Source organism: Lissotriton vulgaris, chromosome 4_1 (genome assembly GCF_964263255.1).
Source record: "Lissotriton vulgaris chromosome 4_1, aLisVul1.2, whole genome shotgun sequence".
NCBI lineage: Eukaryota > Metazoa > Chordata > Amphibia > Caudata > Salamandridae > Lissotriton > Lissotriton vulgaris.
The window spans coordinates 717,076,924-717,149,012 of record NC_141691.1 but is presented as its reverse complement, the minus strand read 5'-3'; positions in this window follow the sequence as shown (position 1 = coordinate 717,149,012).

The window sequence follows — 72,089 nt, the reverse complement described above, 5'->3', positions numbered from 1 at the left end:
GTGTTTTGGTTAAACCCAAAGGCAAGGGAAGGAGGGGACGACTGGATGCATTCCGGGTCGTTGCTGGCGAAACACAAACCACCTAAGGTTTGTTGCGCGATATAAAGAATGATAGTCTCTACTAGACATTTACTAGTACTAGCTGGCCCATGTTAATTAATGTTAGTTTGAGACTGTCACTGTTCCCGGAAGCACAGAGTATATGATATAAAAAAACGGGATATGAAAAAGACAGGTGTTAGTATGTGTGTGACCGTTGAAGTACACCCATGCTATGCTACTAGGGCAGGCATAATGCTGTGCCAAAAAGTCAAACAAATTAAGTATATAAGCCGTAGAATGTTCAAGATAGATAAAACACCATTTTTTGTACTCAGCTTGCTTGCTAGTGCTACTGTACTGTGCCACTATGTGTTGAATACATTTTGTGTTCTTGATTTGCTGGGATTTTGGATTACAACAATTCTGTCTCTTTCTTTATAGTTACTCCTTCAAAACCAACGAGAAAGGAGTTGGCAGTCCGGGCCCGGCAGCGAAAACTGCAGGCCATCGTTGAGGCCTACCGCCGGCTGGTGGCTCAGGCCGAGGAGGAGGAGGAGGCGGCGGCAGCAGCTGCTGCCTCTTCCAATGCCCTGGCCCCCAAGCCTGCAGGAGTACGTCGGCGTGGTCAGGCAGCCACCCGCCGCCAGATTTTTCCAGCATCAGCCACCCCCCGACAACAACATGCATGCCAATGTAGGTGCCGCCAGTTCCAAAGAAAGATTCTCCTCCGGGTATCCAGGCTGGAGGCTCAGAGTCAGACAAATACTCAAATAGAGGAGCGTGTGAAGATCATGGTTGATAAACACTTAAAAGCCCGCCGGCTTTGAGATGGACCCTGTTTGTTGTTTGCCCCTTTTTCAATCCTTTTGTTGGTGGGTGGGAATTGGGTGTTGGGGTTTTTTACATTACATTGAACGTGGGAATTTGGTTGGGGTTAGGGGAGGTGGGTAGGGACAGCTGTGGGGTAAGATTTATATATATTTTATTTTTGTATCATCTTTATTTATATTATGTTAAAAATAAACGAGACACAAAGTTATGTTCAAAAGAAAACATTTGAAGTTCATTTGCGTTTCTTGGGGGGTTGGAGGGGGGACTGTTTCACCAAATAATGTACGTTGTGCAACATCGCAAGGTTTAATTGGCCATGCAGGTCGGCGGACAGTGCTTTCTGATAAAAAAATATATTGCCCACATCTTTAACATGCAGACAGATAGATGTGGTAAACCCTCACTGAGTTATATTTGTAGTATTAGAAGAACTACCAGTCTGTCTTGCGTTATACCTCACTGCAAACGTATCTTACCTGTGATTGCTGATGATGATTTATGATGAAGTGTGGCACTGCAAGGGCTGCATTTGTTTCCCAAGACAATGGAGAAGAATCCGTGGTTCTGAACTTCTGTGATAGTAGTAGTAGACAGACCCTGCGAGTAGCATTTTGAGACAAAAAGAAAGAGGCAGTCATTTGTGTGACAGACAATGTGGGGGTAGTATAAGTAAGTACAGTACATTACACGGCTGACCAATTATTGCAACTGCTAAACTGAAACAAAACAATGGTTTTGGGGACTGGAAACTAAGTGCAAGAGAAGATAAGAAGTTCAACTGTAGTTGTAGTACTCACGGCAACGTCAAACTTTTCTAAATCATAATGCTTTAAACTTAAACCCAAACAATTACGCCAATTCATTAGATGTATTCGTTGTTTGATGGTAATGGTAAATTATTTGGCATTATACACAGAGCTTGAGTTGGGAAGCCGAAGAAGATCCTGGCCATGCCTTGTTGACATTTCACTATTGTTGCTTTCACCACATCTGCCCCAGCAAGCGCGTGATCAAATTGTTGGTGTATATTTAATGTAAGAAACATCACACCTCAATGAAACCACGCAGCCTGGGGGAAGAGGGTTAGGGTTTGTTGAATGGATGGGTACGGGGGTTTTGGGAAAGGTTTGAGAAAGAAAAACAGTACGCATGGAGATTGGAGACAACAAAAGCAAAACAATGAAGACGATGATTTATGATGTTGATCCACTAGCCAATGAATGTAAGGAATAAACGTAAGAAAAGGACACGCTGAATATCATTCTTGGTTTCTCGCCATCCAATTGCTTGATGATGAGGATTAGTGGTAAGGGTGAGTTGATACTCATAGTATAATAGCAGTGGGTGAAAAACGTCCAGCCTGAAAAAGAAAAGGCAAATACAAAAGAATGTGAATGACCTAAACAAATTGTAATACAGTGAAGATAAAAAAAAGAATACAAGAGGAGTAGTCGTATGAGAGGACTTTCAGACTGAGGCGGCTTGGATACAATATGTATAAGTCTACTAGTTGCACATCATTATTAATCTAGAAGTACAAAAAAAGACAGGAGCCAGCACAGAACAGGCCCACGACGACACAGGGTCGCCCGTAACAGAAACTGCATTTCCCTAAAAATTTCACAGAGCCACAGAAAGGTGAATGAAAAAGCAACCTAGCATTTACAAAATTAATCAACAAAATCAATGCGTCATTCTCAGTCATCAATCATACCACTATTGTACTCTACCACTGCACAGTGCACACACATGTAGTAGCCTGGGTCTACTGTGCTGTGCCTCTTATTTGTATTTGTTACCTTGTATTCCACTCCAAGAAACATCGTACATCAATCAGCTCAGATCCAACTGCCTGACAGCAAAGATATGGTGGTCACCATCATTATCAGCAACAGCAACTCAGTCTGTAGTGAGTAACTACGATAAATTAAGTCCTGACTGCATCTGTAGTAGTAGGAACACAAGTGCGTAAATAATTTCTATTATTAAATAACATGGAAAAATTGGCTATCACGTGAGTCTGAAGTTACTAGCATACTTCAACTCCATGCACATTTGCTCAGAGTCAGCAAAACAATACATCCAATGCAATGCATGGCATCATTCATTTAATATACCTGTCTTGCTCTTCTCTTTCACTGTCAGATGATTGATCACAGATGCTGCCGAGCCTTTGTAATGCGAGTCACAACAAGTTGACTTCAGTTGTGGATGCCTACTCAAGTTTCTTTTGACACTGAAGAGTCGTCTATGAATGCCTGCAGACAGAGGTGGTAGCCTTAAGAATCAGTAAGGCAGTGATGAGTTGCAGATTTCAAATGAAATAGAGGATGGCTGTGGTCATGTACGGTTCACTTGTTATGGAGGGACTGTTAGAGGCTACATTATTGTTATTGTACTATACTCCATCTACAACATCCAATGTATGGCTGGCAAGATGAATTGTATTGACTTGAGTGGGAGTCAAGAAGATGGAGCAAGACTCTGAGGAGTGCAGTCAACATGGAACATAAATGCACAGGCGTGCAACTCCAGGAGGTAAATAAAAAAATACAGTGAAAATAAATGCACAGGGGTGCAACTCCAGTAGGTACATAAAAAGAATGAGTGGTGGGGATGGATTTGGTTGTGGTTTTTAATATTAGCAGTTTTGCACCAGAAAGCCATTTTTAATAAGAAAATAAATAACACAAATAAAAGAAGGGAGAAAGTAACAATTTAAAAGCCTATTGGTCAGGGAAGAGGAGCTCGTCCTCAAACTCTGGGGGTTCGGACAGAAGTAGGTCATGTAACACAGTAGTGATGATATCTTCGGGCTCGCTTTCTTCATCCTGCTCTGATTCACGTACAGTATAGTCTGGTGGTATGAAGTATTGATTCATTTTTATCATTGTCAGCCTCTCCACGCTTTTGGGGTTGAGACTGGTCCTTTTCGATGTCACAATGGCACCAGCAGCACTGAAAACCCGCTCAGAGGGGACACTGGCTACAGGACAAGCCAGATACTTTATCGCCAGCCTGCTCAGCACTGGCCACTGTCTCCTTCTTTCATACCAATAGACCAATGGGCTTTGCTCCATGAACACCTCTGTTGTGTCATCCAGATAGGCCTGAACCATCCGCTCAGTGTTCATTGGTGCTCGGCTTTGCTGGTCCTCTTTCCCCTTTGCAACAGCAACGGACTTACCCATCCCCTTTTGTAGAAAAAAAGCAGTTATGCTTTTGGTTGTGTCTGCTGAATCAGATCGTGTAGGTGCTGCTTTTGGTACTGTTGGTGCCTGCTGGGAAGCGGACGCACTGCTTTCATGCTCTGATGAACTTGCCTCAGGAGGATGGCCTGGAGTACTTTGACTGTCCTGGGCTGGCACTGGCAGGCCTTTAAGTAACAGCCGTTCAGTTTCTAAATCATTAGCTTCCACAGCTATGGAAGTTTTGTAATTGGCAACATCCCCATCTGAAAAAGGAATTACTGCACTACTGCTGACAAACAATTTGTACCGTGGATCCAACATTGTTGCAGTTATGTAATGTTGATCTGACACAATCATTTGAAGCCTTGCATTTACAGATAAGCGGTTGGCTAAGGCCTTGGCCAACTTATATGCATCAACTTTTTCTTCGTCACCTTCGTATGTTTCACAGACCTCCTTCAGCTGTTGCTCGAGCATGTACAACAATGGGATGGCTTGGCCCATAGTACAGTCCTCCCTGCCAACTGCACGTGTGAAGACCTCAAAAGGTTGTAGCATCTCTGTCAAGCATTTAATGATGTCCCACTGCCACATCTCAACGGTCAGGGTTTTAAGATTAACAGTAGGATCCACTAATCTTCTTGACATTACATAAGCATTCAGTGGTATGTACTGCTCAAAGAGATGCTCAAGCATGAAATAAGTAGAGTTCCAACGTGTTGGGACCTCCTGGATCAGTGCTTTGACTGGCAATTTATGCTCCCGCTGAATGACGCGTAGCAGCTTCCGTGCTTTAAAAGAATGGTTAAAATGCGTGCATATTCTTCTGCAGATGGTCAGTATGTTGCTGACTTTGGCTTCAGTTTTCAGAAAGTCTTGCATGACTAAGTTAATGCAGTGCGCCAAACAGGGTACCCTGAAATACTGTCCTTCTCTCATTGCCTTCACTACATTACTGCCATTGTCGGTGGCAACAAAACCAATCTTAAGGCCTCTTGGTTTCAGCCATTCAAAGACCTTGCTGTTAAACTCAGACAAAATGTTTTCAGCAGTATGATTTTTCTCCATACCAAACATGGCTACAGTTGCATGTCTGCGAGTATCATTAAAAATCCCAGCAACGTCAAGAAGGCCTGAAGTTAACTTGTCTTTAACACCTGTAAAAGAGATCCAGTGTGCGGTGATGCACATGTAATCTGCTGTGGCTTCACGACTGCTCCACATTTCTGTTGTCAGGTGGATACAATGGACAACACTCTGTTGTAAGGCTTTCCCAATCAATTCCAGCACGTCGTGGTGTAGTGCTGGAATAGCAACTCTTGCAAAATAGTAGCGACTGGGAACGTCCCATTTTGGGGAGAGTGTTGCCACTAATTCCCGAAATCCCACTCCCTCAACAAATGAAAATGGGAGAAGGTCGAGTGCCAACATTTTTGCAAGTTTCGCATTGTACAAACATGCTATTGGGTGGTTCCGCTCGTACTTTCCCTCCTGCCTAAACATGCCAGTAATGGTAAGCTGCTTGGTAATTCTTTCTGTTCTGCTAGACGGACCACCTTTCAACGCAGACTTTGCACTCCTTGGTGTCTCCGGCTGACTTTGGTGCCACTGAGAAGTTGCTGATGCGGAGGATTTGGACTGCACCACTCCAGTGCTGGCGACAGGGCTCATTTGTATACCACTCCCAGATAGAAGGTCATCGTCTCCCTCTTCTTCCATGAGTGGACCTTGTAGTACTGTATCCCCACCAACACCAGTGCTTACATTTTTTAAGCTTGCAAGGTGGTTCTCCCACTGACTTAAGTGTGTTTTTTTCAAATGGGTCGTTTGGCCTCCAGTACCATAGTTTGTACCAATCTTACCACGACTAACATTGGTATGACAAATGGTGCATATAGCAAGGTTCTCCTGATGTGGGTGAACCGTAAAAAAATCCCACACTGGGGAGCTAAACTTTTGTCTCCTGCCATAGGAAGAGGACCCACTTCCAATGCCGGATGAACTGGAGGATTTTTGTTGAATTTCCCTATGTGACAGCTCAGTACTAGTACTGCCACTACCTCCTTCTGTTGAGGTGGCACTTGTGCTGGATGTCGCACGCTGCCGGGCCTTCGCTGATGAAAAAATGGGAGCTGGTGTTACTTTGGGTGCTGAGTGTGTAGGAGTTATACGTGCTACCTGCTCATCACTAATCGCAGCCCTTCTGGATAGGGTGAAAATGTTAGTCTCTACATCCTCTGCACCAGGAATAACGCTCGTGATGATGACAGTGTCAGACCCGTCTTTATCACCAGCAGTATCCTGCTCACCTACATCGACCTCCATAAGTTCAAGCCTTGAAGGATCCTTCCTTTTTCCTAGCCTGGTCTTGGGATGTCTCTCCTTTGAATGCTCAGATAGTCGTGGTGGATGCCATTCCTTATCAAGGTCATCTGAAGGGATGCTTGGCGAAGAACTTGATGCACTGCCACTAACCCTCATTTCCCTTGGTAAATTGAAAGACAATAGATCACCTCCAGAAGTGGCTTCCTCTTCTTCTTGCTCGGAATGAGGCTCTACTTCCTGAACTGCCCCGACATCGGGAGGAAGAACTACTACTATTGCGTGCGGAGATGGTGGTTGTTGTTCTTGAGGAAGTACTATAGCGGGCTGTGGTTCTTCAACAACTACTATTGTGGGATTTGGTTGTTGTTGTTGAACAACTATTGCGGGCGGTGGTTGTGGTTGTTCAACAACTATTGCGGGAAGTGGTTGTGGTTGTTGAACATCCACTGCTGGCGGTGGTTGTTGAGCACTTTCATCTTGCGTGGATTGTGTACTACTTTGAGACAGCGATAAGTTTAGTTCAGGCTTAGTATCACTGCTTTGTAACACTAGGCTGGCTACCTCTTCGACCCTCATGTGCTTGGCCCGGGTTGGTGGCTTGCCCCCGCTAATGCGGATGTGCTGGCCCCAGCTTGCACCCCGGACACCGCTGCTGCAGGCGTACCTTTTGGGGGCCCAAAAAAGGTTTTGGGGTCCATACCAGACTTAAGTGACACTTCCTTCTTCTGTACCTTCTTCTCAGCAACTTTCTTGGTGGTGGAGGACCTGGTACCTGCTTTCTTAGGGCCCATCTTCTTCTGATGTCAGCACACAGCAGCACTCAGTAGCACAAATTGCAGAGATGTGTGGTCAGATGAGTCACACACCACACGTGGCGTACAACTGAAGGACGTCCGTCTGGCAGTAGAACGGGCGATGGATGAAAACAACCAGCACCTCCTCAGTCTTTTTTTGTGCACCTACAAGCAAAGAAGACAGAACAACATCAGTCAAACAAGCAGTAAGCCAACATGAACAATTGAAAGACACACAGGCCAATGTATAAAACACAAAACAGAAGACTAATACTACCAGCACCACAGCTCCCAGCCACATGAAGTCCAGAAAGAACCAATAATAAAGTCAAGCAGGCCTATATACCAATATGGACAGAAAAAGGAGGATGCCTGCTACACATGACAGGTTAATGCAAGGAAAATACCCCATGGCTAAGAGGTTGGAAACCTACACCGCAAAAACACATACAAGGCATAAAATTATTACACACACACACACAAAAAGTTACCCACACCCCTGCCCAGACAACAAATTTGGGAATGCAATGGCATACACACATGCCCTAATGATGGTAATTGAATAGACCGAATAGAAACAGCTACATAAAGCAGCCCCGCTAACTACTAACTACCTCTGGGACTCTGGCCTACTGTCAGATCAGACCAAAAGCAGGGAGGCCAATGATAAATGCAGAAAGGAAGTACCTACAAAATGGCCGCCACCACATGGCCTGTCCACCAACAACAACATGGCAAAATCATCACAAAGGAAGTACACACAAAATGGCCCCACCACATGGCCTGGCCACCCACAACAACATGAAAAGAAAGAGAAGACAGACAATAAATGCCTATGGCAAAGGGACAATGCTTAGCTTCACAAAATGGACACACCACCGCCCAAATTGGTCACCCCAACCATAAACAAGAAATCATTACATAGAGGACAGAAGGAAACTGGAAGTGGTCCATGCTCCAATAAGACAAAACTACAACCAAATGACACATAAATGAGGACTTTTTGTAGCACAAGAAACACATTAAACATTTTCGAGGAACTTTTATGCAACTCCGGACATATTGTTCGCGAGATTGCAAAATCGGCGTGTTCGGCAGCGCGAATCGAATGAAACGTCGTTATCGCGTTCCCGATCCAGTACATTGAGCGCGCGAACAAGACAAAAAATGTAATGTCGCGTGTCCACACTGTGTGACGTTACCAAAAGTACGCGAGCAGTATTCCTAAGGTTACCTACTGGCAGGGAGTGCCATATTAGTTACACACAAGCAACCAAAAGCTGAAAGTACCAACATAAAAAAAATGTGAAGCAATCCAAAGCCATACACGATGTAATTAAAGATACACCACAAAAAGAGTTGATTAACTTGAATGCACCTGTGGCTGTGAGTAGTAGTACCTCTGCCCTACTGCCAGAATAGTCTAAAACCTTGGATGCCTATGGCAAAAGCACAAAGGAAGGACACACAAAATGGCCGCCACCATAGGGCTTGGCCACCAACAACAACATGGATAAAGGATGTACCCAAAATGGCCTCCACCCCATGGCATGGCCACCAACAACATAGCAAAATCAGTCACAAAGGAAGCATACATAAAATGGCCGCCACCATATGGTCTGTCCACCAACAACAACATGGCAGAATCATCACAAAGGAAGTACACACAAAATGGCCCCCACCACATGACCTGGCCACCCACAACAACATAAAAAGAAAGAGAAGACAGACAATAAATGCCTATGGCAAAGGGACAATGCTTAGCTTCACAAAATAGACACACCACCGCCCAAATTGGTCACCCCAACCATAAACAAGAAATCATTACATAGAGGACAGAAAGAAACTGGAAGTGGTCCATGCTCCAATAAGACAAAACTACAACCAAATGACACATAAATGAGGACTTTTTATAGCACAAGAAACACATGAAAAATTTTCGAGGAACTTTTATGCAACTCGGGACATATTGTTCGCGAGATTGCAAAATCGGCGTGTTCGGCAGCGCGAATCGAATGAAACGTCGTTATCGCGTTCCCGAGCCAGTACATTGAGCGCGCGAACAAGACAAAAAATGTAAGGTCACGTTCTCACACTGTGCGAAGTTACCAAAACTACCCAAGCTGTATTCCTAGGGTTACCTAATGGCAGAAATTGACAGATTACTTAAACACACCCAAAACCTGACATACCCCACACATAAAAATAAGATTTTCTAAATCAAACCAAGCCATCCATGATTTTCTAATTAAGGGTACACCACAAAAACAGTTGATTAACTTTCATGACCCTATGTCTAGTACCTCTGGCCTACTGGCAGAGTAGGCCACAAGTTTGGAGGCCTATGGCAAGAGCAAAGTGGCTGGGAAACATAAAATGGCCGCCAACACATGGCCAGGCCAACCACAGAAAGGTAATACAATGAACTCAAGCATGCCTACACACTAACTACATGGAGTACTAGGGTCAGCTATTGGCTTAAAAAAAAATAAAAAACATTTAAATTACACAAACAGAAATTCCACAACAGACATTGCTAATGCATAATGATGCCCATAATCCAATGCCAGCCATGATGTTTGTTTACAAACTTGAATAAAAATTTAAACACAGACCACAAAATTATGATTTTACCCATGGGTACCTCTCTATGTAGCCTGGATGAAATTTAAAAAGAAATACAAGTTGGGACCTCATAAAAGTACAGGCACCCATCAATAATTTAAATCCAGGAATGAATACTGTAGTTAAAAAATCTAAAATCAAACAAACACAAGTCTACAACATCATACTCACTCATACATTACTGAAACTTACTTGAAAAAGAGAATTAAAAATCCAAAAAGTCCTCAATAAAATCCAAAAAAAAGCAGTAATGCAGCCAACACACACAGAAAGTGATCCTGCCAGCTCAAAATCCAAATGAAAGTGAGCACCTCATGGACAAAGCACTGGGAGGAGCCTGGTGGACAGGAACAGGAAGTTGTAAACTCAAGAGCCCTTCCTCCTTAATCTTCAAAAATAGAGTAGAAACAGAAAGAGGATTCCTTCCCCCCAAAAAATACAGCCAAAGGTACAACTTTAAGGGGTTTCTCACTTTTTTGCTAACCAAAATGGTAATTTATTATTATGGTTTAACTTTTAACATGCTCGCAAGTTATTCTGTGCAAGATTGCAGGTTCTGCGTGTTCGGCAACTCGATCTTACCAACAAGCATCCTCGCGCGTCCTTATGGCGCTATCGCGCATCCAAATGACGTTATCGCGTTCGCACAGTCGCACGGGAGGGTTTACAAACATGGTGGCACACGCGACCGGGAAAAAGCGAACGCAGAACCAAGGTAAGCCATTGCCGCGCACGCGATAATGTTATTCAGCGCGCGACAACTACGCTACGCACTGGATCGTGGAGTAATCGACAGCTACGCGTACTCCGCAGAACGCGGAGTTGACGAAACTCCGCAAACTCCGCGAACGGAGCGTAGTTCTTCGCCCAGGGTTAATCAGAATCACCCTCCAACACATTCTCCATCCCACGCTGGAAAATGGAGGCTACCAAAGCTAGACTGAAAGGCATCCTCCTAAATTGGAAAGTGCCAACCAGTGATACAAAAGCGGTTAAATGCTTGGAAGAAGGGTCAAAGTGTTCCTAATGGGACACTGACGCTAAATCAATTTTAAAGAAAAGCTTAGCACCAGCAAATTTAGAAAGTATGTCATCAATACGGGGAAGAGGGTGCGAATCAAATCCAAATGTTTCTATTGAGACTGCGCAAATCGATACATACCCTGAGATTACAATTTGTTTCTTGGGACCACCAAAGTACTTAACCAAAGGGAATACTTTATGGGTTCAATAACCCCACTCTCACACATTTTCTTAAGTTCCAAGGCAACATCATCTCTGATACTGATGAGTACATTACGTAGTTTGTGTTTAAATGGAAGAGCCCCCTCCTTGACCTCAATAAAATGTTTGAACCCTCTAACACAACCATGTTTATCTCCAAAGACTTTGGGAATCTTCATGGACAAAGAACCTAAACTTTCTCATTTGGTTTGTTCGCCCACCACAGAAACCTGTTCAGAAGAGCAACCTCTGACCCTGCTCGCATTCAGGTCGTTCCCCACGCTGCTGCTCAGCCCCCTGTGCCTGTACTTGCTTTCTTGCCCAGACTTGTTTTTATTCCCCTGTGCCTGTACTTGCTTTCTTGCCCAGACTTATTTTTATTCCCCTGTGCCTGTACTTGCTTTTTTACCCAGACTTGTTTTTATTCCCCTGTGCCTGTACTTGCTTTCTTGCCCAGACTTGTTTTTATTCCTCCGTGCCTTTACTTGTTTTCTTGCCTAAACTTGTTTTTCCTTCCTGTGCCCAGTTCTCCCGCAGCCCGCCCATTTTTCCTGCTGCTACGTCCCTGCGGCCATGCCCCCCTGCTATCCCATTCGCCGCCCCACTCCCTCCTCCCATCTGCTCCTGTTGAAATAAAATTGACAGACGTGAACATCGCCGGCGCCATCTTGCCTAACAAGAGCCATCGTATGCATGTAAACGGCACCCATTTTAGATACTGCGGCCATTTCGTGCGTTGCCGATCACCAGCGCGTCACCCTGACCTCACGGTCATCCCCTGCACTCTGCAAACCCCCAAGCACACATGCCAGAGTCATAAAGCATCCTCAGCTCGACCCAGCCCCGGAGCCACTTCCTGTGCCTAACGCCCATGTCCTTTCATCCCCCTCGCACGAACAGGCCCATCGATAACCTCCTCCCCTGCACCTGGCTGTTCGATCCGGTCCCAGGCAATAACCAGCTCCTGCAGATACAGTTTATTGCCCCCGTACAGTAGAAACTTGCTTTCCATCAAAGAGGTCGGAATTAATCAATGACACAACCCTCTTAGATGTGACCGATCCCGCATACTTCAGACCCGGCCGGAATGCCCAGCTGCGCAATAACAATCACTTGCTGAGACCAGGGTGGGGGACATTTACTGTTGGGTATGTGTGGGAACAAGTTGGAAGTGGGGATTCCGGGGATGTAATAAACCACTGTCAGGAATGTGTTACCCTGCAATAAACAGTCAAGATTGTATATAAAAGGCTATACCGCAGAGGTACAGTTAGAGCACCTCGAGAAGACATTTTCTTTGTCCGAATTGACGTGTTCTCCTCCGGAGAAATAAACCTGTTCATCGCTTTCCAGATTTCCAGCGCCTGCCTCTTTGATTAAGCTAATAATCGAGTAGATCAGAGGCAATTAATGCCAAAGCAGTGAATGATGATAACTAGAGAAAATCTGCTTTTCTACAATTGGCGTCCCAACATGGGGCCCATCAGCGACACATGGGTCCGGTAGAGAGTTCTTAACGACGGAGTGAATGACTGCAATGATCGGGGAAGTGCACCTGCCTGAAAGAGACCCTCCTCTGGCAGCCGATCATCCGAACTTCACCGGTTCCGAACTGACCTCTCTCGAGTGATCTGCGGTCCTGACTGGGATCCCACTGGAGTGCCGCGGCAAAAACGGAGAACAGGGGACGATCGGGCGCTGGAAGTGGAAGACGAAGAACTATCCAAACGGTCCGGGTAAGGTCGAGTAGGACATTTATACGTCTGATTGATAGGACGTTCTACGTCTGATTGGTAGGATGGTTTATCCACCTGATTGATTGTTTGATTGCATTGGAATTGTTTGATTTGAAAATACTAGTATTACGCTCTTTGGTTCTTTGATTCTTTGGTTCTTAGGATATTTGGTTCTTTTTTAGATATTCCCTGCTTGCAAACAACGAAGAATAGGAACGTTCTCTCTCTTTGCAGACAGTGAAGGATAGGTAGTGCAGATCTTTGCCTACCATTGTTTGAGATCTTCCTTTGTCGGATTATACGTCATGCCTATCTTCTCCCCACTGATTGGTAATTAGTTCTGCCCGGACCGCTTATTAGAGGTCAGTCATCCGGCTCTAGCAGAAGGCACCCCTAAAAAGGACATGTATATAAAGAATGGATCAGTCGCTGAAGCTTACAGTAAACTATGGCATAAAAGTACTAAAAAAGATCGAGAAAATCAGTGGCCACTGATGCGATCTATTGACCTCAATAAAATAGATACGCTAGAGAAAGCTCTACGCAAAACGAAAACTACGCCAACTATGCTTGACAGTCTCTGCATGTGGCGAAAAGAAACGATTCAACAAAAGTAGAAAGATGAAGCAAGATTAGATAAGGAACTACGGAAATCAGCTCACCTAGCTGGTAAAAAGTTAGAAGAGGAGATTAAGGAAAGAGAAAACGCTAGGAAGAGTGAGAATGCGAGATCTCAGGACAATGCCCTGTCAGAGCGCCCTCGGCTCTTTACCCTGAGTTACCATCAAAACAGAAGATAGATGACGATTTACTACTAGGTCCACCAATTATCTACATGCCACCTCCTTATGCCCCTACTCATCCTCTAATACAACACCAAGATTCTCAGAACGTAACCGAAGGTGGCACCAGGACCTCGGTATCCATGGCCTCCGCGCCGACAGAGCCTATCGTGCCTGATACCTCGTCAAACGACGCACCAGTAAGATCAGAAACAATAGAAAAAGGGCCAGTAAGAATCCCGTGATTGAGTAAAAGTGAGCGGGCAGGTATTGAGAAAATCGTCAAAACTCTTGTAGACAGGAAGGAAACAGAAGAATATATAACAGATATATGTAACTCTTATGTGGCCAATCACAAGCGACACTTTGTCGTGCGTTTTTGCTATTACACCCTTACGGCTTATGAGGAAAAGTACAAGAAAATAGGGCCTGACCGACTCATGACTTTATACAGGAAGGTAGATACAGGAGACAAGAATGATTGTGATGTGGCAGAACTTTTCTCCTACACCCTAGAAGTCTTCCGCCACCTCATAGAACAAGGACGGGTAGTCAAAAGCACGACATCGGAAATGACGGAGCCTCTGATAGAGAGACTAGACAATATGATGCTCATAAAGAAAGTTGCCCCCTATTGGGTCCCCCCTAGAGGACAGGGAACTCACAATGACATAAATCACCAGAACGCCAAGGGAAGAGTGGTTTATAATTGGGTATATCAGCCTTGGGATAGACAGGACATCCTGACGTTCCGCAAATCCTTGCCGGACTTGCGAAAGAATCCCACCGCGTTTTACACTGAATTAGGTACCGCTCTGGGATCGGCAATTATGACGCTTGCCGGCATCAACCTTTTCTTTTGGCACTGCCTACCAGCTGATGTGTGGAAACAGATCAGGAAAATAGAACACTCTGACCTGTTCGGTCATACCTGAGAACAACTCGATGTGCTGGACAAACAACAAAACCCCGGACAGAAACCTGTAAAAGCCATATTAGACCTCCCTGACAAGATAGTACAAAAAGTAAAATCCCTGATTCCTGAGAAAAAGATAGATTGGTCCATAGTAACCGCTTGCCTTCAGAAACCCCAAGAAGATGTCTCAGAATACTTCTCCTGGTTCGAAACAGTGTTCTACGATTATAGTGGACAAGACATGTCCACTGGGACCGGACATCACTTGTTCGTACAGAACTATGTTAAGGGTCTGTTACCAGAGGTATTGCAGAAGCTACAGACCAGCAAGAGCAGTTGGGCGGCCTCTAAACCAGCGGCCATCCTCCAGATGGCCCGGTACTATGAACACCAGAAAAACGAAAACGATAGGGCCACCGAAAAGAAAAAGAAGGATTTAAAAGAACGAGCTAAGATAGCGCAGTTAAGAGGGGTGAACATAGGGAAAGAACAGTACAAGGGAGGATATCAGCAAAGTATCCCTCGAACACCACCACCCAGAAATGATGTTTCCACACCCTACGCTGGACGTCGGGACTTAGGAGAGGACCAGTACGCATTTTGTAGAGGGTACGGACACCGGAAATCCCAATGCCCGATCCTGTTAGGAATGAATAAGGAAAAAGGGGCAAGAGAATTGACAAATGGACTGAGAGCTAGATGACGTGGGAGAGGGTACGCAAATGACGCTAGTGAAGAGAGACCCGGTAGAGTAAATGCATTTGACCGTCCCCGACAGAATCAGTACCAACAATCTGACTACGACAACACGTACGACTTCGCATAGGACTGCCTAGGGCAAGGGAGGGATCCAGTCGAGCTCTATGTTGACCAGCAAGGCCCTTATGTTACCGCAAAAGTCCTGGGCACGAAGTCACCATTTCTGGTAGACACGGGAGCAACACGTAGTGCGTTATCTAAGCGACTGATTCCAAGGGCACCCTTGTCTGGCTCACACGTGACATCAATAGGATTTGATGGTACGCCCTCTACTAACCCCTTGTCCAAACCGATCCCCTTTGACATCGGAGAAAATATCATCGACACAACATTTCTCCTCTCCTCCAATACCCCAGACGCCATTATGGGTCTCGATCTGCTGAAGCATTTTCGAGTGACCATCAGAAGCTCGCCTGACGGAGTCCGAGTCATCTTATATGACAACCACCAACATCTAAGACCTCACCCATCCCAACACATGTACCCCATTACCGAAACAGACGTGTCCCTACTGGACACTTTACCACCGCACTTGTGGGCCAAGGCTGACTCAGACGTAGGATAAATGATGATAGACCCAGTGCATGTGACAATACCACAGGACGCAACCTTACCAAAAGTACCCCAGTACAAGATATTACCAGAGGGCGAGAAAGCATTGATCGAAATAATACAGTCACTAGTAGAAGCAGGAGTAGTAGAGGAGGTAGTGAGCAATGTCTGTAACAGTCCGATCTTACCAATCATTAAGAGACATTGAGAGGGAGATGGGAAAGCATACCGCTTCATCATTGACCTACGAGAGATCAACAAAATAGATGTGCCACAGTACCCTTTAGTCTCTGACATCACCACCATCCTCACTCTAATCCCGTCCACTGCCACCACGTTCACCGTAATTGACCTTAAGAACGCCTTCTTCTCCATACCCATTCACCAAGACAGCCGCGATCTCTTTGGATTTACCCTAAGATCCCTCTCGTACAGATTTTGTCGAGCACCCCAGGGGTACACCGAGAGCCCAAGCATCTACAGCCAGGTGCTCAAAAGACAGTAAGACGAAGTTCAGTTACCAGACGGGGTGGCGTTGATACAGTATGTAGACGATATCCTTTTAGCAGTAGACACCACTCCACCAGCAGTCACCGCCACCATCCAGCTCTTACACTTCCTTGCAGAGAATGGCCACAAAGTTTCCCGAAAGAAATTGCAGTTTTGCAAACCCCAAGTCACGTATCTAGGACACCTCTTATCAAAGGAAGAGAGGAAGCTTACGCCTGACAGAATCCAGACAGTCCTAGACACTCCCGCCCCCAAGACCCAGAAGCAAGTCCGCTCTTTGATAGGCCTCACCTCATTCTGTTGACAGTGGTTTGCGAACTTCAGTCTCATAGTCAAACCCCTACTTTCCCTACTAGCCAAAGACACTCCATTACCACTCCCTTGGACCCCCAAATGCCAGACAGCATTCAAAGAATTATGAGATGCCCTTTGTTCAGCACCCGTTTTAGGAACCCCAGACTACTCCAAGCCATTTTCCCTCTATACACACGAAAGAGAGGGATGTGCCTTATCTGTCCTAACACAATCGATTGGTCCCAAGCAGTGCCCTTGCGCTTATTTCTCAGCCACCCTCGACCCAGTAGCCAGTGCGCTACCGGCGTGCTTACGCGACGTAGCAGCTGCAGCAGTTTCGATCCACCAGAGTGAGGGAATAGTACTCTCCAACTCCCTTAGAGTGTTAGTACCCCAATCAGTTGACAGGCTCCTGAATCAAAGCAAAATCCAACATCTGACTAGTGCATGACTGACAGGATACAAGTTGACCCTGCTACCACCACACATTACTCTGAAGTGATGCACCACTCTAAATCCAGCTACGTTGTTACCTCTGCCCGAAAACGACCCCAGCGTGACTCCCCTACATGACTGTGTGACCCTCACTGACGAACAGACAAGGAGCAGGGTAGATCTCCGAGACACTGCTTTTCCAGAACCTGATGGGGAACTATGGGTAGATGGCTCCTGCATCAAACTCCCAGATGGCATATGCCGTCACCACTGCCCAAACCATAATAGAAACAGCCCGCATTGCCCAACGATCCACGCAGGCGGCAGAACTGATTTCCCTCACACAAGCATGCATCTTAGCAGCAGGAAAGACAGTAAATATATACACAGACAGCCAGTACTCTTTCGGGGTGGTACACCATTTCGGGCTCTTGTGGATGGAAAGAGGATTCCTGACCTTGCACGGCACACCCATCCTACACGGAGATCTAGTTTCCGCCTTAACTGAAGCAGTCGTCCTCCCCAAGCAGCTTGCAGTAATTAAATGCCAAGCACATAAGAAAGTGACAGACATTATTGGACAGGGAAATGCACTAGCTGACATTACTGCCCGAGCCACTGCTTTAGACAGAACTGCAACACAAATGTATGTGACTAGGTCACAAGCTGAGAAATGGACAGGCGCTAGGGCCACTATAAGAGACATCCAACTGACGAGTACACCACACAAACTGACTGAATGTGCTCGGTTGGGAATGAAAGGCGACAAAGGCTGCTGGAGGACAAAAGACAGAGAAAAATGGCTGCTACCTAATGCCTATCTGATCCCCATATTGACCATGGCACACCTACCCGCGCACATAGGATCCGCTCCCATGACGGAACTGATTGCTAGGGTATGGCATAATGGCAAGATAGCAGACTCAGCAAAAAGCCTAGTGCAACAATGCATTGTATGCCTGCAACACAACCCAGGGAAAGGGACAGTAGTACCACAGTGAGGGTTTGGAGTCCCCGACCATCCCTTCGAAATCCTCCAAATGGATTACATTCAATTAGAAAGGTGCCATGGTCTTAAATACGTTCTAGTTATTGTGTGCACCTTCAGCAAATGGGTGGCAGCATACCCCACTTGTGACAATACCGCCGCTACCACTGCAAAGGTATTGCTAAAGGAATTCTTCCCCGATACGGCCTTTGTAGAGTTTTATGGAGCTGAGGTCATCCAACACATACTGAAGGGTCTGGAAGTAAAACAAAAGTTCCATGCCGTTTTCCACCCCCAGTCAGCGGGCCTAGTAGAAAGGCACAACGCCACGCTGAAATTGAAACTGGCCAAAATAGTCGCCTCCACTGGGCTGAAAAGGCCCGATGCCCTTCCACTGCCAATGCTATCCATGTGCTCCACCCCAACCAGACACCAATTGACCCCGTACAAAGTTGTTTTCGGCAGGCCGATGAATATTTGGGCGGCCCCGAAACCAACAGCCATTAACGAGGTCCCGGACATGTCCGACTATTTGTGTAAACTGATCAGCAAACTAACTGTTATCCACCAACAGGTGCAGCAAGCCATACCAGATGTATCCAGGGGCCCAGGACACGATATCAAACCCGGTGACTTGGTCCTGATTTGGAACTTCCAGAGGTCGAAGAGTTTGGAACCCTGATGGACGGGCCCCTGGCAAGTCTTAATCACCACCCGAACTGCACTTCGAGTGGAAGGGAAAAAAGACTGGCTGCACGCTTATCACTGCAAACGAATAGCACTGACACTAGCAACAAAAGAAGACGTGGACACCCAAGAAGAGCTCCTGACCAAAGATCGACCAGCCCTGAGTTGTTACCCTGAAACAGAGACACTTGAACTAATAGAGTTTCCAGACCCCTCAGTGCCGTCCAAAGAAGGGTACAACTTGCGATGAAAGGAGAGTGCTCTGACAAAGCAGGCCACTAACTAAGTCAAAAGTCTCAGAGCAGTAGCCAACACTACAAAGGATACCAGGAGAAACGCTAGACGAAAGTATGTGGTCCTGCCAGTCACCGAGCCTCTTGAAGGTGATGGAAGCTCTCGGACATCTGAAGAACCGCCGCAACGACACCAAGACTGCCAAGATCCACAGCATAAAGAGAATCATACTCCTCACAGCATCTCTTGCCAGTCTCTTACTAATGGTCACAATCTGGATCATCGAACAGAGTGCTCCTGCTTATCAAACACTGATACCGACCATGCAACCCACCAATGAAAAGGAATACTATCTGGTTTCACTGGCACCACGACTCTGAGAACGATGTAAAGAGTTCTGGAACAATTCTTTTGTACAGTTGTTGCACCAACACAATCTTGCCGCAAATGCCACCAACTGTTGGATCTGTGGGCTTCTACCACATGCCACTCATCATTCCATTCCTTTCATCCCTTCACCCTTCTCTGGTCATGGGTTCTGCCTCGCCTGGTTAATGCTCCTGCAAGAGAGCTACAAAGACAACGCCACATCCGATGGGACAATGAAACAATTCTATAACGAGTTCTGGCTGAACAAAACTGGAAGAACGACTGCCCCCTTTTGTCCTCTCACTTCAAACGCAACTTTCCCAATGAACATTCCTGCAAAAGAACGAGTGGAAATGCAAATACTGAATAACCCAGCAAGACCAACCTTCTCCTTTCTAAAGAAAAGAACACCTGCAAACACAACTGTAGCCCTATCTGTAGTAAGCGTCCCAGGTCTTGTGTGCATCAAAGGCCATGGGACTGAAATTGTGGGCCACAGCACTTGCCAGATAACGAGAAAATGTGCGCCGTGCTGAAGCGGTTAATGCAATGTATGACACAGAGATACAGAATATCATGGGGATTGAAATAGATTAGCAAGATGTCTTGGAATGTTCAAAGCGGCGACTGTTGAAATAAAATCGACAGACGTGAACATCGCCGGCGCCATCTTGCCTGACAAGAGCCATCGTATGCACGTAAACGGCACCCATTTTAGATACCGCGGCCATTTCGTGCGTTGCCGATCACCAGCGTGTCACCCAGACCTCACAGTCATCCCCCGCATTCTGCAAACCCCCAAGCACACATGCTAGAGTCATAAAGCATCCTCAGCGCGACCCAGCCCCGGAGCCACTTCCCGTGCCTAACGCCCATGTCCTTTCATCCCCCTCGCACAAACAGGCCCATCGATAACCTCCTCCCCTGCACCTGGCTGTTCGATGCGGTCCCAGGCAATAACCAGCCCCTGCGGATACATTTTATTGCCCCGTATAGTAGAAACTCGCTTCCCATCAAAGAGGTCGGAATTAATCAATGACACAACCCTCTTAGATCGGACCGATCCTGCATACTTCAGACCCGGCCGGAATGCCCAGCTGCCCGATAACAATCACCTGCTGAGACCAGGGCGGGGGATATTTGCTGTTGGGTATGTGTGGGAACAAGTTGGCAGCGGGGATTCCGGGGATGTAATAAACCACTGTCAGGAATGTGTTACCCTGCAATAAACAGTCAAGATTGTATATAAAAGGCTATGCCACAGAGGTACAGTTAGAGCACTTCGAGAAGACATTTTGTTTGTCCGAATTGACGTGTTCTCCTCTGGAGAAATAAACCTGTTCATCGCTTTCCAGATTCCCAGTGCCTGCCTCTTTATTTGATTAAGCCAATAATCGAGTAGATCAGAGGCAATTAACGCCAAAGCAGTGATTGATGATAACTAGAGAAAATCTGCTTTTCTACACTCCTCTCTCCCACATCCCTTCATATGGAGGCCGTGCAGCAGCCATGCCGCTGACACACCAAAGGCATGCCTAATGCAAGCCCATCTGCGCCTGGACTGCGCCCAGCACTAGGACCCCTGGACCCTGCGAAAGCCACAACACCCGACCCGCTACGATTCCAGAACCCTCCACGCACTCAACACCGGACCCTCACACACAATTACTTCCTGGGCGCCCTGAAGTGCACCCACAGAGAATTCACCTGCCGAAACTGCAGCTTCACAAGCATCTGCCCCACCATGCTGCCGACCAGGAAAGAATCCAACCACTTCAGATGCATCCTTCACAACACCCGCTCCACCCGCAAAGACGCCGCTGAACTCTGGGACCTACTCGACTCAACCTCCCCAGACGTCGCCTTCCTGACGGAGACCTGACTGAACCCCTCCTCCGCACCCTACATAGCCATAGCCGTCCCAGAAGGCTACAAGATCACCCTCAGGGACCTCACCAGCGTAGCAGGAGGAGGAATAGCCATCGTCCACAGGAACACTCTCAGAGTCTCGACCAACACCGCCGACACCCTCAGCACCGCCGAACACCTGCACTTCCAGATCCACACCAACCACAACACTACCCTCGGAGGAAACCTCATCTACAGACCCCCCGGACCACAGTTCAGCAACTCCATCGCCGACTTCGTCAGCACACATGCCCTCGCCTTCACGGACTACTCGGGGACCTGAACTTCCACCTCGAGAACTACAACAAAACCAACTCCACTACCCTGATCGACAACCTAGCCAACCTCGGACTCAGACAACTCATCACAACACCCACCCACTCTGCTGGTTACACATTTGACCTCACCTTCTCCACAAGCCCCCATGTTTCCTTCAACCACATCACCAAACTCCACTGGACCGACCAGCGCGCAATCCACTTCACCTTCAAGAAACCCACCACTCACCACCGCACCCAACAGATGCCTCGCCGCTGCTGGAGCAAAGTCACCGAAGACCAGCTAACCACCATCCTCACCAGAGCCCACCCAACAACCCCACCGACCCCGACACTGCCGCCTGCAACCTCAGACAGTGGATCAACAACTGCACCAACACCCTTGGCCTGATCAAGAAACCCTCCAACAGTCACACCAACAAGAAAGCCAGCTGGTTCACTGAAGACCTCCGGGCCTCCAAGCAAACCTGCCGAAAGCTGGAGAAGATCTGGCTCCGTGAACAAACACCAGACAGCCACACAGCCCACAAGAACGCCACCCGCAGACACCATCACCACATCAGATCTGTCAAAAGGGACTCCTAAAAAAACTGCCTGGACAACAACGCGCACAACAGCAAAGAGCTCTTCAACATCGTGAAGGAACTCTCCAGCCCCAGCTCTAATACCAATGATGTCCCACCCTCGCAAGACCTGGGCGACTAGCTGGTCAGCTTCTTCCACCACAAGATCGCAGACATCCACGACAGATTCAACGCCACGACCGCCCAACAACCACTGAGACCTCCGCCCCATGACCACCAACCGCACCAACTGCCTGCTCTACTGAGCCAACATCAACGACAACGATACCATCAAGATCATGAACACCATCTACTCCGTATCTCCGTCAGACCCATGCCCACACCACATCTTCAACAAAGCCAGCACATCCATTGCACCCCATCTCCAGAAAGTCATCAACACCTCCTTCGAGACAGCAACCTTCTCCGAGAGCTGGAAGCACACCAGGATCAACGCCTTAGTCAAGAAACCCAAGGCGGGAGGGTGTGGCCAACACCATGGCGTGCTAAGACCTGCGGCTCCGGAGCTCCCGGCGAGCTGCCCAGAAATCCGACTTTAAAACTACCTAAATCGCCATCAAAATACTAGAATCTGACTTGTGCCCTTCGATAGCGAAGAATCCAGAGGAATTTCCGTTCGCAGCGTTTTTTACACGGATTTTCCGACATCGCTCTGAGCGCCAAGCCGAAGACAAGATGGCGGCTGAGACGCGAAGAAAGCGGCGGAGGCACTGACACCCGACCTCCCCACTCGGAGACTGTGCCCCGCGTCTGAGAGAGAGGGCGACATTGCCAGGTTCTCGGTTGCTGGGTCCGGACGTCTAAGGTCTGGACGCTAGAATCCTCGGAAGAAGATCCCCCCTCCCTCCCCCGGCAAGAGTGCGACAGCGGAGCCCGAGAAGGAACACGAGTGGCCCGGAGCCTTGCTGGAGGTCTCTAGCCACAATCACGAGTACTGCTACCTGTTACTTGGTGTTCATAGTTCCGTGGCTTGGTTGAGACCACCGGAGGAGGAACGCCACGGCCCCCGATAATCCCCACCTGCAGAGGGGAAAGGACCGAGACACGCGAGGCCATTGTGACGATCATCTCCACCCCACCCAGAAGGTGCTATCCTTTTGACCGGTGGCCCCAACGCAAAGCTCCGGCGAAACATGGGAAAGAAGGATATACCGCCCAAAGGGCCCAAGCAGGGGCCGATGGACAATTTTGCTGCGCCACGCCTGGTGACGGAGGGCCTTCCTGCTGCGCCAGGCCCGCGCTCGGATACCGAATTGCTTATGGAAGCCATTCAGGCCTCGCGAACGGATATCCAGGAATCCAGAGCGGCCCTTGAGGTTAAGATTGGCGAGGTATGCTCGGAGGTGACACTTCTGAGGCAGGACTTTCGAAATTTGTCGGACAGGGTCACCTCCGCCGTGACGCGGATGGGCGAGGCCGAGAATTCGATCACAACCCTTCGGAAAGATATGGCGGAGCTCAAGGCATCCCATCGCCAACTGCTCTGGAAGGTGGATGACGTCGAAAACAGAGCACGGCGGAACAACCTCCGCTTTGTCGGCTTTAGAGAAGGGATCGAGAAATCGGATATGGTGTCCTTCCTCCACACGTGGCTAATGGAAACCTTCCCAGCTATACAATTTTCGCCCTGTTTCATTATAGAAACGGCGCACCGAGCCCTCCTTGCAAAACCTCCAGAGGGAGCGAGACCGCGACCGGTCATTGCACGTTTTCTGAACTTTGCTGATAGAGACTTGATTCTTAGGGAGGCGAGGAAGATGGGAAAGATCCGGCTAGAAAACGCGCATATCATAATATTCAGGGATTATAGCCAGGAGGTCCAGAAACAGAGACGATCTTTTGATACGGTAAAGGCCAAGCTCAGAGACTTGAAGATTGCCTACATGCTCCTCTTCCCAGCCAAACTTAAGGTGATATACAAGGAACAGGACGCATGGCAATGGTTAGAGGAGCGCCCGATCCTAAACAGTAGAGAACAAGCTGGGCGAGACTTATTGGATCGGTTCCTGCGAAATGCGACCAACTGGGAAATACCGAAGGCACAGAGACTGAAAGTGGCAACCACCGGCGACGCCCTACAAAGGCCGGGGCGCTGGAAATGCGAGGAAAGGACGTTCGGCCTCCCCAAAAGGTGCGGCAGCGACAGGATCAAGATTTCCCACTCTACGATCAAATACGCGCTCGGAGAGTGAGGACGAGGAAGGACTTGATAGCCGCACATCTGGAGGCGAAGTCGACGAGGATGGGAGTCAATCTGTGCATCCGCTAGTGACTGAGATCCAGGTGATGGAACAAGACTTGTCTGGACAACATAGTGCACCCGAATCAGAAACCCAAAACTCCAAGTCTTAATTGATAGTAGATCGGGTCATTGATACACGCGAGTCGATGTCCCCTCAGAACATTGGTGAATTCGGAGAATGACCATGGCAGCCCGTTTCAGGGAAGCACGCAAGTTGACACACCTCCCTGTTTTATAAGTTTTACTGTTTTTAGGTGCTATGAAGGGAGGGTTTGGCGGGTGGGCAACAGACCTGCTCTTACGGAAAGTTGCGTCCTGCTCTAGGATACGACTGGAAGGGGAGGGAGGTGGGGAGTGGGGTGGGGGAAGGGGTTCTCAAGTTCGTTTTGGTGGGGGTCCGGGTGGGGACATTTTAGTTGGAAAAATGCAGCAACACGCACTGAACATCCACAGCACCTGCACGTGCCAGAATCTTTACACATACAACCACCAAGTATTCCAATGGCAAGTACCGTAGGCCCCCACATGAGGGAGGCGGGAGATTGAGCATCCTGACATGGAATGTCAATGGTCTGGGCTCAGAGATCAAGAGAGGCCTAGTGAATGCTTACATTAAGAGGGTGGACCCGGACATCATCTTCTTGCTGGAGACACACCTCAAGGGCACACAATGCGCCTTCATTGCTAATGGTCGATACAGGGTTCTGGCACACGCGGGGTATACATCAGATTCCAGAGGAGTGGCAGTCATAGTGAAAAAGTCCTCACCATTCTGCACCACCCGCACTTGATTGGACTCTCAAGGAACATACGCTGGAGTTCAGGGCACTTGGTACAGATGGACTTATACACTCATCTCTGTCTATGCACCACCTAAACTACAGTCCCGTACACACACAGCGCTTGCTAACATACTCTTAGACACAGCTGACACTGTACAAGTGGTGGGAGGCGACTTTAATGATGTCATGAACTCTGGCCTCGATAGATCTGGGGACACAGTGAGAGGCGAGCACCGGACCACACTATGCAACCATATGTCTACTATAGGCCTTACAGATATATGGAGGTAGCTTCACCCGACACAGTGAGCCTACTCGTACTACTCCGAGGCACACAGGGTGTTCTCGCTACTCGATTATATCTTTATCTCCCGCCAATATCTGGTGGCGGACACCACTGCAGAATATAGAGCTAGGGGCATATCGGATCACTCGCCATTATATGTGAGGGTGGGGCAGAAGCAGGGTAGAGACACGGGTTCCTGGGGTGTTGGCGGCCTGGGATCTGCAAAACCCGACCATACTGAGAGGCATTCGGGCGGACATTAAGGTGTATATCGCAGAAAATAAGGGTACGGTAGACTCAAGTGTTACCCTCTGGGAAGCCCTAAAGCCAGTACTGAGAGACAGGATAAAGTCCAGACTGGGGGAGGAAATACGGAGTCTCCAGGCAGAGGTCGCCGCCCTAGAACAGACTGTCCTATGATGGGAGGGGATTATCTGACCCATAAAAACACTGAAACTCTCCGAAAACTCCTAGATGCCCAGAAACAATATAGAGAACTGATAACTAATGAAGCGAAGACCCAGTCCCTTGCCACCCTCCACAGATTATATGACGTAGGGGATAAATCAGGAAAACTCTTAGCGTGGCTCAGCAAAAAAGAGCGGGCGGCACGGTGGATAGACAGTATAAATACCACTGATGGCACCGATGTTAACACCGATGCTGCGATAGCGGAAGCTTTCGCAACTCATTATGAACAGTTCTACGCAGCTCGTGCCCTTGCAACCCAGGAGGAAGCCCTACAATATTTAGACGGTACGGTCCTACCGGTCCTGCCCCCCGAGACTATGGAGGTCCTAGAGGCAGACATAACGGCGGATGACATCACAAACGCCATCGCCAGGCTGAGGCCGGGCAAAACCCCTGGCCCTAATGGCTTCCCAGCGGAGCTCTTTAAGCGTGCGGCGGATCTACTGACCCGCCATCTTCGTGGCCTCTTTACGGAGGCCTTCGAGGAGGGAGAGCTCCTGCCATATCTCGGTCTGGCTACGATCATCCCGATATATAAAGAGGGCAAACCACGAGAGGACTGCGCCTCCTACCGGCCCATTTCCTTACTAAATACGGAAGTGAAGCTGTTAGCAACCATCTTGGCGGTCCGCTTGAGAGCGGTCATCACAGGTCTGGTCCATTTGGATCAATCAGGCTTTCTACCAGACAGAGCAACTAAGCTGAACCTACGAAGAACACATAACTGGCTGCAAGAGGTGAAGGGGCGTAGTGATCCACATTGGTTCCTCTCCCTAGATGCCGAAAAGGCATTTGACGCGGTGCACTGGCCCTTCCTGTTTGCGGTGCTCCACAAGTTTGGTTTCGGGCCCAATTTTATTAAATGGGTACAGCTTCTCTACGCCGCTCCGAGGGCCAGGGTGAGAGTGAACGGGGTACTTTCACGTGAGTTCCAGATTCGGGGGGCACTCGTCAGGGATGCCCCCTGTCCCCCCTCCTTTTTACGCTCACCATTGAGGTGCTAGCGGCCAGGATCCGACACAACGAAGGAATCCGTGGCTTTACGAGCACCGACACGGACTCGGCAACAGAAAAAATCTCGCTATACGCGGACGACGTCCTGCTATACATAACTAGACCAGAAACCTCCGTCCCAGAGCTCTTCTGAGAACTGAAACAATACGGCGGACAGGCAGGTCACAAAATAAATTGGCATAAATCCGTACTTTACGACCCGGGGGGGCACAGCCAGTGGGGGAGGTTGCCAGAAAACCTATTGACAACCACCGAAGGTTTCCAATACCTTGGGATCTATATCACCGTGAGCGAGACCCTCTCGTTCCATAGAAATCTGGAGCAGATCATGACTAATGCGGTGGCCGATATGGACAGATGGCGACAGCTCCCTTTAACGATACTGGGCAGAGCGACCATGTACAAAATGATCACCCTGCCGAAATTCCTCTATGCTCTGCAAAACGAGTACTATCCAATACCAGCGACGGTCTTCCACAGGATCCATGCGGACCTGAGATCCTTTTTCTGGCTAGGCAAACATGCTAGGGTGGCCCTGTCCACGCTTCAAAGACATCAGTATAGTGGGGGGATTTCGCTTCCCAACCTAGAGGCCTACTACTGGGCAGAACATCTAACACCAATAAGTGATTGGCTACACGCCCCGGCAGACCACCCAACCTATGCTCTGGAAAGAACAAAACTATCATCAAAAAACCTACTGTGCTATCTCTACGGGACCTTTAGAAGGGCACCCCTTCCTCCCGGCCACGTCCATAACACTTACCGCATGGAAGAAGGCCACCAGACGCATGGGCTGGAATAAAAGGCCCACACGGCAAACACCGTTGTGGCACTGCCAGTGGTTAACGGAACTCAACAAGCTGCGAGGTTTCCAAAGATGGGATGACATTGGCATTTCTACTATAGGGGATGTGATAGCCAAGGGGGAGTTAAAATCTTTCCAAGCTCTTCAATCAGACTTCGGGCTACATACTACACAACATTACAAGTATATCCAACTACAACACGCCTGGTGAGCCCAACAGATCACACTCACAGATATCCCAGAATTTGCACCGCTGGAGGGGAGACTCCTTCAAGAACAGATACCGGAAAAAGCGGTCTCCCTGACGTATAAAACGTTAACTAATCATATGCTAGGGGATCTGGCAAAACTCAGGGCTACGTGGGAGGCTGAGGTGGGCGAAATGGAAGATCTGGACTGGGAAATGGTGTTGATGCATCTCCGGGAGGTGGCAATTAAGTCATGTTTATGGCTTATCCAATTTAATGTACTCCACAGAACTTACTACGATAGATTACGGCTAAGCAAAATGGGGAGGGTGGAGGACCCACAATGCCTTAGATGTCACCAGGGAGAGGGGGATTTCTACCACACAATATGTACATGTGACATAATACAAGCATACTGGACACAAGTATTCAAGGAACTAGAGGAGGTGCTAGGGGCCTCGATCCCACAAGATCCCAGGCTGGCACTGCTAGGCATGACTACAGAGGTGGACCTGACCCGCCCGCTTATTACATTTTTAGTGCTTGCATTGGTGGTTGCAAAGAGGGACATCGCAAAACACTGGAGAGCACCGGAACCTCCAGATCTGGAGGAATGGAGGAGAGGGTTGGATCTGTATATGGCAGCCTAGAGGGTGACCTATAGGGCTAGGGGATGTCCCAAAAAATTCCGCAGGGTCTGGTCTAAGTGGAGACAATACCATGGGCTAGCTGGGGGGCTGTGAGGGGGGGCTGCCTGCAGGGAGTATGAGAAGGGACACCGGGACTTCCGGGACCCCTCTACAAAGGGTACGAAGATACATTCTAAACTTGCGGAATACCGCAGGACATCTGTGATCTCTGGTTTAGCACTGTGAAAGACATTGCGAGAAATAGAGAGATAAGGGGGGGAATGGAAGTGTAATTGCTGCTATATTTTCTTTTGTATATATTTGTTGAGGATATGAAACTTGTGTTCTTGTTCATTAGGGGGGGGTGGGGGGAGTTCAGCAACAAAAAAAGGAAAAAAAGCAGATACTCAGAATGCCCATTGAAAGCCTACATTCGTATGTGAAACAGAGCCTTCCGTGCTCAACCATGACTCGCCGCCCGACCTTCGGGATGTGGGCTAAATGGCAGTGTATCCTTCTGTTGATTATGAGATGCGATAATTGTGATGTGTACCTGTAACACCTGATTGATTGCCCGTGGCTTCCTGTGAATCTGCAATAACAAAATTTAAAAAGCCAAGGACCTCAAAAACTTCCGGCCCATCTCCCTGCTTCCGTTCCAAGGCAAAAGTCATTGAGAAGACCGTCAACAAACAACTGACCCGCTACCTCAAGGAGAACAACATCCTGGACCCTTCCCAGTCCGGGTTCCGCAGCAAACACAGCACCGAGACTGCCATATTCGCCGCCACAGTTGACATCAAGTCCCTGCTGGACAACGGAGAAACAGAGGCCCTCATCCTCCTGGACCTATCATCCGCCTTCGACACGGTCTGCCATCCTAACTATGAACATGCCTCCACAACGCCGGGATCCAAGAGAAGGACCTGGACTGGATCATATCCTTCCTCTCCGGCAGAACACAGAGCGTCCGTCTTCCCCCCTTCCTCACCGAAGCCACTGAGATCATCTGCGGGGTACCCCAGGGCTCATCCCTCAGCCCAACTCTGTTTAATATCTACATGGCACCACTCGCCCATGTCGCCCGTCGGCATATCCTCAACATTATCTCCTATGCCCGTAACACCCAGCTGATCCTCTCCCTCACCAAGTACCCCCACACCGCTAAAGCCAACCTTCACGAAGGAATGCAGGCTGTGACTGAATGGATGAGGAACAGCTGACTGAAGCTGAACTCAGACAAAACGGAGGTCCTCATCCTCGGAACCACCCCTTTGGCCTGGGGTGACACCTGGTGGCCAACCGCACTGGGAACCGCTCCAACACCCACTGACCACGCACGCAACCTAGAGGTCATCCTCGACTCCACCCTCTCCATGACTAAACAGGTCAATGCCATCTCCTCCTCCTGCTTCAACACCCTCTGCATGCTCTGCAGGATCTACAAGTGGATCCCCCCTGAAACGAGGAGAAGGGTCACCCAGGCTCTCGTCAGCAGCAGGTTGGACTACGGAAACACCCTCTACGCGGTGCCTCGGCCAAACTCCTGAGACGGCGCCAACGCATCCAGAACGCCTCTGCATGCCTGATCCTCGACATCCTTCGCCGCAGCCACATCACACCCCACCTGAGAGACCTGCAGTGGCTCACAGTCAACGAGAGGATAACCTGCAAGTTCCTCACCCACGCACACAAGGCACTCCACAACACCGGACCAACGTATCTCAACAGACGACTGAGCTTCTACACCCTCACCCGCCAGCTCTGCTCCGCCGACCTCCCCCTCACCACAGTCTCCCGCTTTCGAAGAGCGACCTCCGGCAGCAGATCGTTTTCCCACCTCGCCGCCAAGACCTGGAACATGCTCCCCATCCACCTTTGGCAGACCCAAGACCTGCTGACATTCAGAAAACACCTCAAGACCTGGCTTTTCGAGCAGTAGCAGCATTCCCCACCCCAGTGCCTTGAGACCCTCACGGGTGAGTAGTACACTTTACAAATGATATGATTGATTGATTGATTGATTGATTGATTGATTGATTGATTGTGAAGTGCCAGGCCTAAGAGTGATTCTGAACAACCCCTGGTGGTACCAACCCAAGATGTTGAGACCCTTTTTGGCCACAGAAACCTTCCCTTGGATGTGCCTGTCTTTAAAAACTAAAGAAGTCTCAAAGAAACCTGTCAAATTGATTTTCATCCCTTCATAAGAGACAAGGCTTCTGTAAGGAGGCATAAGAGGTCTGTTACCCCAAGTACTTTCAAATAGCTCATCCGTAATTATAGTCATCTGCGCCCCGAATCCACCAGTAGGTGAAGACACTTCCCATCAACCAATACATCTACAATAGGAATAACACAATCTTCCGAACCATCCTTAATAACCACAACACAAAGTCAGTAGGGGAACTAACAACCTCACAATTAGAATCACTCTTAGGTTCCTCAGAATATACAACATTTATACTCCCCTGAAAACCACACATTTTAGCAAAATGACCTTGTTTCCCACCTTGACAAGGAGCATTCTTAGCCGGACACACCTTTGAATTGGGAAAATGCGAAGGAAACCCACACTTATTACATACATTCTTTGAATAAGACTTCTTTTTAACCTTATTAGACACAAATCTGTTACTTCTTTGTTCTGATTGCAGCTTAGGTTTGTCTACCTGACTTTTTTCACTTGAATCCTTATGATCTTTAATTGCAGCTACGGCATTCTTCTCAGCTTTAAGTTCCATGGATGCTTTTTGAGAGAGTTCAATACTCCTGACAATGGCAATCGTCTCATCTAAAGAAGGATTTTTTAAAGTAAGTAATTTTTCTTGAACTTTTTTCTCCCAGCAATGTACAACAATCTGGTCACATATCAGTTGGGATGTAAAATGTTCAAACTCGCATTCTGAAGCAAGAATGCGCAAAGCATGCCGACAGCTTGATTATAAACATTCAATTACTCTTCTCGTGGACCTACAATTATAGGAGGAAGATGTTCTAAGACAGCTTGACCCTCAAACCCCAGATTGTGTTCGAAAATGAAACGTTTCCTTTCTGCACTGAACCTCAAACCCCTCATAGCACCTAAATATTTCTCAAAAGCTCTATACCATACTTCCCACCTAACTGGTGGATCACCTGGAAGCTGTAAAAGGGGAGGAGGAGGTTGAACATTCTGCATGGCAATAACAAGTACTAGGTGTGGAAGACTACCTGTGGAAAAAATGTATTAATTATGACAATAAGTAAAGAGTAGATAACTGCAATGGTAAAAAAAAAAGAATCCACCTTTACTGATGTCTCCCCAGCACTTTCACACCAAAGTCACTGTTATACGCCTGTTCCTCTACTGTTCAAAATAGAGAAGTCTGTGAAGCACTGGTAAGTCTTGTAGTGAAATTCACAAAAACTTTGCTGAAAGGGAGTTTGAAGAAACGCACTGCTGAATGCGTTCCCGCACAGAGAAAAACCAAACCTGACACACTACCCCGTAGATAAGGGACATGTGCTGATCACTGGCACAGAGTTGACGCGTACCCCTGCAGCAAAGGACTGCACTCAAATCATTGGCGCACAGACTAGCAAAGACGCAGCTCCGTATCGAAGAAATCCTCAGCGCTGACTATTTGTCACGCTCCAACTCTTCTTCGTAGCCAAAGTGACAGGAAAAGCTATATATCACCGCGCTACACAGACTCGCAAAGAAGCTGCTCCATCATGAAGGAAATCCTCAACGCTGACTATTTGTTCTTCTAGCAACCAGTGACGCACCTCTTTCAGTGATGCGTTGGCTTCCTAGGCAACGATGACGCGTTGCAGTCAGGAAGAACGCAAACTCTTGAAGACGCTGCTCCATCACAATGTCAATGATGCGTTGGCTTCCTACGCAATGATGACGCGTTGCAGTCAGGAAGGACTCAGACTTGTAAAGACAATGCTTTGTCACGAAGTCTATGATGTGCTGGCTTCCCAGGCAACAGTGACGCAGGAACCTCTCTGCCAGGAACACCGTCTCGCCATATCCTGCTATGGATTCGACTACGTCATCAGTTAGTAAAGTAAAGTAAATTTTTATTTGCATAGTTAATAAAAACCTTTGCAATTTCTCCATTTTAAAAATACATATACGTACTGTACATTTTCACAGTGAACTTAATATTACATATAAAACAATATAATTCCTTTTTTTAAATCGTGAGTATTAAATACAAATTGACAATGAAGTTCAATTTGACTTAGATTTTCTTTGTGAGCTTATAAAAAAGAAGGTCGAGTTCCAGTTTCATCTTTCCGCCACCTTTGTGAATTTGATAATAGTAAACAAACATTTTAAATATAGTTCAGCTTAATCAAGTAACTGCAAGCTAAATTGAGAATCAAGTTTCTGCATCTTTTTCTCCACCTCCTTCATAAACTTCACCAAGCTGCAGTTCAAGTGCGGGTCGTCGGGTGTGAAGCAGGCAAGAACTGCATGCCTTTGAGTACATATTCCTCGTTGGTTCAACAGAAATTTCAACATGCATTTTCTTTCCTTTTGCAATTTGTCGCAGGAACACAACAGATGGGGCATGTCCTCAATTGCCTTGCCACATAAACAACAGAGGAACCCCCCTTTATCCGTCAGCCAGTGTGGGAGATGGGTTATGCAAGGTAACATGCCCTATCTAATTTTTAAAATCTTCAATTTTATAGTTCTTGAGTACCCCTGGTCGAGGTAACTCTGTTGACCTTGTTTAGAGTAGGAATTTAAAATAAACCACCCGTGTGACCTCTTGGCGACTGTCGCCTTATCTTCAATCCATGAAAGATATTTTGTTGTTTTCTTTACCAATCTTTTGACCATGGTATGATTAGTAGAGGTGTTCCACTACTCCTGTATGCCTAGGTTCGCCAGGCTTTTTTCCAAGTACTTGGCAGCTGGCGAGGCAGGGTTTCGCTGTAGTTCCGACCATAAGAAGCTATTTAAGGTCCCCTTTTTGGCCTTCCTGATTTTGTCCCACATGATTATGTACGCCCCCTGTCTTGCAAGAGACTATTTCTGACCACCAAACTCGAGCCTAAGTTGAGCTGGTGAGGTATATTTTGGCAGGCCAAAGATGATCCTGTATTCTGCTGACACAACCTTATCCAGAAATGCTGCATCTCTTCCTCTTTGTACTTAACTACCGTAGGTAATTGTGGGCACGAGTTTGGCTCGTATAACTTGTGTAAGCGGGAGGAGAAATGGGCTGGTGAGTCTGCCATTTAATTTTTTTTGCGAGATTGCTATAGCAATGCCATTTCCTCTGATGCTTTCTTTTTGGATGATAAACTGTCCACAGCTATCAATTTTGACCCCTAGATATTTGTACATTGTTGTATCCTCTATACGGGTGTTGTTCCAAAACCAACTGTGTGATGTTTTTCCTTTCTTGTTGATGGACATTGTTTTGGTCCAAGTTTATTGTCAGATGATTCTCATCAAAGTATCTTTTTTGTTGCATCCACAAGATTTTGCATCCCTAATTTTTGTGTGGCTGATTAAAACCAAGTCGTCTGCATATAGTAGCGTGGGCAATATTTGACCTCCTAATTTTGGTGCATGAGAATTGCAATTGTTAAGCACCGGAATGAGATCTCCTAAGAACAGATTAAAAAGCGTTGGGGCCAAGACACATCCTTGTTTAAGGCCCTTGTTTGTTGGGATACGTCATCAGTTGGAAAATTACACTGGTGATGGAAAGATTTCTCAGGATGGGAACTGTGCGAACAGTCCTCGGCAAAGGAGAAATCCAGAGCAACACCTGAAACCCCTTCTGAGACCGTAGAGAACTGACTGTAGACAGCGCAGCGTAGCCAGGAACACAGTAGCCACAACGAACCAAATTCCTAAAGTCACAGCATCCAGAGAACAGCCAGCAGAGATGAAGAACTTGAGGATAAACACAGTTCATCCACGAAGTAACATTAGGAAATCCAATGCGAGAACACAAAAAAAAATAGTTGAAGTAGACCTCTCCAATGAATGGACACGTCGGATGCTGGAGCTTCTCTGTTAATGTTAATGTTAATGTTAAGCCGTACTTTTTGAGCGCACGGCTACCCCAAAAGGGTGTCCCGGTGCTTTAGCAAAGAGGCCCAGAGAGACAAGAAACCAAAGGCATACACACTACAGTCACGATGGTTACTTAGTGAAGAGCAGAGTCTTCAACTCCTTCCTAAAAGCCAGAAGGTTGTTCGCTTTCCGAAGAGAAAGTGGGAGCTCGTTCCACAAACAAGCTGTCACGTGTTGGAAGGATCGGCCTCCCATCCGGGCACGTTTGACCGCAGGCACCTCCATTTTGGCCAAGTCCGCTGACCGCAGCGTCCTCCATGGCACATAGAAAGCAATACGCTTCCTAAGATAGTTGGGACCAATCGCATGAAGGGCTTTAAACACCAGAGTGAGGAGTTTAAATCTGATTCTACCAGAGATTGGCAGCCAGTGCAGCCTAGCTAGTAACGAAGAGGCGCTGGCTCTCCTGGGCAGGCCATAGATGGCTCTGGCCGCCGAATTCTGGACAATTTGCAGTCTGGATAAAAGATACTTAGGTAGGCCTGCAAAAAGCGCATTTGCATAGTCCAGGCGGGATCCCACAAGCGCCTGGACTACATTCTTACGATACTGCAATGAAAGCAGAGGGAGGAATTTCCTAAGCATCTTAAGGATGCCGAAGCATTTCCCTGATAATCCCAGAATGTGTGGACGGAAAGAAAGATCATCGCCGAACACCACTCCAAGATTTTTTACTTGAGAAGATGGTTTCTCCGGGGGGAACATGTCCTGGGGCCACCATGTCTTCCAGCCTGGATCAGGGGCACAGCCGAAAAAGAGCAGCTCAGACTTGTCTGAGTTGCATTTGAGGCTGTGCCACTGAAACCACGCAAAGACTGCGCTCAGACAGTCTTTGATTCTGCCGCCGTTGAAGACCTCTCCCTTCCTGCAGGTGAACAGGAGCTGGGTGTCATCAGCGTATGAGATGAACCGGGCCCCAAACGCCTCCGCTACCTCCGCCACAGGGGCCATATATATGTTAAAGATGGTGGGGCTCAAGATAGAGCCTTGAGGCACCCCCACCTCCAGCGAAGGCATTTCAGCCGAGAACAGCGGAGCCCAAGATCACCTGTCGGCGGTCGGCAAGAAAGGATTGAAACCAGTCCAACACCGTCCCCCGCAGACCGATCTCCCTGAGTCTTGAAAGGAGACCTGCGTGTGGGACGGTGTCGAACGCCGCCGACAAGTCTGGACGGCAGAATGCAGGAATGGATCTAGGAGGCAGGAGAAGCAGGAAACAGCCATTGCACATGTGGGTGGAAAGTGCAATAGTCAACCTTGTCACCAAATTTGTAGTGATTACACCAGACAAGGTAAGTGTAAGAGCACACACTTTATTGACTGTTCATCTCTGCAGCTTCCAGGAACTGACTGCCTCCTGGATTCAAACAGTAACATTATATTACCATGACAGTGACATCATAGGACTATCAAAATGTAAGAACAACATGCTAATTGGAAACTACTACAAAGAGACACTGAATTAATGTGTTGAAACAGATAATGGTCTCAGCGCAAGAATACATCCACTGATATAGTTCGAAATCACAGCCATGAATGTAAATATTTTGGCAAGACAGTAAATGTTTTTGGTCTTTACTTCTCCATGAAAATATTGGCACAGAACTTGAATATTGTGTAAAGGCCCAAGAATATAGATCCATAGATAGGTATAAATCTTTTGTTTTGTTATTCATAAATAACACTATACTAAGCGATAACAAAAGCTGGTGAATAAAAAAACATTAGCGATTCATTATGTTTCAACGTTCAAATTTCTCAGAATGATCTCAGTCATTCAACAAAAGGATAGATGAGATGTTTTATTTAATGACCTGCACCCTGGACAACTTTGCCTTGGACAGAATGGTGGTTCTACCATGTTTTTGTGTGCTTTAAAAATAAATACCCCTGGTGTTCCTCTGTGGATGGCTCAAGAAACTACACTATACTCTCAATGATCTGCTTTGGAGAGGGAAGGACCCAAGAGTGGCACTAAACACATTTACCCTCCAAATATTGGACAGTGATGTAGGTATGAACAGTCTTGAAGAATACATCACAGTTGTAGTTGTTAACGACATTGACAATCATTCTGTATGTGTACACATATCACAGAAAAAGTCTAGTCTACAGTATGTATGCGCAAAAGGGGAAATATTGGTTGGCCTATTGTCCAAAATATTCATAGGGATTCATCTCCTAAACTCTTTCACAGGAAGGTTGTATTTCAGAATATTGTTAAAAATATTGTCTCACATAAATATCTTGTCCTCAATACAATTTACAAAAATATTGCCCCATTAGGTGCAGTTGTTTTTATTATTAATCCCAATGGGTTGATGTTATTGTAAATAATACATAGGACACAATATGCTTGTCAGATAATGTTTGGTTGCTATATTAGGACACCTTACTGCTAGAAGAGAACGGACCGCCCCATCACAGTTCTTTCCATATGAAGAACTTATGGATCATAGAAAAGGTCTCTCACTAACTGTTTCTATCACACACATACACATACACATATATATATAGACATACATACACACATAAACACTTTTATAAGAACTTTCTAGCCCTGGAGATGCCCACAGCAGTTAAAAGTGCAATACAAAACTACACCCAGTAGACCTAATGAAATGAAATAAATTCTGGCAACAGATGAAGAGGATTTTATGTATGTCATGCAGTCTTTAGAATAGAAATTCCTACACAGGGTGTATTTTAAGATGTTTAAAATTAATGCACTTAAATTGAATTATTGTTGGCATCACACATTGATTTTCTTTTCAAGATACTAAACAATAACTGTGACTTGGTCGGAAGGATTGAGGGTGGGGGATGGGAGGCAGGAAGTTTGCTTTTCTTCTTCCTTTTTTGCATTTTGATAAGTCTCATTTATGTTTTCTTTGGTTGATTACTTGAAGCAATAACTTAGCATGCTCAGTGGCCGCACCATGGACTCGGGCTTCTCAGTCATTATTTGTTAGGTGTAATGCACAAGAAGAGCAAGGTGGCTCCCACACTCACTATCACATATTCGAGGCCGGCCCACTATGGGTTGTAGGCAGCTTGCTGTGTAATTAGGCTACTAGTTGCAATCTCTCAATTTGCTTCTTTTAATGTTGCTTATTCCATTTGGCTGGCCCGAATGTGGGTTGTAGGCAGCTAGCTGTGTATGTGCTCTACTTCCTTTTGTTATGAAGAATCTTAATAAAACAGATTTGATCCTAAAATGCATGCACTGGACTCTTCTACATATCATAGATGCCTGCTAGTCGCTCCATGAATACCGTACCCTCAAAAGATTTTGTTTAATAGACCTCTGATCCTTCATTACCCACTCTGACTGAGGCATGGATCAGGTTACTGACCTTATGATTTGCTCTCTCTTGGTGGATGTTAGAACTGGGAGTCCCCAGCTGACAGAAGTAGGTACCACTGTCCAAATTGGGACCCTTACTTCTAGTCAGGGTAAGGAGGAAACACTCTTAGATAGCCTCTGCTCACCCTCTGGGTAGCTTGGCATGAGCAGTAAAGGCTTATCAAAGGCAATGTGTAAAGTATTTGCACCAACGCTCACAGTAAAATAGTGAAAACACCACAAACTGACCCCACAACAGTTTAGGAAAATAAAGGTATTTTTAATCTAAACTGCACAAGACCAAAACGACGAAAATCCAACATACACAGTTCCAGCTTATGATTACAAAAGAGTTCTTAAGGTTGGATCAAAATAATCCACAGTTGCGTGAAAAGTTCACAGTTTAGCCGACAGTACCTTTAAATGCGATAATGTTCCAAAACAGAAGCTGGTGCGGTAGAAAACAAGCGATGCGTCACTCCTGAGACCTTGGGGAGGCGATGTGACAACCCCGGTCGATGTAGCAGGCATTTTGCAGTGACTCTGGTCTGTACGGGGAGGTGGGATGCGATACCTTGTATGGATTCCGGTGCGGAGGTTCCGTAGTGAAAAAGCTCACAACGGCACAATGCCATGATCTTTGGGACTGCGACAATCTCCGGGGCGATGACGCGCGGTCCAGCGGCGATATTCCTCTTGCAGCTCCTCGATGCGATGGCTCTGCGACAACGCTCACAGCAACGTGATGTGGTCAGCAAGCAAGCAGTGCGACGATCTCACCCAGTGATGGCAGGCTCTGCGACGACACTCGCAGCGATGGTAATCTTCCCCCACCGGACTGGTGCATCCTGCAAACGAAGGATGCGACGACTCTGGCAGGGGCAACAGGCTCTGCGACGATCTCGCCCTTCATAGCGGCGGGAGTTTCCTCGCACTGACGGGGATGCGCTCTGCAAGCGAGCGATGCGACAAAACTTGCAAAAAGCTATTAAAATCTTGGTTTCCAGCTTCCCAACACAGGTACAACTTCCAGAGGCACCACAACTAGCCCAAACACTCTAGGAAGGACAGAACTCTCACAGCAGAGTTCAGGGAAGCTGGGGGTGAAGTCCTTTTGTTCCTAGGACTTCTTAACAGGGAGCCAGCTCTTCTCAGGCCCTTGGAGATTCCTTCAAGCAAGGGGACACAGCACAAAGCAACGTCCTTCCCCTCTCCTTTGCAGCAAAGCAACAGCAGGTCAGTCCAGCAGAGAAACAGCAGGACAGTCTTCCTTCTTCAGTTTCAGCTTTCTCCTTGGCAGAGGTTCCTTCTTGATTCCAGGATGATCTAATTTTCTGTAGTCAAGGGTCCTGTACTTATACCCCTAAAAGTCTTTGATCCCTTTGTGCAGGAGAGCTCAGGGCCCGGTCTGAACCAGTTCTGGTGTTCCTTGAGCACTTTGATTTCCTGCCTCTCCTTTCTTTTCAGGGAGAGGGGCAGGGTCATCACCCTCCCAGCGGGAGGTGGAGGCAGCATTGTGGAAGGCAGGCACAGCCCTATTCAGGCCCAGATGCTATCCCCTCCCACTACTCAAGATGCACATGCAGTCATTCAGCCTAGGGCTAACTCAGCCAGCCTCCTGGGAGCTCCCAGCTTCTGTCACTCTCAAACCAGACAGTCAATTCACAAACAAACCAAGGCAAACAGAAATTTTAGACATGAGAACAGCAACTTTCTAAAAGTGCTGTTCTCAAACACAGGATTTAAAAACAACCTTTCCTAAAAGATGAGTTATTAAATTCTGAGTTCAGGGATACCAGACGTTTAAGTCCTATCTTGCTCCTATGGGAAGATATGCTGGTAGCCACTGTAGCCAATATTCCCCATGATAGCCTATGGGGCAAGATAGCCTTACAATAGTGAAAAACGAAAATGGCTGTAATTCACTACCAGAGCATGTCACCTGCACTAGTACATGCTCTACCCTTCACATAAACTGCACCCTGCCCAAGGGGGTACCTTGGGCCTTCCATAGGGCTGCCCAATGTGTAGAGACAGGGAAGGGTTAGGCCTGGCCAGTGGGGACACTGACTAGGAGGACATGGCAGTCCACAGACTGCACACAGGCACTGCGGTGGCAGGCCTGAGACACCATCTTAGGGCTACTCATGTGGGTGGCACAATCAGTGCTGCAGGCCCACTAGTAGCATTTGTATCACCAGCCCTGGCACACTCAGTGCAATTTACTAGGGACTTCTTGGTGATACAAATATGCCAATCAGGGATAACCAATCACAATAACAATTTACACAGGGAGAACTTGCACTTTGACACTGAACAGCAGTGGCAAAGTGCCCAAAGCATCTAAACCAGCAAACACTAAATCCAGCAAAGCATCAAAAATACAGGAGGTAGAGGCAAAAAGATAGTGGGAAACATCGGCAAGGATGCCAGGTCTAACACGTTTCCCCTCCAGCTGAAAGTGGGGAGAACTACCCACCCTCTTGGGAGTTCTCTTCACTTAGGCGGAAAAACCTAGACAGACCACCAGCATTGGCGTGTTCTGTGCCAGGGCGGTGTTCCACCGTAAAGTCAATTCCCTGTAGGGAGATGGACCACCTCAACAGTTTTGGGTTCTCACCTCTCATCTGCATTAACCGTCTGAGGGGCCTGTGGTCTGTCTGAACACGGAAGTGAGTCCCAAACTGGTAGGGCCTCAGCTTCTTTAGAGTCCAGACCACAGCAAACGCTTCCCTTTCAATCGCACTCCAACTCTGTTCCCTGGGGAGTAACCTCCTACTAATGAAAGCTAAAGGTTGGTCCCAATTCTCGTCGTTGATCTGTGAGAGTACTGCTCCCACACATGCTCTGAAGCATCTGTCTGCACTATGAACTCACTGGAGAACTCAGGTGCCTTGAGCACTGGTGCTGTGCACATGGCTGTCTTCAGGGCATCAAAAGCAGTTTGGCAGGCTTCGGTCCAATTCATTTTTCTGGACTGCTTCTGGGAAGTCAGCTCTGTCAAGGGGGCAACGATGGTGCCATATCCCTTGACAAACCGTCTGTAATACCTGGGGAGACCTAAAAAACCTCTGTCTGGGTCTTGGGGTTGAACACCATTCCTTCCACTTGCATCATTTCCCTCTTGGGCCTCCCAATAAGCCTTCGAGATGCTCTGCAGGTCCTCCTTCCTGAGGCTGCTCTTTATGGGGCACTCACACTTGTTGCAGAATTGTTGAAGCTGTGTAACTTTGTAGGAATACAAATCCTCAATGCAAAACTTCAATTTTGCCTCCTCACTTGGTGCCTTCCCATTCAGTGACATGATGCTTTGAAGAGTTAGTCAAAAATAGAACCAACCAAAAAAAAAAACAATAGTATGCGGTAGCGTAGTGGTGTGCCTTCACTAGTGATGTACATCAATCACTGTGGGTCTAGTACAAATACAAGTTCAAATCCCACCGCTGACCAACAGTGTTAGAACTGGGGGTCTCTAGTTGGCAGAGGTAGATACCACTGTCCAAATAGGGACCCTTACTTCTAGTCAGGGTAAGGAGGAAGCACTCTTAGATAACCTCTGCTCACCCTCTGGGTAGCTTGGCATCAGCAGCCAAGGATTATCAAAGGCAATGTGTAAAGTATTTGCACCAACACTCACAGTAGCACAGTGAAAACACCACTAACTAACTCCAAAACACTTTTAGAAAAATAGAGGTATTTTTAATCTAAACTACACAAGACCAAAACGACAAAAATCCAACACACACAGTTCCAGATTATGGCTGCAAAAGAGTTCTTAAGGTTGCGTAAAAATAATCCACAGTTGAGAGAAAAGTTCACAGTTGCGTCACGTTTAGCCAACAGTACCTTTAAATGCGACCAAGTTCCAAAACAGAAGCTGGTGCGGTGGAAAACAAGCGATGCGTCACTCCTGAGACCTTGGGGAGGAGATGCGACAACCCCGCTAGATGTAGCTGGCGTGTTGCGGTGACTCTGATCTGTACGGAGAGGGATGCGATACCTTGTATGGATTCCCGTGCGGAGGTTCCGTAGTGAAGAAGCTCGCAAAGGCACAATGCGATGATCTTTGGGGCTGCGTCGATCTCCAGGTCGACGATGCGCGGTCCAGCGGCAATCTTCCTCTCGCAGCTCCTCGATGCTATGGCTCTGCGACGATGCTCGCAGCGACGTGATGCGGTCCGCAAGCAATCAGTGCGACAATCTCACCCAGTGACGGCAGGCTCTGCGACGACACTCGCAGCAATGGTAATATTCCCGCACCGGACTGGTGCGTCCCGCAAACGAAGGATGCGACGACTCTGGCAGCGGTGATAGGTGCTGAGACGATCTCGGCCTTCGCAGCAGCGGGAATTTCCTTGCACTGATGGGAATGCGCTCCGATGCAACAAAACCTGCAGAAAGTCTTTAAAATCTTGGTTTCCAGCTTCCCAACACAGGTACTACTTCCAGAGGCACCACAACTGGCCCAAGCACTCTAGGAAGGACAGAACTCTCTCAGCAGAGTTCAGGAAAGCTGGGGGTGAAGTCCTTTTGTTCTTGGGACTTTTTAACAGGGAGCCAGATCTTCTCCGGCCCTTGGAGATTCCTTCAAGCAAGGGGACACAGCACAAAGCAAAGTCCTTCCCCTCTCCATGGCAGCAAAGCAACAGCAGGTCAGTCCAGCAGAGCAACAGCAGGACAGTCTTCCTTCTTCAGTTTTAGCTTTCTCCTATTCAGAGGTTCCTTCTTGATTCCAGGATGATCTAATTTTATATAGTCAGGGGTCCTGTACTTATACCCCTGAAAGTCTTTGATCCCTTTGTGCAGAAAGGCTCGGAGCCCGGTCTGAACCAGTTCTGGGTGTTCCTTGATCATTGTCTTTTCCTGGCTTCTCCTTTCCTTTCAGAGTGAGGGACAGGGTCGTCAGCCGCCCAGCAGGAGGTGGAGCCAGCATTGTGGAAGGCAGGCGCAGCCCTATTCAGGCCAGGTGCTATCCCCTCCCACTACTCAAGATGCAGCTGCAGTCATTCAGCATAGTGCTGACTCAGCCAGCCTCCTGGGGGCTCCTAGCCTCTGTCGCTCTCAAAGCAGACAGTCAATTCACAAACAGGCCAAGGCATACAGAAAGGTTAAACAGGAGAACAGCAACTTTCTAAAAGTGCTGTTCTCAAACACAGGATTTAAAAATAATCTTTCCTAAAAGATGTGTTAATAAATTCTGAGTTCAGGGATACCAGACTTTTATGTACTATCTTGCTCCTATAGGAAGATATGCTGGTAGCCACTGTAGCCAGCATTCCCCATGATAGTCTATGGGGCAAGATAGCCTTACAATAGTGAAAAATGAAAATGGCTGTCTTTCACTACCAGAGCATGTCACTCGCACTAGTACATGCTCCACCTTTCACATACACTGCACCCTGCCCAAGGAGGTACCTTGGGCCTTCCATAGAGATCACCAATGTGTACAGACAGGGAAGGGTTAGGCCTGGCCACTGGGGACACTGACCAGGAGAACATGGCAGTCCACAGTCTGCCCCTAGGCACTGCGGTGGCAGGCCTGAGACACCATTTTAGGGCTACTCATGTGGGTGGCACAATCAGTGTTGCAGGCCCACTAGTGCAAAAACAACAATTGATGGACAGAATGCAGAACAATGTCATACATTCACCCCAGTACAGAGATCTGGTCCTAAATCCATCTTTTTTTGCATTCCACACCACCCCAGTTCAGACATAACCATATGCAAATTAGCCTTGACCTGGTGCCTCATGGGAACAGTCCAGCCCAAACTGCCAAGCCTTTTCTTTCCTGGACCGGGATCAAGCATCCTAGGACCGGTTTCTGACTATCAGCCGTCTTCAGCCAGGATAGCTTGACTCCAGTGGTGTGGAGAGCATGGGACTCACGTCTGAGCATACCCATCCCACTCGGGGTGACAAATGCAAAAACAAGAATTGATGGACAGAACGCAGAACAATGTCATACATTCACCCCAGTACAGAGATCTGGGCCTAAATCCATTGTTTTTTTGCACTCCACACCACCCCAGTTCAGACATGGTCATATGCAAATCAGCATTGACCCTGTGCCTCATGGGAACAGTCCAGCCCGAACTGCCAAGCCATGTCTTTCCTGTACCGGAATCAAGCATCCTAGGACCGGTTTCTGGCTATCAGCCGTCTTCAGCCAGGATAGCTTGACTCCAGTGGTGTGGAGAGCATGTGACTCACGTCTGAGCATACCCATCCCACTCAGGGTGATAAATGCAAAAACAACAATTGATGGACAGAAAGCAGAACAATGTCATACATTCACCCCAGTACAGAAATCTGGGCCAAAATCCATCGTTTTTTTGCACTCCACACCACCCCAGTTCAGACATGGCCATATGCAAATCAGCCTTGATCCTGTGCCTCATGGGAACAGTCCAGCCCGAACTGCCAAGCCATGCCTTCCCTGGACCGGAAACAAGCTACACCAGGAGCCTCCAGTATGGGCCAGGGGGCTCCCTTGCAGAGACGTGTAAAGAGGCCACACCCCTTTTTATACCTCTCTGTAATGGAGCCCCCTGGCGCATACTGGGCGTTGCTGGCGGGCTAGTTGGCTCCCAGGGACCCCGAGTATGCGAGGGGAATTACTTCCCCCTCTGAAAAAGCACCTGGGGGCTGCGTTGCAGAGAGGTGTAAAAAGGGGCGTGGCCTCTTTACACCTCTCTGCAACGCAGCCCCCTGGTGCACACTGGAGGTTCTTGGTGGGCTAATTGGCCCCCAGAGACCCCCATTATGAAAGGGGAATTAGTTCCCCCTCTGAAAAAGCACCAGGGGGCTCCGTTGCAGAGAGGTGTAATGAGGCCACGCCCCTTTTTACACCTCTCTGTAACACAGCCCCCTGGCGCATACTGGAGGTTTCTGGTGTGCTAGTTGGCCCCAGGGACCCCCAGTATGCAGGGGGAATTAATCCCCCAACTTAGAACGCATTACGGGGCATGTTTGGACAGTGGTGAAGGTAGGGGACGGGGCTTGAGGTGACATGTGTACAAACACGCCCTGTGGCGCGTTTTAGCTTAGGGAATATATTCCTCTTCAATCCAGAGGTCCCCTAGGGGCCAACTAGTTCAACGGGTACCTCTAGTAAGTGCCACGGAGCTGCGTTGCAGAGTGTTGTAAAAAGGGGGCGTGCCCTCTGAACACGTATCTGCAATGCAGCTCCCTGGCGCAAACTGGAGCTACATGATGGGCTAGTTGGCTCACAGATGACTTCAGGATTGAAGAAGAATATATTCCCCAACCTAAAATGCGCCACACGGCGTGTTTGCACACATGTTTTCTCAGTAAGTATGGGCGAAATTTGCAAATTCGCGTTCCGCGAATTCACGCGAAATCAAATTCGCAATCCGCAAAATCCGCGAATTTGTGCTAATTTGCAGATTTTTGGGTTTTTTGCGTGTTCGCAGGGATTTTGCATGTTCGCGGGGTTTTTTGCGTGTTCGCGGGGCTTTTTGCGTGTTCGCGGGCCGCTTGCATGGCGAAGTTACCCATGCGGTCATGTATGGGCACAGCACCCTCTGGTTCACCACTGCCACCCTCTGGTTCATCACTGCCACCCTCTGGTTCACCACTGCCATCCTCTGGTTCACCCCTGCCACCCTCTGGCTCACCCCTGCCACCCTCTGGTTCACCACTGCCACCCTCTGGTTCAGCACTGCCACTCTCTGGTTCACCCCTGCCATCTTCTGGTTCACCACTGTCATCCTCTGGTTCACCACTGCCACCCTCTGGTTCACGACTGCCACCCTCTGGTTCATCACAGCACCTCTGGTTCACCACTGCCACTCTCTGCTTAACCACTGTCACCCTCTGGTTAACCACTGCCACCCTCTGGTTCACCACTTCCACCCTCTGGTTCACCCCTGCCACCCTCTGGTTCATCACAGCACCCTCTGGTTCACCCCTGCCACCCTCTGGTTCACCACTGCCACCCTCTGGTTCACGACTGCCACCCTCTAGTTCATCACAGCACCTCTGGTTCACCCCTGCCACCCTCTGGTACAGCACTGTCACTCTCTGGTTCACCACTGCCACCCTCTGGGTCACGACTGCCACCCTCTGGTTCATCACAGAACCTCTGGTTCACCACTGCCACCCTCTGGTTAACCACTGTCACCCTCTGGTTCAGCACTGAAACCCTGTGGTTCACCACTGCAACTCTCTGGTTCACCACTGCCACCCTCTGGTTCACCCATTCCACCCTCTGGTTCACCACTGCCACCCTCTTGTTCACCCTTGCTACCATCTGGTTCATCACTGCCACCCTCTGGTGCACCCCTGCCACCCTCTGGTTCATCACTGCCACCCTCTGGTTCACCACTCCCACCCTTTACCAAGACCTTTTGTGACGCAGCGGCAGCACAAAAGATGCGGCACAGATGCGTGAAGCATCTGTGCTGTTTTTGCCACATGGTGCGCTGCATTGAAAAATGCGGCGCACCATGGGTGGCGGAGCTGCGGCGCACAATAACTGGCGTATCCCTGGGGATGCGCCAGTTATTGTAAATCTGCCCCTATACATTTAACCAACGAGGGAGCACTTACTGTTTAGACAGTAGAAAGTACTCCAGTTGAGTACAGGCATTGCACAAAAAGGTGGCCTCTTCGTCGACAAACACGCAGGGAGGGATTCATTCTGCCCCCTGTTAGACTCGTTTTTTGTGCCCTTCTGCCCTCTGTTAGACTTGTTTTTCCCTTGTTTTTCTGCCCTTCTGCCCTCTGTTAGACTCGTTTTATGTGCCCTTCTGCCCTCTGTTATTCCCTTGTTTTTGTGCCCTTCTGCCCTCTGTTAGACTCGTTTTGTGTGCCCTTCTGCCCTCTGTTAGACTCGTTTTTGTGCCTTTCTGCCCTGTTAGACTAGTTTTTTGTGCCCTTCTGCCCTCTGTTAGACTCGTTTTTCCCTTGTTTTTCTGCATTTCTGTCCTCTGTTAGACTGGTTTTTTGTGCCCTTCTGTCCTCTGTTAGACTAATTTTTCCCTTGTTTTTCTGACCTTCTGCCCTTTGTTAGACTGCTTTTTGGGTCTTTCTGCCCTCTGCATCACTACATCATCACTCAGCGCTACCCCAGCATCACTCAGCACCACCACATTATCACTCAGCACTACCACATTATCACTCAGCACCACCACAGCCCCACTCAGCGTCACCACAGCATCACTCAGCGCCACAGCAGCATCACTCAGTGCCACCACAGCATCACTTAGTGCCACCACAGCACCACTCAGCACCACCACAGCATCACTCAGCACCACCACAGCATCACTCAGCACCACCACAGCACCAATCAGCACAACCACAGCACCACTCAGCGCCACCACAGCATCACTCAGCACCACCACAGCATCTCTCAGCACCACCACATTATCACTCAGCACCACAACAGCACCACTCAGCACCATCCACAGCATCACTCAGCTCCACCACAGCATCACTCAGCACCACCACAGCACTACTCAGCACCACCCCAGCATCACTCAGCACCATCCCAGTATCACTCAGCACCACCACAGCACCACTCAGCAGCACCGCAGTGTTAAAATCTAGTTTGCGACATCAACATTATCAGCGCCATCTTGTCCCTTTTCAGGCTCATATGTGCGCATAAGTAGCAGCCATTTTGAATGCCATGGCCTCTCTGCCCACTGCCGATAGCCAGCGCGTCTCTCTCTCTCCCTCTGGCCTCACAAGCATCCCTGCACGCTGACAACCCCCGCTCTCACATGTTTGAGCCATAAACCTCCCCCTTCAGCGTGACCCTGACTCGGAGCCACATCCCGTACCCAGCTAACACCTCCCTCCATCCCTTTCATGATCACGCATCCTTTGATGAACCCCCTTTCCTCTGTGCCCGATTGTCCGGCTCGATCCCAGGCCACCACCTGGCCCTGCGGATGCAGTTTATTGCCCCCATACAGTAGGAAGCTGCCCTCTTCAAAGGATCTACAACTGATCAAAGCACCCACCCCATGAGATCCAATCAGCCGCACACATTCCAGGAACCGGCGGAATGTCCAGCTGCGCAACAGTCATCACCTACTGAGATCGGGGTGGTGACTTCTACTGTAAATGTATGTGGGAACGGGCTTGAAGCGGGGATTCCGAGGATGTCTTTCGGTACTTCAAAGTGTTGACAGAGATATGTTTCATGTAATAAAACCATAAATCTGAGTATGAGAGGGCAAGCCCCAGAGATGCGGTTAGAGCACCTCGAGAAGATACCCTGTTGTCTGATTTGATGTGTTCTTCTCCGTCGGAATAAACTTCTGTTTCCTGCCTTCCAGTCTCCAGCGCCTGCCTCTTTGTTTGATAATCTCGAGTGGTATGAGAGGCGGCTAATGCCGGGCAACACTTAAAGGTTATCGGTTGAAATTGCCCCTACCTTTCACAATTGGCCTCCCAAACGTGGGGCCCATCAGCGACACGTGGATCCAGTGAGAGAGATCCTGATGACAGAGTGAACGACTACAACGATCGGGAGTGCACCTGCCCAATAGACCCTCGTCTGGCAGCTGATCATCCGAACTTCACCGGTTCCGAGCAGACCTCTCTCTCGAGGGTTCTACGGTCCTGACTGGGAACCATCAGGAGTGCCACGGCAATTACGGAGAATAGAGGACGATCGGGCGCTGGAAGCGGATGACAAGAAACTGTCCATGCGGTCCGGGTAAGGTCGTGTAACATGACAAATTGCGAAACGATTGTTTGATTGTTTGGAAAATACTAGTATTGCTCTTCGATTGTTTTTCTTTGAGATATTCTCTGCCTGCAAACGGGGAAGAACAGGAATATTCTCTCTTCCTTTGCAGATAGTGAAGGGTAGGTAACGCGGACTTTTCTCTCCCGTTGTAATCTGTCGTGCCTATTTTTCTCCCCACTGATTGATTGATTGTCCGAACATTGATTGTTCGAAGTTGGTTTTTTGAGATATTCTCTGTTTGCAAATAACGTAGAATAGAAATATTCTGTCTAGTCTTTGCAAGTAGTGAAGGATAGGTAGTGCAGACCTTTGTCCCCCGTTGTAATCTGTCATGCCTATCTTCTCCCCACTGATTGGTAGTTGGTTCAGCCCGGACCGCTTATTAGAGGTGAACCATCCAGCTCCACTGGAAGGCACCCCTAATAAGGACATGTTCACCAAGTATGGACTAGTCGTTGTAGCCTATAGCAAACAACTATGGCACAAATATACAAGGAAGGATCAGGAAAGTCAGTGGCCACTGATAGGATCCTTTGATGACGATAAAATAAACAGGCTGGAAACAGCCCTTCGTAGCAATAAGACAACGCCTACTATGCTTGATAGTCTCGGCATGTGGCGCAAAGAAGCAGAACAACGAAAAAAGAGAAACGAAGTCAGATTAGAGAAAGAACTACGAAAAGCAGCCCACCTAGCTGCCAAAAAGTTAGAGGAATAGATAAAGGAGAGAGAGGAAGCCAAGCAGAAGCAAGAGTCCGAAACATCGGGCCAGTGTCCCATTAGAACACCCTCTACGCTCTACCCTGAGTTACCCTCGAAACAACAAGCGAATGTTGATTTATTACTGGGTCCTCCAATCATCTACATGCCCCCTCCATACGCCCCTTCCCGACCCTTAGTACAGCACCCGCAGCCCCCAAGCACAGGTGAGAATAGTGCCAGGGCCTCGGTCCTCATGGCCTCCGCGCCGGCCGAACCCCTCGTACTCAACACAGCGCAAGCAGCGACATTAGACAACCCTGAGACCTGAAAGAAAGATTCCACTAGAATGAACAGGTTCAGCAAGGATGAACGAGCAGGGATCGATAAGATAGTAAGGACACTGGTGGAACGGAAGGAGAGCTAGGAGTACGTAACGGATATGTGCAGTTCATATGCCGATAGCCACAGACAACACTTTGTTGTGCGATTTTGTTATCACACCCTCAATGCTTATGAGGACCGATACCAAGACAAAAGTCCTGAGAGCCTAACGACTCTGTATAGGAAAGTTGACATTGGGGATGAAGGCGAGTGTGACGTGACGGACCTCTTCACGCGTACGCTTGAAGTTTTCCGCTACCTCACCGAACAGAGGTTAGAAGCTAAAATTACGACTCCTGTAGCAACCGAATCTCGAACAGGAAAAACTGACACAATGAAGCCTATAAAGGAGGCCGCTCCCTACTGGGTTCCCCCACGAGGACAGGGAACGCATAATGACATTAACCACCAAGATGCAAGAGGGAGGGTAGTTTATAACTGGGTCTACCACCATGGGATCGACAAGATATCCTGACGTTCCAAAAATCCCTGCCCGATTTACGGAAGAACCCCACTGCCTTTTACACTGAATTAGGTACAGCCTTAGGTTCAACGATTATGACCCTAGCTGACATTGATTTGTTTTTCGGGTTATGTCTGCCAGCTGATGTGTGTAAGCAAATCCGGAAAGTCGACCACCTCGAGCTGTTTGGACATACCTGGTCACAACTCGATGGCATAGATAGACAGCGAGAGCCTGGACAGAAACCTTTGAAATCCATTTTAGAACTCCCAGATAAGATTGTCCAGAAATTGAAGACCCTGATCCCAGAAAAGAAGGTGTACTGGTCAATAGTAACGGCCTGCCGCCAGAAACCCCAGGAAGACGTATCAGAATACTTCTCCCGGTTTGAAATGGTGTTTTCCGATTACAGTGGCCAGGACATGACCACTGCAACCGGACAACATCTGTTTGTCCAGAATTATGTTAAAGGTCTGTCACAGGAAGGTCTCACAGAAACTACAGACCAGCGAGAGTAGTTGGCCGGCCTCCAAGCCTGCGGATATCCTTCAGATGGCCCAGTATTATGAGCATCAAAAGAACGAGAATGATAGGGCGACTGAGAAAAAGAAAAAGGATCTGAAGGAAAGGGTGATGATCGCACAGTTGCAGGGGGTGACTATAGGTAGAGAGCAGTACAAGGGAAATTACCAGTCGAATGCTCCTAGAAATCCACCCCCTAAAGACCGTACACCTGCACCCTACGCTGGACGTAAAGACATCGATGAGAACCAGTGTGCGTTTTGCAAAGGATTTGGTCATTGGAAGTCCCAGTGTCCGGTCCTGTTAGAAACGAACAAAAATAGGGATACAAGAGATGTAGCAGGTGGGTCAAGAAATAGAGGACAGGGACGAGGGTACACGAACGACACCAACAACGACAGGCCAGGCAGACCAAACACATTTGACCATCCCCGACAGAACCAGTACCAACAGTCTGACTGCGACGACACCCACGACTTTGCAAAGGACTGCCAAGGGCAAGGGAGGGATCCAGTCGAGCTCTATGTTGACCAGCAAGGTCCTTATGTCACTGCTAAGGTCCTGGGTACGAAGTCTCCATTTTTGGTAGACACTGGCGCAACACGTAGTGCGTTATCTAAACGACTGATTCCAAGGGCACCCTTGTCTGGCTCACATATAACATCAATAGGTTTTGATGGAACACCCTCCACTAATCCCTTGTCCACACCGATCTCCTTTGACTTGGAAAATAACACCACTGACACAACGTTTTTGCTCTCATCCAACACCCCGATGCCATTATGGGACTTGACTTACTGAAACATTTCCGAGCTACTATTAGGTGTTCGCAAGACGGAGTTCGAGTCTTTTTGTACGACAACCCGACTCTGCTCAGGCTTTGTCCCACCCGACGCATGTTTTCCATCACTGATGCCGACTTGTCCCTGCTTGACACTCTACCTCTATATCTGTGGGCCAAAACTGACTCGGACGTAGGGCGCATGATGATCGACCAAGTGCACATAACTGTTCGACAGGACACAATACTCCCAAAACTTCCACAATATCGGATATCGCCCGAGGGCGAGAAGGCATTGGTAGAGATTATCCAGTCCCTGATAGATGCAGGAGTGGTAGAGGAAGTAGTTAGCAATGTTTGCAACAGCCCTATCCTACCCATTGTAAAGAAGCAGGGTAAGGGAGATGAGAAAGCGTACCACTTCATCATCGACCTACGAGAGGTCAACAAAGTAGTTGTACCTCAGTACCCCGTAGTCTCAGACATCACCACCATTCAGACCCTGATTCCTTCCACTGGCACCACCTTCACTGTATTCGACCTCAAGAACGCATTCTTCTCTATCCCCATCCACCCAGACAGCCGATACCTCTTCGGCTTCACCTTAAAAGCCTCCTCATATAGATTCTGTCGAGCACCCCAAGGCTACACTGAAAGTCCCAGCATCTATAGCCAGGCCCTCAAGAGACAACTGGATGCAGTCCAGTTACCCGATGGAGGGGTGCTGATACAGTACGTCAATGACATCCTTTTGGCGGCCGACACCACTCCTCTTGCAGTCACAGCCACCATCCAACTCCTGCACTTCCTCGTGGAAAATGGCCAAAAGGTCTCCAAGAAGAAGCTGCAATTCTGCCAATACCAAGTCACTTACCTAGGTCACCTCTTGTCCAAAGACGGGAGAAAGCTTACACCCGATCAAATTCAGACCATTCTAGAAACCCCTGTCCCCAAGACCCAGAAACAAGTCCACTCCCTGGTAGGCCTCACCTCCTTCTACCGACAGTGGTTGCCAAATTTCAGCCTCATTGTGAAACCACGACTTTCCCTACTGGCTAAAGATGTCCCCTTCCCGCTCCGTTGGACCCCTGAATGCCAATCCTCCTTCAAAGAACTACGAGATGCCCTCTGCTCAGCCCCCATCCTGGGAACCCCCGATTATACAAAGCCCTTCTCCCTCTTCACTCACGAAAGGGAGGGGTGCGCTTTGTCTGTCCTGACTCAGTCCATTGGCTCCAAGCAACGCCCATGTGCTTACTTCTCTGACACTCTTGACCCCGTAGCCAGAGCTTTGCCTGCCTGCTTTCGAGCTGTAGCTGCCGCTGCTATCTCTACCCGACAAAGTGAGGGGATCGTACTCTCAAACTCCCTCACGGTGTTAGTACCCCATGCGGTCGACACCCTCCTGAACCAGACTAAGACGCAACATCTGACTAGTGCACGACTGACTGGGTACAAACTGACTCTGCTTGCACCCCACATCACACTGAAAAGATGCACCACACTGAATCCAGCCACTCTGTTGCCCCTACCTGAAAACGAGCCCAATGCATCCCCTATACATGACTGTGTGACCCTCATGGACGAACAGACTAGGAGTAGGGTTGACCTCCGAGACACTGCCTTCCCAGACCCTGACGGAGAGCTGTGGGTGGACGGCTCTTGCATCAAACTCCCCGACGGCACCACTTCAGCTGCTTATGCAGTTACCACAGCCTGAACTGTAGTAGAAACAGCCCGCATCACACAACGATCTGCACAGGCAGCAGAACTGATTGCCCTCACACGAGCATGTATCCTTGCAGCAGGAACCACAGCAAATATTTACACCGACAGCCAGTACGCCTTAGGGGTGGTTCATCATTTCGGGCTCTTGTGGAAGGAGAGGGGATTCCTAACCTCACACAGCACACCCTTCCTGCACGGAGACCTAGACTCCGCCCTGACCAAAGCGGTCCTCCTTCCCAAGCAACTTGCAGTAATCAAATGCCAGGCACACAAAAAGGTGACAGACATCATTGGGCAGGGGAATGCACTGGCCGACATCACTTCCCGGACCACAGCCAAGAATAGGACGACGACACGCATGTATGTGACCAGGTCACAAACAGAAAAATGGACGGACGCTAGGGAAACTATTAGGGACATCCAGATGGCTAGCTCACCACACGAATTGACTGAATGGGCACGGGTGGGATTGAAAGACGATGAAGGCTGCTGGCGGACAAAGGACACGAACAAATGGTTACTACCCAATTCATACCTGATCCCCATACTGACCATGGCACACTCCCCTGCGCACATTGGATCTTCCCCTATGGCCGAACTTGTCTCCAAAGTTTGGCACAATGACAAGATTACAGATTCAGCAAAATGACTGGTCCAACAATGTCTGATATGCCTGCAACACAACCCTGGGAAAGGAACTGTAGTACCCCGGGGAGGGTTTGGGGTCCCCAATCATCCATTTGAAGTCCTGCAGATGAACTACATCCAACTAGAAAGATGCCAAGGTCTGAAATATGTACTTGTTGTCGTGTGCGCATTTAGCAAATGGGTGGAAGCCTATCCAACCCGCGACAACACTGCCATTGCCACTGCAAAGGTATTACTGAAGGAATTCTTCCCTCGCTACGGCCTTTGTCGAATTTTGTGGAGTGACAATGGCCCCCACTTCGTAGCCGAGGTTATCCAACTCATCTTGAAGGGGTTGGGTGTAAAACAGAAATTCCACGCAGTCTTCCACCCCCAATCTGCTGGACTAATTGAGCGACATAATGCCACACCGAAGCTCAAACTAGCGAAGATAGTGGCTACCACAGGACTGAAATGGCCAGACGCTCTCCCACTGGCATTGCTATCAATGCGTTCCACCCCCACCAAACACCATTTGACCCCTTACGAGGTTGTTTTCGGCCGACCTATGAGCATTTGGTCCGCACCAAAACCGACATCCATTCACGACGTCCCGAACGTCCTAATGTCTGACTATTTGTACAACCTGACTAAGACACTGTCTGTTATCCATCAACAGGTGCTGCAGTTCATCCCTGATGCTTCCAGGGGCCCTGGACACGACATACAACCCTGAGATTTCGTATTGATACGAAACTTCCAGCGTGCACGGAGTCTGGAACCCCGGTGGACGGGCCCCTGGCAAGTCTTGATCACCACCCGAACAGCTCTTCGAGTGGAAGAGAAGAAGAACTGGCTGCATGCACACCACTGTAAGGAGATCTCCCCAGCCCTGACGACGACCAAAGGTGTGGCCACCCAAGAAGAGCTCCTGAACAAAGATCGACCATCTCTGAGCTGTTACCCTGATAAAGAGACACTTGAACTGGCAGAATTCCCCGATCCCACTGTGCCATCTAGAGAAGGGTATAACCTGCGACGAAAGGAGGGAGCTTCGGCTAAGCAGACCACTGACTAAGTTACAATTCTCAGAGCGGTGGCCTAACACTACTAAGGCTGCCAGGAGAGAAGACAAACGAAGTTTGTGGTTCTGCCCGCTACCGAGCCCCTTGAAGATGATGGAAGCGCCCGATACGAAGATGATGGAAGCACCCAACACGAAGATGATGGAAGCAACCGGACATCCAAAGACCATCTACAGAAACCCAAAGACTGACAAAATACACAGCTCAAAGACTATTGCTCTCTTTATCGCCCTTCTCTTTTGCCTCCTCCTCATGACCACCCTCTGGATCGTGGAAGAGAGCGCACCAGCTCATAAGACATTTCTAACTACTGCACAGCCTACTACCTTGAAAGAACACTACCTGGTCTCTCTTTCACCACAACTCCGAGAAAGACGTAAGGAGTTCTGGAACAACTCCTTCGTGTAGTTGCTGCACCAACACAATCTTGCCGCCAATGCTACCAATTGCTGGATCTGAGGGTTGTTATCACATTCCACTGGACATTCCATCCCCTTCATCCCTTCACCTTTCTCTGTTCATGGTTCCTGCCTTGCTTGGCTGATCCTCCTGCAGCAAGAGAGTTACAGGGACAATGCCACTTCCAGCAGAACTATGGCTCACTTTTATCATGGGGTCTGGCAGAACAAAACAGGAAGAACTGCTGCTCCCTTTTGCCCTCTGACATCCAATGCCTCTATTCATATGGACATCCCTGCCAAAGAACGGATTGAAATGCAGGTGTTCAACAACCCAGCCAGACCCACTTTTTCCTACCTCCGGAAGCGAACAGCCGCCACTCTGACTGTGGCCCTATCTGTCGTCAATGTCTCGGGCCTTGTATGCATCGAAGGCCTTGGGACACAACTGGTAGGCCACAGTGCTTGTCGCATCACCAGAACTTTGGACTCAACTGATCCACCCTCCTTTGTCACCTCTCCGAACATGCACTTTGTTTGTGGTATGAAAGCCTACACCTGGCTCCCCAAAGGCTGGGGGGGTACCTGTTACATTGCCTTCATTCTTCCTCCGACCTATGTGCCTCCAGCAAACCATAACCGACAAAAGCGAGCAAAAGACATTGAGCAAGCCGACTCCACCAGAGCACAGTTCCTGGACGCAATGAAGGGACTTGTCCCACTCTGGGGTCCGATGGCGAACAGCCGTGCCATTCGACATTTGACCCAGGCAGTTGAAACGACAATGAACATTACAGCTGGCATCCTCACGAACAATACAGCCGAGCTCCAGGCGGTCCGCCTGGCGGCTCTTCAGAACCACCTTGTTCTAGATGTCGTTCTTCCGGATCGTGGAGGAGCATGCCGTATCATTGGGTCCAGTTGTTGCAACTACATACCGGACAATTCACCCTCAGTTTATAAAGCCATTGAACACCTCCACAGACTTTCCTCAGAAGTTCATCAGGAACAAGAAGAATGGTCGCTTGGGAGCTGGTTCTGGAGTAATGTAAAGAACTGGGGGTGGAGGTTGTTTATGATCATATTGATACCGATTGTCGTAATATGTGGATTCCATCTGGGTGTTCAATGCTTGCCACCCCTGTGCTCGCTCTTTGCAAACTGTATCTGCCCTAAGACTCTGGACTTTGAAGCTGAACACATGAAAGCTTTGTATGAAGTTGAAATTCGAAATATAATGGGGATAGATATAGATTGACAAGCTGGCTAGATATGTTGAAAAGGGAGGACTGTTAAAATCTAGTTTGCGACATCAACATTATCGGCGCCATCTTGTCCCTTTTCAGGCTCATATGTGCGCGTAAGTAGCAGCCATTTTGAATGCCATGGCCTCTCTGCCCACTGTCGATAGCCAGCGCGTCTCTCTCTCTCTCCCTCTGGCCTCACAAGCATCCCCCGCACGCCGACAACCCCCGCTCCCACATGTTTGAGCCATAAACCTCCCCCTTCAGTGCGACCCTGCCTCGGAGCCACATCCCGTACCCAGCTAACACCTCCCTCCATCCCTTTCATGATCACGCATCCTTTGATGAACCCCCTTTCCTCTGTGCCCGATTGTCCGGCTCGATCCCAGGCCACCACCTGGCCCTGCGGATGCAGTTTATTGCCCCCTTACAGTAGGAAGCTGCCCTCTTCAAAGGATCTACAACTGATCAAAGCCCCCACCCCATGAGATCCGATCAGCCGCACACATTCCGGGAACCGGCAGAATATCCAGCTGCGCGACAGTCATCACCTACTGAGATCGGGGTGGGGACTTCTACTGTAAATGTATGTGGGAACAGGCTTGAAGCGGGGATTCAGAGGATGTCTTTGTGTACTTCAAAGTGTTGACAGAGATATGTTTAATGTAATAAAGCCATAAACCTGTGTATAAGAGGCCAGGCCCCAGAGATGCGGTTAGAGCACCTCGAGAAGATACCCTGTTGTCTGATTTGAAGTGTTCTGCTCCGTCGGAATAAACTTCTGTTTCCTGCCTTCCAGTCTCCAGCGCCTGCCTCTTTGTTTGATAATCTCGAGTGGTATGAGAGGCTGCTAACGCCGGGCAACACTTAAAGGTTATCGGTTGAAATTGCCCCTACCTTTCACAACAGCACCACTCAGCACCACCACAGCACCACTCAGCGCCACCCCAGCATCAATATGTGGAACCATTCAACAACAACTGGTTCAAATATGTTCTCTCAATGTTTCAAACTTTATTACAAATGTCAGGAAAAGATGTTAATATTTCACATCTGTTCTTGGATTTTCGTCACAATAAAATACACTGAACTTAATCTTCACAAAAGTTATTTACAAAAGTTTAAGCTAGTGCCATTCTAAATTAAAAATACCTTTAATTTAATTATTAATTATTTAAAAAAAATAAAAGCCATTGTAATTTGTAATATCAATACAGCTAAGTCACGTAAATACAAAACATGTTGCATTACAAATGCTATAGGTGTCACATTTGCAAATGTTATAACTATTGGCATTGTAAATGACAAAGCTATTAATTTAGCTATTTTCAAAACCAACACATAAATAAAAAAAATGCAAATTACAAAACAAAAAACTCAAACTTTCCTAAACGAGACCTATTGCATTGCAAATGCTTGTTTTTATATCTGTCAGTGCTTCCTGTTGAGGTTTAATTTCCGTGACAGGTGCCTCATTGTCTACTTGTAACTATTCTCTGACCCTGCTTCAAGGGTCAGAGCAGGGTCAGAGAATAGTTGCAAGTAGGCAACGAGGCGCCAGGAAGCACTTACATGCTTACAGCAGCAGGTGCCCAAGTTGAAGTTAATTTCTTTGTAACCCTTTTGTAAAAGGTTACAAAAAATTAGCTTCAACTTTAGCACCTGCTGCTGTAACCCTGTAAGTGCTTGGCTGAAAATTCGTCCCCGCTGATTCACGAATTTTACCGCGATTTCACGGATCGCGAAATCGCGGAAAATCCTCAAATTCGGCAAGCGGAACAAATTTTCTGCCCATGCTTACTCCGCAGGCGCCAAACCCTTCCTTCACTATTGAGCGAAATATTCCTCTAAAATCAGCCGAAGTACAAATTCCGATTTACTCACCTGTTATCACGAGAGACGTCAGTGCTGCATCTTTCAGCCCACTACTGATCCTGAAAAGTAATAGTAACCATACTTACAGTAACTTGGATTTCCTTCCATAGGTTAACATTGACTGGTTTCACTTGAAAAAATTTCTAAATGTGGAGTTTTGGAACTTTAAAAAATTCCTCAAAAATCTGCCAAACTAAGAATTCCGATTTACTCACCTGTTATCAGGAGAGACCTCATTTCTGCATCTTTCAGCCCACTATTGATCCTGAAAAGTAATTCTCATCATAGTTACATAAACTTGAATTTCCTTTCATAGGCTAACATTGAAATGTTTTACTTGGAAATTCTTTTAAGTGTGGAGTTTTGGAACTTAAAAAAATTCCTCAAAAATCAGCCAAACCATGAATTCCGATTTACTCCCCTGTTATCAGAAGACACCTCAGTGCTGCATCTTTTAGCCCACTATTGATCCTGAAAAGTAATTCTAATTGTAGTTACAGTACCTTGAATTTCCTTTCATAGGCTAACATTGACATGTTTTACTTGAAAATTCTTTTAAGTGTGGAGTTTTGGAACTTTAAAAAATTCCTCAAAAATCAGCCGCACTATAAATTCCGATTTACTCACCTGTGATCAGGAGAGACCTCAGTGCTGCATCTTTCAGCCCACTACTGATCCTGAAAAGTAATTGTAACTATACTTACAGTAACTTGAATTTTCTTCCGTAGGTTAACATTGTTGGTTTCACTTGAAAAAATTTCATAGTGGGGAGTTTTGGAACTTTAAAAAATTCCTCAAAAATCAGCCGAACTACAAATTCCGATTCACTCACCTGTTATCAGGAGAGACCTCAGTGCTGCATCTTTCAGCCCATTACTGATCCTGAAAAGTAATTGTAACTATACTTACAGTAACTTGAATTTCCTTCCGTAGGTTAACATTGACTAGTTTCACTTGAAAATTTTTCAAAGTGTGGAGTTTTGGAACTTTAAATAATTCCTCAAAAATCAGCCAAACTATGAATTCCAATTTACTCACCTGTTATCAGGAGAGACCTCAGTGCTGCATCTTTTAGCCCACTATTGATCCTGAAAAGTAATTCTAATCATAGTTACAGTACCTTGAATTTCCTTTCATAGGCTAACATTGACATGTTTAACTTGAAAATTCTTCTAAGTGTGGAGTTTTGAAACTTAAAAAAATTCCTCAAAAATCAGCCGAACTACAAATTCCGATTTACTCACCTGTTATCAGGAGAGACCTCAGTGCTGCATCTTTCAGCCCACTACTGATCCTGAAAAGTAGTTGTAACAATACTTACAGTAACTTGAATTTCCTTCCGTAGGTTAACATTGACTGGTTTCACTTGAAAAATTTTCAAAGTGTGGAGTTTTGGAACTTAAAAAAATTCCTCAAAAATCAGCCGAACTACAAATTCCGATTTACTCACCTGTTATCAGGAGAGACCTCAGTGCTGCATCTTTCAGCCCACTACTGATCCTGAAAAGTAGTTGTAACAATACTTACAGTAACTTGAATTTCATTCCGTAGGTTAACATTGACTGGTTTCACTTGAAAAATTTTCAAAGTGTGGAGTTTTGGAACTTTAAAAAATTCCTCAAAAATCAGCCGCTCTACAAATTCCGATTTACTCACCTGTTATCAGGAGAGACCTCATTTCTGCATTTTCAGCCCACTATTGATCCTGAAAAGCAATTCTAATTGTAGTTACAGTAACTTGAATTTCCTTTCATAGGCTAACATTGAAATGTTTTACTTGGAAATTCTTTTAAGTGTGGAGTTTTGGAACTTAAAAAAATTCCTCAAAAATTAGCCGAACTACAAATTCCGATTTAGTCACCTGTTATCAGGAGAGACCTCAGTGCTGCATCTTTCAGCCCACTACTGATCCTGAAAAGTAATTCTAATCATAGTTACAGTAGCTTGAATTTCCTTTCATAGGCTAACATTGACATGTTATACTTGAAAATTCTTCTGTGTGTGGAGTTTTGGAACTTTAAAAAATTCCTCAAAAATCAGCCGAACTACAAATTCCGATTTACTCATCTGTTATCAGGAGAGACCTCAGTGCTGCATCTTTCAGCCCACTACTGATCCTGAAAAGTAATAGTAACTATACTTACAGTAACTTGAATTTCCTTCCGTAGGTTAACATTGACTGGTTTCACTTGAAAATTTTTCAAAGTGTGGAGTTTTGGAACTTAAAAAAATTCCTCAAAAATCAGCCGCTCTACGAATTCCGATTTACTCACCTGTTATCAGGAGAGACCTCATTTCTGCATCTTTCAGCCCACTATTGATCCTGAAAAGCAATTCTAATTGTAGTTACAGTAACTTAAATTTCCTTTCATAGTCTAACATTGAAATGTTTTACTTGGAAATTCTTTTAAGTGTGGAGTTTTGGAACTTAAAAAAATTCCTCAAAAATCAGCCGATCTACGAATTCCGATTTACTCACCTGTTATCAGGAGAGACCTCATTTCTGCATCTTTCAGCCTACTATTGATCCTGAAAAGTAATTCTAATCGTAATTACAGTAACTTGAATTTCCTTTCATAGGCTAACATTGAAATGTTTTACTTGGAAATTCTTTTAAGTGTGGAGTTTTGGAACTTAAAAAAATTCCTCAAAAATCAGCCGAACTACAATTCCGATTTACTCACCTGTTATCAGGAGAGACCTCAGTGCTGCATCTTTCAGGACACTATTGATCCTGAAAAATAATTCTAATCGTAGTTACATTAACGTGAATTTCCTTCCATAGGATATCATTGCCTGCCATATAAAATATATATAAATTAAAAAAATATTAAAAAAATAAAAATATATCAATTTAAATTTGTTAAACAACATTTATTTTTAAATGTATATAAAAAAATATGTATTGTAATTTAAAAAATAAAATATCTAAAAGTAAATAGAGTAAAATAATGTAGTAAATCAGTATACAAAATATAATAATTAATACATTTAAAAATTATCATTTACAAAACCTTTGAAATTCACTGAAAAAACATAGGTTTCACACATGTTATAGTTAAAAATTAGCATTTAAAAAAACCTTTGAAATTCACTGAAAAACCATAGGTTTCACACAAGTTATATGCAAAAACAAAAGATGATGGACAGAATGCAGAACAATGTCATACATTCACCCCAGTACAGAGATCTGGGCCTAAATCCATTGTTTCTTTGCACTCCACACCACCCCAGTTCAGACATGGCCATATGCAAATCAGCCTTGACCCTGTGCCTCATGGGAACAGTCCAGCCCGAACTGCCAAGCAATGTCTTTCCTGGACCGGAATCAAGCATCCTAGGACCGGTTTCTGGCTATCAGATGTCTTCAGCCAGGATAGCTTGACTCCATTGGTGTGGAGAGCATGGGACTCACGTCTGAGCATACCCATCCCACTCTGGGTGACAAATGCAAAAACAACAGATGATGGACAGAATGCAGAACAATGTCATACATTCACCCCAGTACAGAGATCTGAGCCCAAATCCATCGTTTTTTTGCACTCCACACCACCCCAGTTCAGACATGGCCATATGCAAATCAGCTATGACCCTGTGCCTCATGGGAACAGTCCAGCCCGAACTGCCAAGCCATGTGTTAGCTGGACATTTCACTCATACAAAACCATTGAAATTCCCCTGTTATAGTTAACTATAACTTGCGCGCCCGCAATGCACTGCTGATGACTTCACATATTACATCACTCATGACATGGTCAGTGACATCACTCATGACATCACTGATGACATCTCAAATGACATCACTGATGACATCACTGATGACATCATCCTTGTGAAAGAGTGTCAGACCTCCTCTCAGCGTAATATAACCTTTGATACACACATTCAAAAATAGAAACTAAAATTTTCAAAAAAAAGGAGATACCAATACCAGTTACAACAACCTATTCAGTAATTTCACCATCTACATATACATACACTCATTCAGCAACAGTTCTATATAGTCACTCAAATAAGTACTCACTCATCATATGTACTCATACACCTATATATCCTGTCACACACCGACACTCATCCATAGAGTTACTCACACACATAGGTACACATGCAAATAAACTATCAAACATCCATTTACTTGCATATACAGCTATGCACACACCACTACACTTACTTCTACAGAAACTTACACATACTTACTCTCTTAAACAATCACTTATAGAAACACATACTTATTAATACAGGAACTCTTTCAATCTCTCAATCTCTCATATACTCACTTATATACATCAATACTCACATATACTAGTTTAAAACATATGTAGTTACTCATAATTATACTATTGAGACAGTCATTCACTCACTAACACACCCATACACAGATTCATCCACCCATACAGTCCTGCACACATTCAGGGCCCGATTCCGATCTGGTAAAATTACCGTCTGTACGATTCGCATCCGGAGCCATCTCAGTATGACTCGTACACATGCCGTATGAACCGACGAGTAAGATTCAGACCGGGGGAGTCGTATGGTCCATGTCAGGTAAGGGCGATGCGTACGGAAAAGCGCACAATCACATACACACCGTATGGCGCGTACCCCCTATTATTGAAGGGGTACAGCACGTACCCCTGCGATCATGGGGGGTCTGTGCCGTACACCCAGCGTACATGGGGTACGCGCCGTACACCCTGCGTGCATGGAGTATGGTGCGTACCCCATGTACGCTGGGTATACGGCGCATACCTCCAATGATCGCAGGGGTACATGCCGTACCCCTGCAATAATGGGGGGTACGCGCCATACACAGGGGGCATACCGTACCTGTTTCGTGGCAAACTCTGCTTTTACGACTGTTTTCTGCTCCCGTAGAAAATGGGTCGTACGGTGCGTACCTGACACGAATCGTACTTGCCGGGTCGTATAAACCAGCCGTGAACCGTACAGAAGTCGCGTACAGCGGGTTCCGAGTGAGACTTGTACAGGGATTTGATTTGTACGGTCTCTGTATGATTTGAACGGAGTCCAGCTCCTGGTACGAATCGTACTTCGTCGTACGTACGGGGGACGTTGCAGGGTACGATTCGTACGGGAAAAACGCTCCGAACAGCTATTCAGAGCTCTTTTTACCGGATCGGAATCGGCCCCAAAGTCTTCAAAACATATACAAACAGTGAGTCAGTCATTCATGCATCTGTGCGCTAAGTAATACCCCACCAAACCATACAGACACTCATTCTGATACTCAAAAAACCAACTAATAACCCATATAGACACTCATGTAGCTACTCACCAACCCATGCATTCACTTATACACAAAGTGAGACACTGATACAGATATTTACATATTTAAACATTACTCGCTAATACATGTATTCACTAAGATATACTTAATAAGTCAGTTATACAATCAATTTTACAAAAAAACATCCATTTAGATACTTATTCACAAATGTATTCTTGCATCAACCTTTAGATATACATATATAAAAAATATTTATATTTCAGAAAATCACACATTCACTGAATGATGTCATTAGTGATGTCATTTGAGATGTCATCAGTGATGTCATGAGTGATGTCACTGACCATGTCATGAGTGATGTAATATGTGGCGTCATCAGCAGTGCATTGCGGGCCCGCAAGTTATAGTTAACTATAATGGGGGAATTTCAATGGTTTTGTATGAGTGAAATGTCCAGCTAACTATAACATGTGTGAATATATATATATGTCTATACTACTATTATAAAGAGAGAACACAAACCTTTTGGCAAGGTAAACTCGGGAATCACAGCGCCAATCCACACACCCAATACATTGTTGTAATCCTCAGGGTGTGCAGTTGGGCATAGGCTATAGAAAAAAAAAAACGTAAATTAAAAAATATAACTTAAAAAAAAGTAGTGTCCTGAAAGTAGCGCCGGCCGCGACGCTGACGGCCATTACGTAGCGCTGGCTGCAATGTACGTGATGATGAGGAGGAGCGGCGGTGAAGTGAGGAGCTCGGGGAGGAGCGGCGGCTCAGGTAAGGCTCTGGGACACGGGACGGGAGGGAGCCGGTGCCGGAGGTTGGCCCGGAACAACTGCAGTTAGGCTCAGGGTCTGGGGGCAGCATTTCAGGGACAGAGGACGGGAGGGAGCCGGTGCGGGAGGTTGGCCCGGAACAACAGCGGTAAGGCTCAGGGTCTGGGGGCAGCATTTCAGGCTTGCGTGCACTCCCGCCCCGGACCACGCCCGCCATGACATTGTCGTGGCAGGCAGGGGCCGGGGCGGGAGTGCACGCAAGCCTGAAATGCTGCCCCCAGCCCCCTTCTGCCCCAGGCAGCGCTGGGGCGGGCTGCTAGTGTGTATATATATATATATATATATATATATATATATATATATATATATATATATATATATATATATATATATATATATATATTCACTGAAAAAACCATAGGTTATAGACCATATATAGTTAGGAATTTGCATTTACAAAACCTTGAAAATTCACTGAAAAAACCATAGGTTAGAGACCATATATAGTTAGCTGGACATTTTATTGACAAAAAACCAATGAAATTCCATATATAGTTAGTTGCACTAACTATATATCGCGCACCCGCAATCCACTGCTGATGATGTCACATATTACATCATTCATGACATGGTCAGTGACATCACTGATGACATCACTGATGACATCTCAAATGACATCACTGATGACATCACTGATGACATCTCAAATGACATCACTGATGACATCATCTAGTGTCTGTGTGTTTTTGTAAAGTTTAAATATGTTTTACATATTGAAGAATGAGTGGATGTATGGAAGACTGAGTGTGTGTGTGGCTGGCTGGGAGGTGTGTGACTCTGTGCATATCAATGTGTACTTGTATCAGTGATTGTATAAGAGAGTAAGTATGTGTTAGTATATGTGTGAAAAGTATGGTGTTCTGTGTTTAACTGTATAGATGAGGAAATCGAAGTGTGATTGATTCTTCACAGGACTGACTAGGTGTATGAGTGCATATGATAGTGTTGTAATAATGAGTGACTGTATGTATGAGTGATTGTATGGGTGAATGAGTGAATGTGTGTGTAGACGTAGGAATCAGTGAGTGCGTATGTAGTAACTGGTATTGGTGTGTCATGATGTCATCAGTGATGTCATTTGAGATGTCATCAGTGATGTCATTTGAGATGTCATCAGTGATGTCATCAGTGATGTCACTGAAGTATGGTGTTCTGTGTTTAACTGTATAGATGAGGAAATGGAAGTGTGATTGATTCTTTACAGGACTGACTAGGTGTGTGAGTAACTCCATGGATGAGTGGCAGTGTGTGAGTGTCTGCATAGGTGTATGAGTGCATATGATAGTGTAATAATGAGTGACTGTATGTATGAGTGATTGTATGGGTGAATGAGTGAATGTGTGTGTAGACGTAGGAATCAGTGAGTGCGTATGTAGTAACTGGTATTGGTGTGTCATGATGTCATCACTGATGTCATTTGAGATGTCATCAGTGATGTCATCAGTGATGTCATTTGAGATGTCATCAGTGATGTCATCAGTGATGTCACTGACCATGTCATGAATGATGTAATATGTGACATCATCAGCAGTGGATTGCGGGTGCGCGATATATAGTTAGTGCAACTAACTATATATGGAATTTCATTGGTTTTTTGTCAATAAAATGTCCAGCTAACTATATATGGTCTCTAACCTATGGTTTTTTCAGTGAATTTTCAAGGTTTTGTAAATGCAAATTCCTAACTATATATGGTCTATAACCTATGGTTTTTTCAGTGAATTTCATTGGTTTTTTAAAAGCTAATATCTATAGCTGTAAAATATATTCTTTATTACGTGACGTATCACGTAGCCACGTGAGACGCCTCATGACGCGTCGCATAACCGTGACGTATCGGTTCTGCAGCGCAAACAAAACCCGTAACGTAAGCGTGCCGGAGCACGCTTACAGATATATATATTTTTTTTAACCTTAATTAGACAAAATCCACACGTGCACATATCTTGAGGCCTTGCAAAGGCACATCAAACAAACAGTCCCTACAATTTTGCCAAGTTTGCTGGAAATCTATTCCCTTAATTTTTTTTTTACTGTTTCTCTTGGTTTTCCCCTTGTTACGCTTACCGGGACGCTACCCGGTACGCGAACCGGACGCTCCAAAAACACAAGATGGCGGACTCCCGTTACGCTGCCGGTTAGCTGCCCGGTTCGCGTACCGGGAAGCGCCTCTACCGCGAAAAATCGCGGGGGACTTTAATATCCCCCTCATAAATCCTAGGGGGTCAGGAGGGGTTTACCTTGCCCCCTTTCCTTCATTTCCCCCTTCTTTTTTCACCACATCTTGTCTCTCGAACCTACCGAGCGACAAGATGGCGGCCGCTCCGGACTGTTTACAATGTTGACAGCTACGCTGGCGGTTAGCTGCCCGGTTAGCTGCCCGGTGAGCTGCCCGGTTCGCGTACCGGGACGCGCCTCTACGGCGTAAAATCGCAAAATTTTTTGCCCCGCGGGGCACTTTAATATCCCCCTCATCAATCCTAGGGGGTCAGGAGTGGTCTACCTTGCCCCCTTTCCTTCATTTCCCCCTTCGTTTTTCACCACATCTTGTCTCTCGATCGTACCGAGAGACAAGATGGCGGCCGCTCCGGTTTGTTTAGAATGTTGACAGACACCGGAGAGCCAATCAGATTCGCTTCGCGAAGTTCCGTTACGCGTCAGGTACGCGAACCGGGGCGCTAACCGGAGCGCTGTCACAGATATATATATTTTTTTAAACGTTAATTTCTCAAAATCCACTGGAGCACATATATTGAGACATAGCAAAGGCACGTCGGGCAAACCATATCTACAATTTTGTCAAGTTTCATGTAAATCTATTCAGCCGTTCGAGCTAAAAGTGAGTCCAACCGCCCTATGGAAAAATGAATGGGAAAAACGCGTTTTGGGACCCCCCTTTGTTCTCGGCCCCCCCTTGACGAAACCCCACCAAATTTTCAGGGGCTGCTCAGAAAAAAAATGTGCCATTTTCCTGAAAATTACAGCCAATTCCGTCCACAAACGCCAAAGTTATTAGACATAGAATTTTCAGAAATCCCATAGAGAAAAAATCCTAACTATATATACCCACTGGCTATCGCCAGTAGGTAATATACATATATAAACATATGTAATCTGCATATCTATATAAATATAAATGCATGCATACATATACATATATGCATACATATGCATGTTATTTACATGAAAGTTTTAAAAACACTAATAAAAGCAAAGCTAAAAAGCCACCTCATTACAAACAGAATGGCTTTAACTTAAACGAGGGCGAGATCTATTGCATTTTCAATGCTTGTTTACTTTGGTTCTATCAAGAAGGCATTCAGATGTGTCACACATTTGCCATAAATTCTGAATGTTAGCACTCTAGTTGCTCATTAGATCACTGTAGTAAAGCTAGTGCTCACCAGGGAAGTCTGCTGCTAATCATGGTTTGCAGCCATTTTCCCGCATTTTTTATCCCGCAGACTTTCAGTCCGCATACCATTATCCCGCAAGGTCATTGAGCTCGCATACCATTATCCCGCATTTTTTCAAAACGCATGTGCATTTATCGCGCATGCCTTTACAAAGAATTACGTTTTAAAGGCATGTATGGTAAATGCATTTGCGTTTTGAAAACCACGATGACGAGAGAGGTAAGTGGGTTTGTGTTAATTTTTTCGTGGGTTAGTGATTGTGTAGTGTAGTGTAGTGTTGTGTAGTGTAGTGTTGTGTTAGTGTAGTGTAGAGTTGTGGTGGTTGTTTAGTGTAGGGTCATGCTGGGGGTAGTGTTTTAGGGTTTAGGGTTGTGTTGTAGTGTTTGCGTAGTGTAGGGTCATGCTGGGGGTAGTGTTTTAGGGTTCAGGGTAGTGTTGTAGTGTTTGCGTAGTGTAGGGTCATGCTGGGGGTAGTGTTTTAGGGTTTAGGGTTGTGTTGTAGTGTTTGCGTAGTGTAGGGTCATGCTGGGGCTAGTGTTTTAGGGTTTAGGGTAGTGTTGTAGTGTTTGCGTAGTGTAGGGTCATGCTGGGCGTAGTGTTTTAGGGTTTAGGGTAGTGTTGTAGTGTTTGCGTAGTGTAGGGTCATGCTGGGGGTAGTGTTTTAGGGTTTTGGGTAGTGTTGTAGTAATTGCGTAGTGTAGGGTCATGCTGGGGTGTAGTATTTTAGGGTTTAGGGTAGTGTTGTAGTGTTTGCGTAGTGTAGGGTCATGCTGGGTGTAGTGTTTTAGGGTTTTGGGTAGTGTTGTAGTGTTTGCGTAGTGTAGGGTCATGCTGGGGGTAGTGTTTTAGGGTTTTGGGTAGTGTTGTAGTGTTTGCGTAGTGTAGGGTCATGCTGGGGTGTAGTGTTTTAGGGTTTTGGGTAGTGTTGTAGTGTTTGCGTAGTGTAGGGTCATGCTGGGGGTAGTGTTTTAGGGTTTTGGGTAGTGTTGTAGTGTTTGCGTAGTGTAGGGTCATGCTGGGGGTAGTGTTTTAGGGTTTTGGGTAGTGTTGTAGTGTTTGCGTAGTGTAGGGTCATGCTGAGGGTAGTGTTTTAGGGTTTAGGGTAGTGTTGTAGTGTTTGCGTAGTGTAGGGTCATGCTGGGGGTAGTGTTTTAGGGTTTAGTGTAGTGTTGTAGTGTTTGCGTAGTGTAGGGTCATGCTGGGGGTAGTGTTTTAGGGTTTAGGGTAGTGTTGTAGTGTTTGCGTAGTGTAGGGTCATGCTGGGGGTAGTGTTTTAGGGTTTAGGGTAGTGTTGTAGTATTTGCGTAGTGTAGGGTCATGCTGGGGGTAGTGTTTTAGGGTTTAGGGTAGTGTTGTAGTGTTTGCGTAGTGTAGGGTCATGCTGGGGTGTAGTGTTTTAGGGTTTTGGGTAGTGTTGTAGTGTTTGCGTAGTGTAGGGTCATGCTGGGGGTAGTGTTTTAGGGTTTAGGGTAGTGTTGTAGTGTTTGCGTAGTGTAGGGTCATGCTGGGGTGTAGTGTTTTAGGGTTTTGGGTAGTGTTGTAGTGTTTGCGTAGTGTAGGGTCATGCTGGGGGTAGTGTTTTAGGGTTTAGGGTAGTGTTGTAGTGTTTGCGTAGTGTAGGGTCATGCTGGGGGTAGTGTTTTAGGGTTTAGGGTAGTGTTGTAGTGTTTGCGTAGTGTAGGGTCATGCTGGGGGTAGTGTTTTAGTGTTTAGGGTAGTGTTGTAGTGTTTGCGTAGTGTAGGGTCATGCTGGGGTGTAGTGTTTTAGGGTTTTGGGTAGTGTTGTAGTGTTTGCGTAGTGTAGGGTCATGCTGGGGGTAGTGTTTTAGGGTTTAGGGTAGTGTTGTAGTGTTTGTGTAGTGTAGGGTCATGCTGGGGTGTAGTGTTTTAGGGTTTAGGGTAGTGTTGTAGTGTTTGCGTAGTGTAGGGTCATGCTGGGGGTAGTGTTTTAGGATTTAGGGTAGTGTTGTAGTGTTTGCGTAGTGTAGGGTCATGCTGGGGGTAGTGTTTTAGGGTTTTGGGTAGTGTTGTAGTGTTTGCGTAGTGTAGGGTCATGCTGGGGGGTAGTGTTTTAGGGTTTTGGGTAGTGTTGTAGTGTTTGCGTAGTGTAGGGTCATGCTGAGGGTAGTGTTTTAGGGTTTAGGGTAGTGTTGTAGTGTGTGCGTAGTGTAGGGTCATGCTGGGGGTAGTGTTTTAGGGTTTAGGGTAGTGTTGTAGTGTTTGCGTAGTGTAGGGTCATGCTGGGGGTAGTGTTTTAGGGTTTAGGGTAGTGTTGTAGTGTTTGCGTAGTGTAGGGTCATGCTGGGGGTAGTGTTTTAGGGTTTAGGGTAGTGTTGTAGTGTTTGCGTAGTGTAGGATCATGCTGGGGGTAGTGTTTTAGGGTTTAGGGTAGTGTTGTAGTGTTTGCGTAGTGTAGGGTCATGCTGGGGTGTAGTGTTTTAGGGTTTTGGGTAGTGTTGTAGTGTTTGCGTAGTGTAGGGTCATGCTGGGGGTAGTGTTTTAGGGTTTAGGGTAGTGTTGTAGTGCTTGCGTAGTGTAGGGTCATGCTGGGGTGTAGTGTTGTAGGGTTTTGGGTAGTGTTGTAGTGTTTGCGTAGTGTAGGGTCATGCTGGGGGTAGTGTTTTAGGATTTAGGTTAGTGTTGTAGTGTTTGCGTAGTGTAGGGTCATGCTGGGGGTAGTGTTTTAGGGTGTAGGGTTGTGTTGTAGTGTTTGCGTAGTGTAGGGTCATGCTGGGGGTAGTGTTTTAGGGTTTAGGGTTGTGTTGTAGTGTTTGTGTAGTGTAGGGTCATGCTGGGGGTAGTGTTTTAGGGTTTAGGGTAGTGTTGTAGTGTTTGCGTAGTGTAGGGTCATGCTGGGGTGTAGTGTTTTAGGGTTTTGGGTAGTGTTGTAGTGTTTGCGTAGTGTAGGGTCATGCTGGGGGTAGTGTTTTAGGGTTTAGGGTAGTGTTGTAGTGTTTGTGTAGTGTAGGGTCATGCTGGGGGTAGTGTTTTAGGGTTTAGGGTAGTGTTGTAGTGTTTGTGTAGTGTAGGGTCATGCTGGGGGTAGTGTTTTAGGGTTTAGGGTAGTGTTGTAGTGTTTGTGTAGTGTAGGGTCATGCTGGGGGTAGTGTTTTAGGGTTTAGGGTAGTGTTGTACTGTTTGTGTAGTGTAGGGTCATGCTGGGGGTAGTGTTTTAGGGTTTAGGGTAGTTTAGTTGTTTAGTGTATGCTAAAGGCATATTCGTTCTAAAAGTTTTCGTTATTTTAATTTGCGGCCTAATAGTACATGCGGGATTTTTTTTGCGGACTGATGGTATGCGGGATTTCGTCATATATTCGCTAATCATACTTTCTATGGCAAAATGAACCCCCTCATTTTGTTCCTTTTTAAATTAAATGTTTTAAGAGTTACCACTTTATTCCAATCAAGATGGCTTCAGGTGTGCCATACCTTTGTAATAAGTAGGACTGTTAGCACTCTAGTTGTTCTTTAGAACACTCTGGGACAATCTGTCATTGGGCTATAGTTGGGCTACATCTGGCTGATATTTGGGCTACATTTGGTTTTTTGTCTCTGGTGGCCATCTTTGGGCTACATTGGGCTACATTGGGCTACATTGGGCTACATTTGGGCTCCAACATATATATAGCCCAATGTAGCCCAATTTATATTTTTCAAAGTAAATTTTCGTAAAAACCACTGGAGCCTATATCTTGAGACATAGCAAAGGCACATCGGGCTACCAGTCCCTACAATTTTGCCAAGTTTGGTGTAAATCCATTCAGCCGTTCAGGCTAAAAGTGAGGCCAACCGCCCTATGGAAAATTGCATGGGAAAAACACGTTTTGGGACCCCCCTTTTTTCTCGGCCCCCCCTTGACGAAAACCCCCCAAATTTTCAGGGGCTGCTCAGAAACAAAATGTTCCATTTTCCTGAAAATGTCAGCCAATTCTGTCCTCATAAGCCAAAGTTATTCGACATAGAATTTTCAAAAATCCCATAGGAAAAAAATCCTAACTATATATACCTACTGGCTATCGCCAGTAGGTAATATATATATATATATATATATATATATTCACTGAAAAAACCATAGGTTTCACACCAGTTATAGTTAGGAATTAGCAATTAAAAAACCTATTAAATTC